The 72,089-nt window shown below is 40.2% G+C and overlaps 2 protein-coding genes and 1 long non-coding RNA gene across 3 annotated transcripts; 1 reads left to right on the top strand and 2 right to left on the bottom strand.

Annotated features, from left to right (window-relative positions):
• The first annotated feature begins 34,151 nt into the window (after positions 1-34,151).
• Positions 34,152-39,078, top strand: LOC121780212. Its single transcript, XM_042177744.1, has 5 exons — positions 34,152-34,352; positions 34,432-34,508; positions 35,017-35,060; positions 37,878-38,344; positions 38,432-39,078. Exons 1-5 carry the CDS (start codon positions 34,333-34,335, stop codon positions 38,454-38,456), a joined length of 633 nt encoding a protein of 210 aa, XP_042033678.1. The 5' UTR covers positions 34,152-34,332; the 3' UTR covers positions 38,457-39,078.
• Positions 39,079-39,680: 602 nt separating this feature from the next.
• Positions 39,681-42,078, bottom strand: LOC121779875. Its single transcript, XR_006045948.1, has 2 exons — positions 40,286-42,078; positions 39,681-40,034 (listed from the first exon to the last, which is right to left on the bottom strand). It is a non-coding gene; the product is annotated as an uncharacterized LOC121779875 (long non-coding RNA).
• A 2,811-nt stretch (positions 42,079-44,889) lies between these two features.
• LOC121778900 lies at positions 44,890-46,523 on the bottom strand. Its single transcript, XM_042176291.1, has 4 exons — positions 46,179-46,523; positions 46,013-46,105; positions 45,512-45,742; positions 44,890-45,435 (listed from the first exon to the last, which is right to left on the bottom strand). Exons 1-4 carry the CDS (start codon positions 46,521-46,523, stop codon positions 44,890-44,892), a joined length of 1,215 nt encoding a protein of 404 aa, XP_042032225.1.
• Positions 46,524-72,089: the final 25,566 nt, after the last annotated feature.

The raw sequence follows: 72,089 nt of genomic DNA, 5'->3' as shown, positions 1-72,089 counted from the left end.
CCAAAGTCGCTACTAACACATCCCTAGAATCCTATGAATTTAATTACACATGATGTAATAATGTAAACACATAGATTGAAGGGAAAACAATTGGAACATAAAACTAAAGCAAATAAAACCCGTAGGTTGAATCCTTGTCGTTCTTGATGTTCTTGAATCCTTCTTCAACTCCTTGCACAATGAAGTACTCTAGCTTTTAATCTCTGGGAATTATGATGAAAAAAAGGCTCTTTTTTTGATGATGCTTGAGGTTTTATTTATAGGGGAAAATCACTCCTCATCATAGAAGGAAAAGATCTGCTGGAAGGTGTCGGAAAGGGTCGAAAACACTGATAGAATGCGGATCAAGTTATATGGAATGATAACCGAACCGATTGGATCAGTTAGCAAAAATTTGGCTTGCTGAATCAGAGTGGGTGTTTTATTATTTGATACTAGATACTAAACTTGGTCAAGCTTTGACCCTTAGCCTTTTCAACTTCTGGCTTATTCCTTAACTTTTGATTTTCTGGGTCAGGTTACAACTTTTCCTGCCCTTCTATTTCTTCATATATATATATATATATATATATATATATATATATATATATATATATATATATAGGGTCCCCTTATATGCACAACACCTCCTTAGTGTAGAACTAGAGACCAAATATTAGCCATTAGATCTAATTTTTGATGGATGAGATGAGATATTGCACAAATAATTTCCGCATTCATCCTTAGAGCAATTTACTTCATCCCAGGGGCTATTAAGTCATAATACATTATTATAAGTTATTTTCAGTTCTTGAGTGAAGTTATTCCATTATAAGATGAAGCAACGTGGTTATAAGATGAAGATATTAATATCACAAGATGAAGTTATTTGTTTGGACTGCTCAAATTTTGTTCATTTTAATCGAAATATTTTCATTTCTCGGGTGAAGTTATTTCATTATAAAATGAAGCAATGTGATTATAAAATGAAGTGAGTGCATAATTAATTTCTAATTTCGATTCATTTTTAGTGTATTTGTGGTGAGTTCTGATTTCTCAGTGGTTTTCAAGATATAAGTTGCGATTAGTTTGATAGTTTAAATTTGGTTCTTTTAGCTATATATCGTGAATTAATTACATTATAAGATGAAGTTATTTCGTTAAAAGATGAAGAAATTTTATCATAAGATGAAGCTATTTGTTTTGGACTATTCATAATTGGTTCATTTAACCAAAATGTTTCCATTTCTCGGGTGAAGTTATTTCATTATAAGATGAGGTACAGTGATTATAAGATGAAGTGATTGAATGACGGCAGTGTAGAAGCGGCGGCGGTGGCACACTACATTGGGGTCGAGTTGCGGGTGAATTTCATCCCGAGACTGACCTCGAGTCGCTGCCCGATCTGATTTCGCGATATGGAGTTACAAAAGGAGAGGACCTCTGGAAATTCAACCTCAGCGGATTTCTGCAGGGTCACAGATTCACGGTGCTGCATTTGGCGGCTATTGAGAAGCTGATCTTCAACGGATCTGACGATGTGGCGATTAAGATCTGGAGGAGGGAGAATGGGAGTTGCTTCCATGAATGCCTGGCGGTGCTGGACGCGCATCGGAGGTCGGTGAAGTGCCTCGCGGCGGCGCTGGAGGTGGAGAAGATGGTGATGATGGGGTTATTGTTGTATTGCGTGGGATTGGAAGTTAAAGTGTGGAGGAAATAACTGATCTTGTATGCTAATTTCCATAAATACCCTCCAGCAACTATTTTGTGAATAAAATAATGTAATTATGGTGCATTATTTATGACCACAAGATTATTTCAGTCAAGACTAGATTATAAAAATGGATGGACAAGATTTGGTCTCTAGTTCGGTCCTTAAAATTGGTTCGACATTGATCAACCCGATTGCTTAACTTGAGCCACCTGACCACCCCTTTTATTTCCTTAGGAAAACTTCATCTTTTCGACCCTTTTCCTCATGTGATAATAAACGTAAAATTTGGTTTTAAAGTTTTCAAAGAATGCGTAAAAGAGTGTATGTGCTCGAATTGGCTAACTAGGAGGTGCCTTGATTAATGAGGTGGGTTCGTGGAATGAAGGAAGAACACGGCTCAAACGCTAAGTCCTAATGCCTTTAGTCATTACTAGTTGTGCAATTTTCATCTTAATATTAAAAGATAGCCTCCCGTATTTTTTCTTTTGTAAAAATAGTAGAAAGTGTTCTACTTTTGTCTTATAACTCACATATAGAGGGGCTTTCACAATTGGTTTAAAAAAATTGAGCGCTTCCATCATACTTACGTCGTTCAAACTGATCAAGTTTTATTGCAATCAAGTATATTACATGTAAGCATACTGTGTCCATTTTCTTACTCTTCCAAAAAGTAATCAAGTCTTTCACTTATTCAATTTCATGCATATTGCCTACTTATTATTATCTAAAAATTTGCATTTTTCTGTAACTAACCCGTTCCACCTCTCCACTGCATATGAACTCATCCTCAAGGGACTGGATACAGTGGAAAAAAGGGTTAGGCTCAGGCAAGGTACAATCAACAAACAAGGAAAACTTCTCACACTTAGACCAAACATTGGGCTAAGTGTGAGATAGTGCCAATAATCAAAACATGCTAACAAAATAGAAAGAGCCTAAATAGGTAACTGGCATGCCAACAGAGATAGCACAGAAATATTATGCATACTTCTTACACTTAGACCAAAACCAGGTCTAAGTGTAAGGAGACAAAAAAAACAAGAGTATATACAGACCAACAAATAAAACTAAAAAGTGTTTGTAAACTTAAAATGAGTAGAGATTTGGGGAGGGGGGGTATACTCAAGGTTTCCTGGGGGTTTGACTCGGAGATGCGGAAGGTGACCTGGAGGACATCAGGCGCCGATGTGGAGGAGAGCTTGTACAGGGAGGGTGTGGTTCCATAGCGAGGATCAATTGGCGAATAGCTTGCAAGACCCTGGATTGAGCGACTAACTGGGCATCTGAATTTTCCACCAGCCGCGTTAGCATCTGCTCCATGCGAAGCCTCCATTCGTTGATAGCACGTGCGGCGTCTTCTGGTTCTGCTACAGTTGTTAGCTCCAACCTTTGCCTTGGCTGCCTGTCGGGACTCGTCGGCCGATCCGTTATCATCCTCCTTTTTTCGCGTCTGGCTTCCTTCAGCCCTGCCTGCCTTGCCTCCTGTTGCTCTGCCTGCTTTTCCTTCCGAACCTTCGAGATAAAGCGGAGCTTCCCGTCGCGCAGCCTTTCAAGTACCTGAATTCTTACAAAGAAATCAGTATTAAACAGCTCTGGTTTTGGGCAGCGACTAGGAAGCTCCACACCCTCCTGGAAGTCTAGGGTCCAATTCCGCCTTAAGTAAGCTCCGATGAGGTGGCAAATGTTGAGGTGGCGGGCAGGGCGACAAACAATCTGACTGATTGAATAAGCAATCCAGTAGCCCAGATGCACCCTCCTTTGCTCCTTCATGCACCACATAAAATAGAGCTCGGCCAGAGTGATGTTAGACAACGTGTTGTGGTGGCCAAGGAGATTGCATGCCATGTAGGCTTGAGCAAGATGGAGGGTTGGATCGGCAATATGGTCCACTCTGGACTCAGAAGCTTTAAACTCAGGGGCACGTCCGTTGCACAAAGCCTGCCAGACAGCCTGCTGATCAAAGTCGGACTTCTTTTGAGGAAGGCCAATATCGCGCCCGAACCATTCTCCCCTAGCGACCTGGGCTTATGTATGCAGCCCCATTTGCACAGAGAACTCGTTCAGGGTCATCTTCTGTTTGCGCCCGAACACCCGGAAAGAAATACTCTTGGCCTCCAGGTTCGTATTTCTGGTAAATCGGAAGGAAGTGAAGAACTCCTTGGCCAGATCTGCGGGCATGTAGGTATCCTCGAGCTCTAGCAGCCATTCAAAACCAATCCCAGTAATATACTGAGTAAATATTTCCTCAGCTCGGATCGTTTCCAGGGATGGCTGGTGAAGTCTCTTGCCTGCCTTCAGCTTCTTTGACTCCGTCACCCTCTGTTGGACCTCCTCATTCCACTTCGGGTCTTCAAATACCAACATCTGCCGGAGGAGGTCCGTGGTTAACACCACAGTTTGTTTGGTATAATCGGCAGCGGGGGGCGATGCAGGCCTTCCCTGTTGCATGCGGGATTTTCGAGCCCACCGGAGTTCCCTATCCTCAGCGTCACTGCCCCCTCCTTCTTCTCTTGAAGAGGCATGCTGGTTAGTGATAACAATGCCCTGAGTGGTAGGGCGGCGCACCCTCTTAGGGGGATGAGTAACAATTTCCTTCCCCTTCCTTTTCTTCTTCGCTTGTAGGTGGCTGTCCTCAACAGCCTTTCTTTCTCCTTCGGCCACTTCGGCCTCCTAGTTTATCGCCCCAACGACTTCTTGGTTTTCTGGCTCATTCGGCTCATCCAACAACCGCCGCGCCACACGGAGCCTTTCGTTTTTTCCTTCCTCTCCCCTCTGCATGTTAGCCATCCGGGCCTCAACTTCCCTCACCAACTTGTTAACTTCCGAACTGCGCACCCGGCAGTGTAGCAGTTCTTCCTCCTGTTTCGGAACCGACTCATCCTCTGCACGAGGGATGAAGGTCCATTCCGCCCTCCTTTGTTGAAATACTTCGCAAGGAGGAGGTAGAAGGTCCTCCGTGGAATCGTCCTCGATGTTCACAACCACTATTGGTCGTGTTGGCTCGAGAAGAGTGGGTGAGATGGGGCCTCCACCGCTGGGTGATGTCGGAATGTTGGGAACAACCATTTCTTCTGTAAGCGGCGGCGGTACGGTTGGTGCTCCTTTGGCTGGGGAGCCGGTATGTTGTGCCCCTTCTTCTCCTTCAGAATCGTCCTCTCCATCGGGTACCAAGGGAACGAAGGGCGCAGGTTCAGGGATGCGACAAGGGGCTTGTATTTGTGGGGATGGGGGATTTTGCGGTGTGGAGGTTGTGGCTCGATCTCTTGACAGGGAAATTCCCATTCGGGCTTTCAAGATAGCGGAAGCGGTTGCGGGATCCAAATCGGAGGGCATACTCCGAAGGATTTTGGTCAAACGCCGTTGAGCTTCTTCGTCCACTTCGGGTAGCGGCGCGGTGGTTGGTGTAGGTGGGCTAGGGTTTCCGATTTGGGCCTGAGGGGAGTTTTCTTGGTCATCACTCCCGGTACGGGAACTGGAGGATGAAGATGAACTTGGAATTTGTTTAAGTCTCATGATTACTGGTAATGTGGGGACGTTCTGGCGAAAATGATGATATTTCGAAAAGAAGTTTGAACTCTGGGAGACTTTTTGAGTAGGGCAAAAAGAATGAGTTATAGGCGGCCTGGGTAAAAGTTGTCTATTGATCCGTAATCTCCCTTTTATAACCATATCGTGACTATTGGGATCCTTGCGGCTTTTCAGAATCCTGCGACTCTTCTCTTACGGGCGCGCTTTTTCAGGATGCCAGCTGGCTTCGCTTCTTTGATACGCTTCATTCGTCCCTCCAAGGTGTCCTCCCATTATGACTGTTGGCGCTTTCTGACACCTTTTCAGTGACTGCGCACGTCCTTTCATCACCTGCCCTGCTCAACTCAATCACTGTACCATTATTCAAATTCAAATTCCTTTGATCCAGTGGAGCTAATTAATCAAGAAAACATGGCATTCCACTTGATCAGTTCCTTCCTTTCCTCCGATTTTTTTATTAAATATAAAATAAACTTGACACAGTAAAAACTATTTACACTAACTACTTAAAGAATTGACCAGGCTCTCTTAGAATATCACTTGATCAGTTTGGTGGATTAAGTCCTTGTCGCCCTGATCAAGCAGAATTCCATGAGTGTCTGATCCACCCTTTTTCCTGTCTTACTGGAGAGAGTTAGGCATTAGTAGTGGAATGTCGTCCACTACAAATGCCTTCATTCCTTCTCTGTATGGTTTAACCCTATGGCCATTTACCATGAAGGAAGGCGAGTCTGGGTCACTTCCTTGGAGTTCGATTGCTCCATTTGGTCGGATGGCGATAATGGTATAGGGACCTATCCACCTTGATCTGAGTTTTCCTGGCATCAATTTCAGTTTGGACTGAAAAAGTAGCAATTTCTGGCCTACCTTTAGTTCATTCTTGCGAAGGTTCTTATCATGCCACATTTTCGTCTTTTCTTTGTACCACATGGCAGAGTCATAGACATCCAAACGAAGCTCTTCCAGCTCCTGTAGCTGCATTATCCTTTCTGCGGCTCCAACCTCAGTATTCATATTAATTTCCTTGATAGCCCAGTAAGCTTGATGCTCCACTCCCACCGGCAAATGGCACATCTTTCCAAATACCAGTCGGTATGGGGACATTCCGATAGGTGTCTTGAATGCCGTCCTGTATGCCTAAAGTGCGTCCTCTAGTCGACGGCTCCAGTCCTTCCTAGTGGGATTTACTGTCTTTTCTAGGATTGCCTTGATTTCTCTGTTAGAGATTTCGGCCTAGCCATTGGATTGTGGGTGGTAAGGTGTGGATAGGCGGTGGTGGACTCCATATTTTCGCATCGAGGCTTCGATAGTTCTATTGACGAAATGAGTTTCTTGGTCAGAGATAATAGCTCGTGGTACCCCGTAGAGGGTAAATATGTTCGACTTTAAAAACTTTGCTACTTCTCTGGACTCGCATGTCCTAGTTGCCTTCGCTTCGATCCATTTGGATACATAATCCACTGCCACCAGAATGTAGAGATTGCCCTCAGACGCGGGAAAGGGTCCCATGAAGTCCATTCCCCATACATCAAATATTTCACAGAAAATAATAGGGATCTGAGGCATCACGTCTCTCGTGGATATCCCTCCAATGAGCTGGCATCGAGTGCATTTCTTGCAGAATTCATAAGCATCTTTATGGATGGATGGCCAATAAAATCCACTGTCAAGTATCTTCCTCACTGTTTTCCTTGGTCCAAAGTGGCCACCGCAGGCCAATGTGTGGCAGTGAATTATTGCATCTTCCTGCTCCCATTATGGTATACAGCGTCGAATTACTTGATCTGCTCCCATTTTCCATAAGTAAGGATCGTCCCAATAAAATTACCGGATCGCTTTTAAGCTTTAACTTCTGCGCTCTTGTGATCTCATCATTTATGGGTAACTCCCCTGTCACCAAGTAATTAGCCATGTCTGCTAACCATGGTTCCTTCTTTGTGCTATGTCCCTTGCTACCTTGGTTGGCTTGATCAATCTCCTCCATTTGGTTGATCCATTGGCATTCGGGTGCTGACTTGATTAGACAGAGGTGCTCCTCAGGGAAAGCGTCAGGAATGGCTTCTTCATTGTCTTTCTGCAGAATTCGACTTAGGTGATCTGCCACTTTGTTCTCACATCCCTTTTTATCTACTGTCTCCCAATCAAACTCCTGTAGAAGGAGTACCCATCTGATCAACCGCGACTTTGATTCTTTCTTTGCCAAGAGGTATTTGATGGCTGCATGATCGGTATACACAATCACCTTGGATCCAAGCAGGTATGGTCTGAATTTCTCGAATGCGAAAACTACAGATAGCATCTCTTTTTCAGTTACGTCATAGTTCCGTTGTGCCTGGTTCAGAGTTTTGGAAGCATAGAATATTACGTAACTCTTTCCTTCGATTTTCTGACCCAATACTGCCCCCACAGCATAGTCACTAGCATCGCACATTACCTCAAAGGGTTGACTCCAGTCGGGGGAACGTATTATCGGAGAGCTTATCAATCGGTTCTTTAGAAATTGGAAAGCGGTTTTGCAGTCATCAGAGAATTCAAACTCCACATCATTCTGAAGAAGCTTCGTCAGAGGCTGGGCTATTTTTGTGAAATCCTTGATAAATCTTCTATTGAACCCAGCGTGCCCCAAAAAGGCTCTGATTTCTTTTTGGTTGGTAGGATATGAGAGTTTTGCAATGACCGCCACCTTTGCTGGGTCAACTTCGATCCCTCTGCTTGATACTACATGACCTAGGACTATTCATTCAGTAACCATAAAATGGCATTTTTCAAAATTTAGAACCAAATCCTTCTGGCGGCATCTTTCCAGCACTCTGTTCAGGCTATGCAGTCCTTGATCAAAGTCGTCCCCATAGACAGTGAAATCATCCATGAAAATCTAAATGCAATCCTCCAATAAGTCGGAGAAAATGCTCATCAGACACCTCTGGAAAGTGCCTGGAGCGTTGCAGAGGCCAAAGGGCATCCTTCTATAAGCGTAAGTACCAAGGGGGCAGGTGAAAGTTGTTTTCTCTTGATCATCTGGGTTCACGGCGATCTGGAAGTAACCGCTGTAACCATCCAGAAAGCTGAAATACTGATTTCCTGCCAATTTCTCCAACATTTGATCAATGAACGGCAACGGAAAATGATCTTTTTTTATTGCTTGGTTCAGTTTTCTGTAATCAATGCACATCCTCCATCCAGTAACTGGCCTCGTCGGGATTAATTCGTTTTTCTCGTTCTTCACCACTTGAATTCCTCCCTTCTTAGGCACCATGTGTACTGGACTGACCCAGTTACTGTCGGGAATGGAGTAGATGATCCCGATCGAGACCAACTTGACAATTTCCTTCAGCACTTCTTCCCTCATGTTGGGATTGAGTTTTCGTTGTTGGTCACGGTGTGGCTTGGCTCCTTCCTCCAACCGGATGTGATGCATACACATATCTGGGCTAATGCCCACCAAGTCTGTCAGCTTCCAGCCGATGGCCTTCTGATTCCTTTTTAATTCTTCCAGTAACTTGTCTTCCTGCACCTGGGTCAAATGACTGTTTATGATGACGGGCATAATTTCGCCTTCACCCAGGTAGGCGTACTTTAGATGTGCTGGAAGAGGTTTCAACTCCTTCACGGGTTTTGGCTCTTCGGTGGGCAAAGGGTTTTCTGCAGCTTCATTACCCAATGGCTTTCCTTGGTCAAGCCACGTTGCTAGGCTAGATACTTGAGCTGTCTCACCTGACCTAGTTGGCCGCGGACGCTAGCAAAATTTTGTCATCGCTTCTGCGACGGCCTGGTCGTTCATTTTCAAACCATTCTTCCACCTCTTTTTCAACCTCCTCATCTGCAGCGGAGTCAGTGAACTGCCGCTTCAAAAATTCTTCCTCCAAATACTCCTGTACCAAAGGTTCAGTTACATCTATGGAGTACACGTTTTCACCATCGGCTGGTCTTTTCATGGCTTCATCAATGTTGAACGTGTACTGCTCTCCTCTGAAATCCAAGCTGATCGCCCCGTGTCGAACGTCTATGATGGTGATGGTCGTAGACAAGAACGGTCGGCCCAATAAGACTCCACTCGACTCCTTTTCCGCAGGTTCGGTCATCTTAATTACGAAGAAATCGGCTGGGTAAAGAAAATTATTCACCTTTACAATGACGTATTCCATAATTCCTTCTGGGTGTATGCACGATCTGTCGGCCAGCTGAATCATTATATCTGTGTCGACGAGCTTAGCTGCTCCCAGCTTCCAATAGATGGAGTACGGCAGCACGTTGATGGATGCCCCCAAATCACACATGGCGTGCTTTATTTGAATATCCCCGATGGTAATGGGGAGCGTGAACATTCCTGGGTCAGTCTTTTTGGACGGCAGGTCGCTTCTCTGGATTGGGACAGAGACGTTCTCTTCTGTAATTAGCCTTCCTTCCTCGTTGACTTTCCCAACCAAGTAATCCTTGATGAATTTGCTAATTGGGGGCATTTTTAACGCTGTCAAGAGCGGCACTTGTACCTCCACGTTCTTGAACATACTTGCCACATCAATTGTGGCATCCTTCCTTCTTGTCACCATTCCGCGGTACGGGTATGGCTTAACTTTCTCAATCTCCTCTCTCTGATTTCTTTCTGAGGGTTCACCTCCCATCTTTTACTTGCCTTTTTCTTTCGCTTGATCTGCCACATTGGGTCCCTCCTTCTCTTCATGGCTTGGTCCAGGATCAGTTGTTGGGGATATCGCAGGATAACAGGGGCCTTGGTAAACCCTTCCCGACCTTAGGGACACTTCGCTAATGTGTTCATGCTCAGGTGGCTGTACAGTAGCCGGGATTTTTCCGTCATTCCCCTTTAACTCACCAAGCGACGTTGTAACTTGAGAAAGTTGCTGTGTTAGCATCTCTAATGCCGCCCGCTGCTCTCTCTGAGCTTCCTGGATTTCTCGCATCGTATCATTTGTAAGGTGCTGCACTATCATATCGCCTAGGCTATCGTTGGGGTGGCGGTTATACTTTTGATTTGGTGGTCTCCCTCCATGGTTGGGCTGCGGGTAGTCAAGTTGCCCGTAGTTTTCCTGTTGGAATGTCGAGTGGTTGTAGAGTTGGTTCCCCTGGTGCTGGTTTCCTCGTTGATGTGGCGGAACATAACTGACTAACTGGTTGTTCGGCTTTCTTCCCTGATTGTTTGTTTGAAAACCAAGTTGTCTGTATCCCCATATTCCTTCTGACTGCCTATTTGACCAACCGAGCTGCCTGCCACTTGACCAGTTCCCTTGAGGTCCATTCATCCACCCTGCCTAACCTCCCTGCATTCTGTTTCCTCCAGTGTTTGACCTATCCTGGGTTCGGGCAGGCAAGTTGGACTGCCCGTCAGAAGTTTGTACCCGATGTGTCGAGGGTGTTTGTAGATAATTTTGATTTTGGTCAATCCACCTGAAGTTGGGGTCGTTCCTCCATGGGGCATCTCTCTGTTTTTCCTGGGTCCAGTTGTTGTTTGCGTTCCAGTGGCCTACGGTGCTTACTTGCTCTGCCTCAGGGGGAAACTCGCAGTAATAGTAGTGATGCTCTTCTGGCGGCGACTGCGGCATATACTGTGTTTCCTTCGGTTCAGGTGGTGGTGGTGGCGACTTGACCTTCTCTACTGCTTCCATCAGTTTCTTCTCCATCTGCTCAAATCGAGCCTTCAGCTTTTCATCACTGCGCGCTTCTGCCGCGTGTACTGCTCCTCGTCTGTACTGCCCTCGAGATGTCTCATACGACCGCTTAGCTTCGATCAACCTTTCCAATATATTCTTGGCTTGGCTAAATGCAGTTTTCGAGAAGTCCCCTTGAGCAGCAAGGTTAGGGTCGTTCTTGCTATCCACCGTGAGTCCACTGTAGAAAACAGAGTATATTTCTTTCTCCTCCATTTTGTGGTTTGGACATGCTTGAATTGGAACCTGTCCCAGTACTGGCCGAGGGGCTCGTCATATTCTTGTCTGGCCTCTGTAATTTCCCGTTTCAGGGCACTTGTCTTTGACGCTGGAAAGAAACGGTCGAGAAATGTCATGCGAAACTCAGCCCACGTCCTGATGGATCCTTCTGGCAACCTTGACAGCCAGACACCTGCATCTCCCTTCAAAACGAAGGGAACAGCCTTGAGTCTGTAATCTTCGGACATGGATCCAGTCGGCACGGGCTGAATATCGCAATATCGGCAGAATTCTTCCAGAAAGGCATATGGGCACTCCTTTGAAAGACCGTAAAAGTGAGACAAGACAGCCAACACTCCTGATTTGATTGCAATAGTCCGCATTCCAGGAGTAGCGGCGATGGCATGTGTGGGATCCTTTTCATCATGAACATGCAGAGAGCCGATTCCTGAGTTGTCAGCTAGGAGGGCCATCACTGCTTCCGTTTGTTCTGGTGGTGGTGGTTGTGTTTCCTGTTTGGTGGCTGTTGCTGCTTCTAAGACTGCTCTGCGGTGAGTGGTGACAACGCCGGTTTCCTGGACTCTCCACTGAGGGTTATTGCTTCTGTTTATCAAAGGGTGATTCCAGTAGTAACCGCGGTGGTACCTTTTCATCAACAGCAGAATAAACCAACTTGAAAAGAAATAAAATTATATACACCTACGCACTACGCACAAACATAAAGTAACACCATGCTTCCCCGGCAACGTCGCCATTTTGGAAGGTGTCGGAAAGGGTCGAAAACATGGATAGAATGCGGATCAAGTTATATGGAATGATAACCAAACCGATTGGATCAGTTAGCAAATGTCGTTGCCACTTAATCACTGCAGTCTAATTCTCGCTCTTTCCTCCTTGCCAAAGTAATTTATAACTCCCAATTTTGCACAACTTTAACAGTAAAGCGGCAAGTTCGGGGTCGATCCCACAAGGAAGTTGGTGTGTCGAGTGTGTGAGTAGTGAACAGGGGGGGTTGGCTGCTGCCACGCTTTAACTTAGGAGTTTTAACTACGGATTTTACCCTAGACAAAATTTAAACTAACTAGCTTGATCAATGGAACTTTAACTACTGGGTCAATTTGATTGCAGAAAACAGTAGAAAGAAAATGCGCAGAGTAAACGAAACAACTTTAATTAAAATTTAAACTAGTACAACGTGGAAATGAAGCTAAGCTATTACAACGGGAAATAAGTAAGCGGTAAAAACCGAGAAGAATCTCGGCAGAAAACTTCAGTTAACGCTAACAGAAATGAAGAATCCTGTAGCGCCCCCTTCGGTCGCCCTTCTAACTAAGCTATCTAGAGAATTTAACTAAGCTAGAGAACTGAAATAAGCTAGAGAGCTAAGCTAAACTAAGGGCTAAACTAAGCTAAACTAGGCGGAAAGTAAAGATCAGATCCTTCTTGCAGTGGCACATCCTCTATTTATAAGCTCGATTCGACTTCCAGCTGGATAACGATTTTGACAGGGAATATTCACTCACGCTGAGAGTGAGCGACTCATTGACTGCTACGTGTTGTTCTTCTAGAATGACGACGCCTTTTAGAAACAGATTCATGACTCAGTCCGTCCTTGCGTCTTATATTCCAGCACGTGTCCGCTTCTAGAATGTCGTCCTTGCTAACAGAATGGTGCGCCACATCCAACTCATTTCCCCACGTGTCTTCTTCCAGAAGCCAGTGGTCCCCTTCTTAACTGCTTGATTACCCCCCCTTGATCAACTCCCCTGGTTAATTGGCCTTTTCCGCCGATTGTACTTGCTTGATCAGTTTGGCGCAGTTGCATTGGTCAGGCGGCATTTCTGCACATTTAACACTTGTTTTGCGCGATAAACTGATCAAGTAGCATGCATTTCACCCATAAACCGATGCATGAAATATGCCTTATCAAACTGCTCACACTTAAAACATACTTGTCCTCAAGTATAAAGAAAAAGAAAAGAAAAGATAAGGCAAATTTCAGGCATGGTTGCTCAAAAGTAAAAAGAAAAGAAAAACAAGACTCAAAACATATATTCACATGTATGCATTAGACCGAGTAAGTTTCCAACAATCATACCCGAGGTCGAGGTCAATCCAATCTCCAGTAGCTTATGTTTCTTCTTTTCTTGCGTTTGCTTGATCAAGATGTCAGTTTGTCAAGATTGCTCAATTTAAACCACTTGTTGGATTCACTCAGTCGCTCATTTCTCACCAGAGATGTTAGGACTGTTCACTCAGTATTGCCTCGAATTTAATACCTCGAATCGGACTGCACAAGATAGTTCCTTAAGGTCTTTTGTATTGGGTCGTAGCGGGGTTTGAGGGTAGTGACATATTAGGATACTTCCATCTCTGTGGGATTCGATCCCTACTTCCATACACTAGTTCTTAGTATCTTGGGTTGAGGGTTTTGAAAGAGAAAAAGATTGTGTGTCCAACGACCGGGGATTTTGAGGATTCTCTGAGTTCCTAGACCTTGTGATCTAGCGGAATCTCTGGATCTGCGAAGCTCGACCAACACTTAAAGTACACGTATCGAACAAAACTGGACCTTCAAATGGCGCCGTTGCCGGGGATGGATAGCGTAATTTTTTATTGTGTTTAGAGATTTTGGCGGGTATAGTTTTGATTTTTTTTGTTTCTTTTCTTTCTTTTCATTTTATGAGCAGAGGCTCGCGGTTTGGAAACTGGAGTAACTCGTCTGGGCCAGGGAACGTTCAGTTCAGGTGGCAGGTCAAGGAGACAACATCTACGGTCATCACCAAATCGGGGCTAACGACAGGAAATCCATTTCTGTTTGGTTTAGACAGTGACGAAGATTGGAATTCGTCAGGCAGAGAGGACCCTAAGTCTTCATCAGAAACAGAGTACTCAGAAACAGAGTACTCAGAAACAGAGGAGGAAGCAGTCGGAGACACAGCCAATGCAGTAGATGACGATCCGGAGATCGGTTCACCCACGACTCACTTAGATGGCGAACCTGCCCAGGCTATTGTCACGACCCAGCGCCAGAAGGCGATTGATATCAAAACCAATGTGCTCGGTATCCTGCCAAATTTCTCTGGGCGAAGGAACGAGTGCCCATACGAGTTCCTGAACGAGTTCAACAAATTGTGTAGCATCCAGAAGAGACCGAATGACACAACTGAGGAGGACTACCGCCTGAGGGCTATTCCATTCGCTTTGAAGGGAGAGGCCAACACTTGGCTCTTGAGGCTACCGGCGGACTCTATCCGCACATGAGGGGATTTTAAGTTAGTCTTCTTGGATTACTTTTTCCCTTCCAACAAAACCAATGCCCTTAAGAAGGAAATCCTGGAGTGTAAACATGATTGTGATAAATCCATGAGTCAATATTGGGGGCGTTTCAAAGGATTGCTGGATGCCTGCCCTAACCACAGGATGAATGAAGCTGAAATTTACTACCTATTTTACGAAGGGACGAATCCTGATTGCAAGGATCTCATGAACACCTCAAGTGGAGGGAATTTTACCAAAAAGAAGGTGAGTGAAGCCAGAGAGATTTTAGGGAGGTTGATTGATGCGAATAAGGCGTATGACCAGCCGCGAGCCATTCTTAGAAGAGGATCGGCGAATACAGTGCAAGAGCAAGGGGAAGAAAGAGTGGAGGCCAGGATAGATAGATTGGAAAAGGCACTCCTGAGCGCAATCGAAAAAAAAGCTCCCCTGCCTTGCAAGAGAAGGAGAAGTCACCAGGCCCAGAGGATAACCAACCCCAGCACTACTACGGTCTGCCAGGAGATGGAGAATACCGGGCCTAGGTGAATGCTATGGGAAATTGGAATCAAAACAACCAGAACTCGGGTTGGAATCAATGGAAGAACAAGGATGCTCCGTGGAGGGACAACCCCTGTTTCTGATGGTCTGATGGGAACCAACCACCTCCACCCCAGAATCCGAACCCAGTTGAGAGTCAACAGAATTGGCCTAACCCGAATCAAGAAGGACTTAATAACCATTCTAACTGGTCAAGGAGAAATCAAGAATGACCAAATTCGCAACAGAGCTGGCCTAATAGAAATCAGGATGGGCAGAACAACTGGGGAAATCGAAATCAATGCAATTGGAACCAAGGAGGTCAGGGAAACCCGTCCAAATGGGTCAACATGAACCAGAATCAATCTTCAAGCAATGACGTCCCACCCTATCAGAGGAATCAGGGAAATCATGGCCCGCATTTAAACCAAGGGAACTTTAACCCAGGCCAGGGATCTCAGTCCAGCCAATCTTACTCAAAGCAGCCCAGAACCACTGACGATATGATAGGAGATCTCCTGTCATCCCAGCAACACTATCAGAATAACATACAAGCAAATAACGACCTGGTCCACAAGTTGCAGGATGCACAGCAGGAGCAAAAGGTTGCAATGGAGATGTTGACCAATGAAGGAAGGATTCCCGCCTCAGTCAAACCACCTGACCGGGCAAATATCAGTCAAATTACCTTGAGGTCAGGACGAGAATACAAGGGCCCTGCCATGAAAACTGGTGGAGAAATACCAGTGAAAGTGGATGACTCGGCCCAGCAAAGGAAAGGTGCCAAAACAGAGGAAGCTGGGGACAAACCACTGCCCCAGGATAATCTCCAGAAGGAAGATTTGGAGAAATCACTGCCGCAGGAACCTGAACCATTTTTCCTCGACCGAGGAAATGAAGGAGTCAGTAAAGGAACGGGTGACATCTCTCTAGGAGAACCCAGTAAAGCTGCAAAGCCTTTCCCACGCCGGGGGGAGTCAAAGAAGAAGAAGGATGATCCCGTGGATTTCATGGAAATTTTCAAAAGGCTGGAGATAAATTTGCCTTTTCTACAAGCGTTGAAGCTGCCCACCTTCAGCAAATTCATCAAGGAGTTTATTGCAGGGAAGACCAAACCGGAAGGTAAAATTGTGATCGGCGAAAATGTTTTGGCCGTGATTAAGAATAGGAGGCTACCATCCAAGAAGACCGATTCAGGTATGTTCACACTGCCTGTCGAGATAGGTAATTTAAAAATGGAATATGCTATGTGTGATCTTGGTGCTTCCATAAATATTTTACCACTCTCTCTTTATAAGAGGCTCGTAGGGGTAAGGTTAGCCGAGACGAAAGTAGTGATCCAACTTGCTGATAGGTTATGCATACATCCAGAAGGTGTGTTAGAAAATGTGATAGTTAAAGTGCATAATTTCTTGTACCCAGCTGATTTCTACGTGATTAGGATGAATAAGAATGAAACTACTGGGTCTAGTGGATTGATCTTAGGAAGACCATTCGTACGCACTGCCAAAACAATAATAGATGTTTTTAATGGAACGATATGCTTGGATTATCATGGGGAGAAATATACATTCAATATTGATGATGCTATGAAACAGCCGTTGGACATGGAATATTTGCATGCAGTGGATAGTATTAACCCCTTGGTCCAGGAATATCTTGAGACTGAATTAATGCAGGAGCAGATTGAGAATTCAGGGATGAGTCAGGCTGTGGAAAGATAAGTAGCAGGATGGTGTGAGACATTGCTGACTAGGGATATGACAGATGAAGAAATCAATGAAATGATCATGGCATTCTGCCATAAGCCCATTCCGATGGAATCAACTTATTCGGCCCAGCTAAACAGTCCAGAAGAAATAACCGGTTTAGGGAATATGGCAGAAAGGCAGAGAAGGGAAATGAAGCAGAGCATGATGCGGGTGAGGATGTGATGGCCAAGGAAAATGCCGGCGACGATGAAAAGATCGCTGAGGAGAATGACGACAATATGGGTAAGGATCTTGATACCACTATGGCTGCTGATTTGAATACTATTATTGATGGAATGGCTGGTGGTAAGACTGATATTACTATTGCTGAGGGGGAAACCCCTGTTAAAACTGCTGAGGGGGAAACCCCTGTTGTTGATATTGAGGGGGCAACCCCTGGGTTTGTTGTTTCTGGAAGGGAAACCCTTGCTAACGTTGAGGAGATGAACCCTATTGAAGATGTTGTTGAGGGGGAAACCCCTGGGAAAGTTGTGGAGAGAGAAACCCCTGATATTGCTAAGGGGCCCACTAGCGGTAGACTCCAAGAGATTATTAACTTGGTGGATGAAACACCCTTGGATGAGAGGCTGGTCAGGAGACGAACACAGAGAAGTATTCTGGATGAAGTGGATGAGCCCACTGGGGCTTGGAAACTGAATTTGGATGGCCAAGGAGCAGAAGTAGGAGATGAGGCAGCAGACTTGACTGTGGCTGAGGAAAAGCGCTTGGCGGCTGAACGCAAGCATAAGGGGAAGTACGCAAGACAAGATCCCCCTAAAAAGACAAAGAAGAACCCTGCGGCTGAGCCTACAGAGAAGCTGATGAAAGATGCCATCAAGGTTTCCTTTGCCAAGGCCTTGGAAAGTCCAGCCCCTGAGAGTGAAGCGGAAGAGGAGTCAGAACAGGAAGAGGTGCCCAACTTCGAGAGGGCAGAATTCTGGATCACCAAAAAGCTTCTGGAGTCCATGGAAAAGTTTGATGACTCGACAAGAGTACAAAATCATAAAGAACGAAGCGCAGTTGGGAAGTTGGTGAAGTCGGGCAAGCGTTACGATTCAGAGTCCCTCAGGCACATTGAATCAGAAGACGAGTTCCTTTCCTATATTCAGGACATCGGTTTCAAATGGTTGCTGGATCATAACAACCATGAGTACCTGTGGTTGCGGCGAGGGAATTTTTCTCTACCTTCCGATTCAAGGCTACCACGGATCCAGACGCAGATTCGATCTCCTTCCGCCTGTTCAACATAGAGCATCTGATGAGTGTAAGAGAATGGTCCCTCAGAATGGGACTGTTCACAAGAGAAGAGGATGATGAGGGTATCTGGAATGAACGGATGTTTGGCCCGCCAAGGAATACTCCTGAGTTCACACCACAGTCTGCATGAGAGGCAATCACACATAGGAAGAGTGGGGTCTTTAAGACCAGTGCGGCTAAAGGCTTCCACATCACAAACCACCTCCTCCGATTTGCTCAGGTCTTCATCGGCTACAATCTCATGGGTACCGCCAGTTCAGCTTTCACCACTATCGAGCTTTACTTTACTTGGTGTATATTCAAAGAAAATCAAAGTCCACCTCGGCTATTGGCTGGCACAAGCTTGCCACTCAATGACTTCAAATCCTTCCCGTCATCTATATACCTGCCATCTGCTGAGCGCCTACATCCAGCGCAACTTTATCATGAAGATTGCCAAGGCTGCCCCCGCGTGCTTATGTGCGAAGCTCAAGAGCTATTCAGCGTGGAGTACTTCTTCAACAAGAACCTCTTATACATGGATGGAGAGGAAACTTGTATCTATTAGATTGGGCGACCAGATGGTGTGGTGAAGAGGAAACCTGAAGGAGTGGAAGCACCAGCGGCTGTTGACAGTGAAGAGCTGAGGAGAGAATTGATGGAGGTTAGAAAGGATATCAGGGGCGTAAGGATGGAGATACAGGCTCTAACGGGGAGCATCGATATACTGGCCAAGCGATCGTCTGTTCAGAACGATCGGATGACAGACGCGGTGGACATTAGGATGAAAATAACCTAGTGGCTGGAGAAGAAATTTCCCCAGACCCAGCAGAAATTGCCGCCTGGACCTGGCAGCCCGACAATTCCACCTGGTCAGGGAAGCTTTTCCATCCCGAAGCCAGCATCCATCTCTAAGCCAGTAGCCCCGGTGGAAGCCCGTTGTTAAGGAAGTGACAGAGGAAGAAGGGCCGGCGTCGCCGGCTAGGAAGAAGATCAAGATGAACCGCCCCAACGTACCACCCAGGTCTGGCTCCCGAGGGGGCCAGACTCAGAATTAACCCCCTGCAGTGACAAGTAATTTTTGTTTTTAGTCTTTCTTTCTTTCTTTTTAATTTCTGCTTAAGCATGTTTATTTCTTTTTAAGCATGTTTATCTGTGTGAGTAGTTAATTGCTTAGTTGCAATTGGTGAATGAGTTAGAAGGAAAAGCAGCTGCAGTCATCTCAACTAAGATGAAGACTCAGCCACCGTCAGATTTGTGAGATGAAGAAGTTTAAATCCTAGCCGTAGGATTAGATTTTGTTAGTAGCCGTTAGTTGTTGTAACGGTAGTTTAAAAGGCTGAGTTTGTTCAGTTCAGTGGTTCAATTTTGCAATCAATAAAATTTTTCTTCACGATTCAATACTCTCTCAATTACGCGCAAGATCTTAATCTCCGGTGCTATCTCCAATAACTTCAACAAGTGGCGCCGTCTGTGGGAAGGGTGGAGAGGCGTTGAGAAGGAGAGCTCCAATGGTGAATCGATTGAGCCATAAAATCGATTTCAATGGCTTCACGATTCGAAGCAGAAAAGTTTACCGGAAAAATGATTTCGGTTTGTGGAGGATGAAGATCAAGGCGTTGCTAATCCAGGAAGGGTTGGCGGATGCACTCACCAAAGATGATCCGAAGCTGATTCTTGATGAGAAAGCAAAACAGAAGCGAGCGGAGGTTCTTGCTAAAGCGCATAGCGTGGTAGTGTTATCTCTCGGAGACAAGGCCTTGCGAGAAGTTTCAAAAGAGACAACGGCAATCGGAATTCTTGAGAAGTGCGAGGAATTGTATATGACTAAATCGCTTGCTAATCGACTCTTCATGAAGCAGCGATTGTATTCATATCGATTTAGTGAAGAGAAGAATATTTTGGAGCAATTGGAAGATTTCGGAAAGGCAATCGATGATCTTGAGAACATCGACGTCACCATTGGGGAAGAGGATAAGGCCATACTCCTGTTGAATGCCCTGCCTAAAGCATATGATCAGATGCGGGATGCGATTCTGTTTGGAAGGGAGGGGACTGTGATTCTGTTGCAGGTTCAGTCGGCCCTCGGATCAAAGGAGTTGCAAAGAAATGGGGACCAGGGAAGTGAAGTTGTCCCCGAGAGCTTGAATATCAAAAAGTTCAAGGGAAGAAAGGGGTTCAAGAAGGAGAAGGAAGCCCACAAACTCGGTGGGAGTGGACAGAAAGAGACGCGCTCTTGCCATTGGTGCAAGAAGCCGGGGCATCTCAAGAAAGATTGCTTCGCTTGGAAGCGGAAGCAAGCCCAAGAAGGTGACAACCCCAAGCCCAGCTCTGATTGTGTTGAGGAGCAAGAAACCACTCATGCCTTGAATGTGATGGAATGGCCAGGAGTAGGATCATGGATTCTTGATTTCGGATGTAGTTTTCACATGTGTCCTAGTGTTGAGTTATTTGATCAGATTGCTGGGGTACAAGGGACTGTGGTTTTGGGCAACAATCAAGTGTGTCAGGTTAAAGGAATTGGGAGTGTTCGATTCACGCTTGAGGATAGCTCCACTATGATCTTGAGTGATGTCAGGTACATACCTGAAGTGAAACGTAATCTGATTTCATTGGGGTCTCTTGAAAAGAAGGGCTGCTCTTTTGGCTCTGTTGATGAGGTAATGGAGGTCAGGAGAAATGGAAGTTTGGTGTTTAGAGGCAACAGGAATGGCAGTTTGTATTACCTATGTGGATCTGCTTTCAGAGTGGCTGCTCAGGCAAATACAACCAAGTCAGAGTCTGTGGAGCTTTGGCATTTGAGACTTGTGCATCCAGCTGATGGGAGCATAAAAGAACTGATAAAGCGGGATGTGATTCAAGGATCTGAAGAGAGATCCAGTAAGCCATGTGAAGAATGCATCCTAGGCAAAGCCAAGAAGCTTCCATATCAGAAAGGTAAACACACATCAACTGCCACACTTGATTATGTGCATAGTGATTTGTGGGGGCCTTCTCCTGTGTTATTTGTTGGAGGGGGAAGATATTACATGACATTGATAGATGACTACTCTAGAAAGATGTGGGTTTACATACTAAAGGAGAAGTCAGAGGCTTTCTCCAAGTTTAGGGAATGGTGTCTAACTGTGGAGAAAGAGAAAGGCTGTGTAGTCAAGTGCTTAAGGACTGACAATGGTTTGGAGTTCCTATCTAAAGAGTTTGAGAGCTTTTGTCAGTCTAGGGGCATTAAGAGACACAGAACTGTCCCCTTGAATCCCCAGCAGAATGGAGTTGCAGAACGGGCTAATAGAACCATTATGGAAAGGGTAAGGTGTATGTTGTTCACTTCTGGTATGGAGAAAAAAGGTTTTGGGCAGAGGCTGTGTCCACTGCTGTCAAATTACTGAATAAATGCCCTTCCTCTAGCATTAATAGTGATACTCCGGACTTGAGATGGTATGGAAGTTATGGAGACTATGCACAACTCAAGATTTTTGGGTGCAAAGCTTATGCTTATATGAAAAAGACCAAATTAGATGTAAGAGCTCTAAGATGTGTGATGTTGGGCTATAAATCTGGAGTAAAAGGGTATAGACTCTGGTGCTTGGAGCCTGGGATGCAGAAGGTAATTGTGAGCAGAGATGTTGTGTTCACTGAAACTGAACTACCCTTTAAAGAAACAGAAAAGCCATCTGAAAATGCAGAAAGTTCTGGGTCAGGAGTTGGTGTTGAGGTTGGAGGAATGGTTGATTCCTAAGAATCTGAGGACTCTGATGATGACACTCCAGTAGATGTAGCTGGAGAAACTGATCTGAGAAATTATCAACTCACAAGAGACAAAACAAGAAGGCAGAATTTGAGGCCACCCAGAAGATATGGAGATTCAGAAATGTTGTACTTTGCTCTGTGTGTGGCAGAAGAAATTGACTTTGCAGAGCCTGGTTCTTATAAAGAGGCCATGAATTGCAAGGAAAGGGACGGATGGTTGAACGCTATGATTGAGGAGATGGATTCTCTCATCAAGAATGGGACTTGGATCCTAGTAGATCAAGTGAAGGGCAGGAAGTTAGTCAGCTGCAAATGGCTTTTCAAGAAAAAAATTGAGTCTGCTGATAATGAACAGATAAGGTTCAAGGCTAGGTTGGTAGCAAGAGGATTCACACAGGAATATGGGGTGGACTACAATGAGGTGTTCTCACCCGTAGTCAAGCACACATCAATCAGGATTCTCTTGGCTGTGGTGGCAAGAATGAACTGGGAACTCGAGCAATTGGATGTAAGAACGGCATTCTTGCATGGAGACTTGGAGGAAACCATTTACATGTCTCAGCCTGAGGGGTTCATCAAACCAGGGATGGAGGATAAGGTGTGTTTGCTCAAAAAGAGCATATATGGCCTCAAGCAAGCTAGTAGGCAATGGCATAAAAAATTTGATGACCATGTGCTCAAGAATGGATTTGTGAGGTCCAAGTATGATGAGTGTGTGTACATAAAGAAGAGGAAAGGGGTTGATGTTGCTTATCTATTGCTGTACGTGGACGATATGTTAGTGGCAGGAGCCTCTCAGCAAGAGGTGCAGCAGGTGAAAGATGATCTGGGGTCTGCATTTCACATGAAGGACCTAGGTGGAACTAAGCGGATCTTGGGTATGAACATAGTCAGAAATAGGGAAAGAGGAGAGTTGTGGTTGAATCAGGTTGACTATGTCTCCAGAATCATCAAAAGGTTCACGATGGAAGATACCAAGGCAACAGGTACTCCATTGGCTCAGCACTTCAGGCTATCAATGGAACAAGCACCAAAGACTGAGGATGAAAGGCTGGAAATGCAAGCTATTCCGTATGCAAACATTGTAGGGAGTGTGATGTATGCAATGATTGGGACCAGACCAGATGTGACCCAAGCAATCAGCTGCATAAGCAGGTGCATGAGCAATCATGGAAAGGACCATTGGCTGGCTCTAAGATGGATACTCAGTTATCTCAAGGGAGCTGGAGATGTTGGGATTTTGTTTAAGGCTAATGTTGAAACTGAGGCTGATGTGCTGATGGGATTTTGCGATAGTGACTTTGCAGGAAATGTTGATACAAGAATATCTCAGTCTGGGTATATATTTACCATGTATGGTGCAGCTATAAGTTGGAAATCGGCCTTGCAAGATGTGGTGGCATTGTCTACAACTGAGGCCGAGTATATTGCCCTCACATCGGCTGTTAAAGAGAGTTTTTGGTTAAGAGGAATGGCTGCAGACTTTGGGGTGAAGCAGCAGGCCATTCCTATAGGATGTGACAATAATGGTGCACTGAGTTTGGCGAAGCACCAAGTGTTTCATGAACGTAGCAAACATATAGACGTGCGGCTACATTTTGTGAGGGAAGAGGTGGAGAAAGGAAGGGTCAGGCTATTCAAAGTTGATACTGCAGAGAACCCTGCGGATATGCTGACAAAGCCGTTGGCAAGAGAGAAATTTGAGCTTTGCTTGAAGTTGGTTCGTATGCAGAGGCAACAACAATTTCAGCTAAGCAATGAAGGTGGAGATTTGTGAGTAGTTAATTGCTTAGTTGCAATTGATGAAGGAGTTAGAAGGAAAAGCAGCTGCAGTCAGCTCAACTAAGATGAAGACTCAGCAGCCGTCCGATTTGTGAGATGAAGAAGATTAAATCCTAGCCGTAGGATTAGATTTTGTTAGTAGCCGTTAGTTGTTGTAACGGTAGTTTAAAAGGATGAGTTTGTTCAGTTCAGTGGTTCACTTTTGCAATCAATAAAATTCTTCTTCAAGATTCAATACTCTCTCAATTACGCGCAAGATCTTAATCTCCGGTGCTATCTCCAATAACTTCAACAATCTGCTTTGTTGATGTTTTGTGATTATCATTCTCCCACTTAGCCCAGTGCTTGGTCTAAGTGGTTTTTATTCTTGTTTTAGAGTTTTCTAGATGGCATGATTATGTGATGTTTCTGTGTTATGAATATGTGTTAACTGACCACCTTTTCCACTTTATAACGACTGCTTGGGGACAAGCACGAGTGAAGTGGGAGGGGGAAACAGTTAGTATGAAGCATGAGTATAATTTTGCCAGGTCTAGGATACCGTTTTGTCTAGAAGTCATTTTTTTAGGATTTTGTGTTAAGTATAAACTGGTAAAATATATATATATATATATATATATATAGGGTCTTAATCTATCAAAAGAAGCCCTTAAGTATAGAAATACAGACCAATTATGGACCGTAAGATATGGAAATGAATGGCCACGATGTGGATTTGTCAACAATTTCTGTAGGTCATAATAGGATTGATCTATGTCATGAAAGGGCAATTTAGGTATAGAAAATATAAACAACCGCCCTTCCGTTAATTAAGACCAGATTAATTGGGATCATTACTCCACACATTTTCTAAGTTGATTCTTCGGTTCCCTCGCCATTCAATGCATCTCTCTCACCAAAATCTCAACTCCATCCTAACAAACCCTAGAATCTACACGACCAAACACCCAAATCTCAACCCCATCACCAAAATCTCTACCCAATCGCCCAAACCATACAAATCTGTAAACATTAGTCGTCTCCTCCACTATCTCAACCTCGTCTGCACCAAAAATCGAGTTTTCCATAAAAACTGATTCCTCTACCACAAAACCTTGGCAGAATTCAAAACTTGACGAAGAAGGATAACAAAAAAGCTACTACAACCATGGTCAACACTAGAGCCTCTGGATCCGCACCTTGTGACGGAAAAGGTTAGTACGATGTTGTAACCCATGACTTAAAGTTGACAAAATCAGGCCGATTTGTAATTTAAATCTGTTGTTCACGTAGTGTATGAGAGAACATCCGCGAAGACAAAGCTACAAAAGATCCCAAAGGCTCCGAGAGGTAATACAATTGAATCATGCAAAAATAATTATTAAAAAAATAGATATGCTTTTGGGTCATACTAAACAATTATATATGTCATATCAGAATATGAGTGTATTAGGTCATATATGTAACAGTTTTGTGTCATGTTTACAAACTGTTATTGTTTCTATAGGTTGCATACAATTTGGAATCACCTAAAATAAATGTATGGTCATTGATTAGCATTGGAATAGTTTTATGGGTTATGTAGTAGCAATATATGAATTAGGTCATGTTTATATCACTTCTATGTCATAAGTGAAATATATGAATTAGGTCATGTTTGTATCACTTTTATGTCATAAGTGACTGCAATGTTTATTTTCTCAGATGGAAGTCAACATGGGTGAGAGAAGGCCATTGGAATTGTGGACTATCGACTAGATATAAGGGTGCGCTTAAGTATTTAAGAGCTAAAAAGTATTGTGTTGAAGTTGGCCGAAAATAATCACAGCTCCCTTTCCAATAAAACAACGACATCCAAACATTATGCAACGGACAACAAGAAAATGATGATCGACGTTGAAAAGATGATAGCAAGCTACAGAGCTTCTGTAGTGGCCATGTCATAAATTTTGGATTTAAAGTATGTTTTATTGATATAATTATGTGTGTATTTAACATATGGGTTTTCAAATATTTTATTTCATCAATGGGTGATACTTTAAAATGGCTTTGGATTTTATTGTTTCTGCAAATTAGACTTTAATATGAATTATTTTTCTGACTCTATGACCAAGGTAAAAATATAATGGTTGTTTGATCTCTCCTGAAAAGTAAAAACAAAGTATAAGATTACTCTATGTCATACTTCGTACATGTTAGAGTCATTTTGAGCAAAAAAGATAAAAATACAATCATTAATTTGTTGTGGGAATTTTGTACAATAACCAAGCTAACTTGTGAGAAAAAATTGATTATGTAAATTAGCAGTTCATGTCATAATATATGCATGTACGAGTCATAATAAGCATAATTAGGCAAAAAACTAATAGTATATGAGAATTCATACATTGGGTAATAATAAATTAATATTTGGGTCATAGCATCGTATGCTTAATTTGTGTCATAATAAATGAATATTTGGGTCATAGCATCATATACTACACCACAATAACTACATCGACAGAGAATTTTTGCATATCTTCAAATGTTAAGACTTAGCAGAACTACAGTAAATGGAATAGGGTATGAAAATTCGACGAAAGATTAAAGGAGAAGAAATTATGGGCTGATAACCTACGCTAAAGAGCAGTTAGTGGAGAGAAGTTAGTGGAGAGATGAAGGAGCACAATCATAGGAAATACTATAACTAACGACAATATGCAATTTACTTAATTAACCTTTTTAGATTATAAGTAATTAAAATAATAATATCTTCCTAATAAATCTAGCCGTTAATTAATGTAATCTAAAGATTAGATTGTCTAATCCAATGGACAAAAACCCGTCTGCAATTCTTGGTTTAACACCATTTTTGTTTTGATCAAATACCTATATATATATATATATATATATATATATATATATATATAGGATTGTGATCAAGATAGAACCATTCTTAAACGTAGAACCATTCTTAAACGTAGAACAAATGCCAAACGGAGGTCGTTAGATCTTTTAATCCAATGGTGTTGATTTGCACAGCAACTTCCCATTACAACCAAAACTATTATTAATGGGTGAATGCAGAGAAGTGAAAAAATAAAGCATGCATGGACTCTTCTTCGTTTCATTCATTCTTCCATCAACATGTGAGTTTTTTCACATGTTGAGTCCGGAATGTCGTGAAAACATAGTCTAATATGTATGATTTTTAATCTTGACCGTCATTTTTTCCTCATCCAATGAATAAAATATGTAGAGTTCTAGGTTCTACACTTAAGAATGGTTCTATCTTTAACGCAACCATATATATATATATATATATATATATATATATATATATATATAATAGCAAAGATTCCCTTAGCGAGAGTGATCAAAGAGAGGATGCATGTCAATTTTGAGACCTCTTTCCTTAATAAATCAAAATCAGTTTGGACGAAATAAGGAAGATAGAAAAGGCCTTAGTTTTAACTAGTTGTGAAGCCATCTAAAAAGTGAGTTAAAAGCCTAAAGTAGAACACTTTCTACTAATAGAATAAGGAGAGGCTGCCACTCGATGCTTAGGGGAAAATGACATAGGAAGTAAGGACTAAAGGCAGTAGGCAAAACAAGTTGAGCTTAAAATTCTTTCAAATCTAATAGACCCGCCTCACTGTAAGGGCACCCTATAGCTGACCAAGTCAAGCCTAAATAAGTTGACCGTTCTTGTGAAACCTCAGCCTTCATTCCATGTGAACAAGGGGGCGGAGTAGGGGCAACTCACCAATTGGGGCAGGAAATAGGGTGATAGAACAGGGGATAAAAAGAAAAAGTTAAGGGCAGGAAATTCTGTAACCTGACCCAAGAAAGAAAAAAGAAGGAAAATACTATAATCTGGCCCAGAGGAAATTAGAATAAAAAAGAAGGCAAAGAAAAGCTAGAAAAAATAGTGGTCAGAAAATTTTGTACCCTAACCTAGTAAACGGCAGTAAACAATAAGGCTAAGATAGCCAAGGAATAGCCTCAGTTTTGGGAATGCAGCATTATAAATAAGGAGGTTGTTCCGACTTTTGTCCCTAAGTTCACATGTCCTTCGCATATTTGTTTTGCATATACCTTTTGAACTTAGGCCCCTTAGGATTCTCACCTACGCACATTACAAACCCCTGGCCCCGTTACAACCCTAAGAAAGACCTTAAGGAGCTTTTCTGTGTCAGAAGAACCGAAGGCATCAGTGGTATGGCAAAAAGTATGAATGAGTGAAAAAGTCCTAACGTTTCTGGTGAGGAGCGAGTGGCTGAGTGAATTCAACAGCTTAGTAAAAATAGAGGCCATCTAGACAAACCGACAAACTGACTAGGTAGACGAAGGGAGGGGGAGGAATCTGAGACTGTAAACAATTGGAGAGACCTTAAGCTTGTTGGGACGATTGCTGCAAAAATAAACCAGTTTATACATATGTGTTCTTCTGTGTTTTTTCTCTTTTACGTGTCTATATGTTTTAAGTCTTTTTGTGTCTAGGTCTAGGTCTTTTGTGTTTTCCTAAGTCTAGCAAATAATAACCATGCCCGAAATTTTCCTTAGTTCTTTATTTTGTCTTTCATACTTGAGGACAAGTATGGTTTAAGTGTGAACAGTTTGATAAGGCCAATTTCATGCATTGGTTATGGGGTAAATTCAATGATTTCCTGGGCCTAACACATGTTTTAAGCCAGGTTGTGTAGAGAAATTACCAGGCCGAGGAAAAAGAAGGAAACAATTGCTTGGCAGAAGAAAATGAAGAAAAAGAAGCAAAAGAACAACAATTTACAAGACGGAGGGAGCTTCAAAGACAAAGGGCAAAATGGAGAATACAAGGAAGGACCTAGAAGCTGTCTGTCTATAAATACTGGAAGCACAAACTCAATAAAAGGACCTTTCAGGCTCCAACACGTAGTTCTTAGCTCACTACTTAAATTTTCTCTACACACACTGCACCATGGGATAATCGGGGAGGGGTTCGCATCTTGATAGATAGTTCGTTTGTGTACCACCGTCTCTACGTGTGAAGAAACAATTGTTTTTAATTTCTGTTTTTGCTACTGTTGAGTCGAGTCTTCGCTGTTCGAAGCACGGCGATCGTTTCGTTGTTGAATTACCGTAGAATTCTGGTTTATTTTGCTATGGAATTTAATGTTCTGTTTTCGATTCAAGTTGATCTCTGTTTTATGTTTACTTTGGATTCTTTTCGCACTTGATCTATTTTGTCGGAGTTGAATTGCAGTTGGATTTGTTGTAGATCGGAGTAAATCGTTCAGATCGGAGTGATCGGAGATGGAATTTGCTGTTGTTTGTTGGGGATTGCTTGGATCTGGAGCGGATGAAGCATCCGATGTTTAGAACTATTGAAATTCTGCATGGGTGTTGAAGTTTAGTTACTGTTTTTTGTTTACCTCATCTAGTAGCTGTAGATCTGTTCTAATTTTCAGTTTAATCGTAATTTGATCGTTCGATTCAACATGCTCTGTTCCGATTTGATGTTTTACTCTATTTTTTGCATATGTGATTGATGATCGTTGGAGAAGATGAAGTTTGTTGTTAGTTAAAACCAATATGCGTTGTCGCAGCTTTATTTCGTACTATTTCTGTTTTAGGATAATGGTCCCCACTGAATGCATCTCCTCTGTCTAGCTGATTTTAGGAAATCTATTCACTAGGTCCAGTAAATTCCAGCTGTTCTATTTCATTTTCTGTTTAATCTTTGTTTCATCATAAATGTCTAGGTCTAGTTGTTAGATTAGATCATTTAAATTTCCCCAGTCAAGCAGTAAGTTTCTCAACCCAAAATTGCGTGGCAGCAGCCAACCCTTTTCCAAACTCTCTTAAATACTTTCTTACGCTTCCATCTGTGTGGGATTCGATCCTTACTTCCCTACACTAGTTCTTAGTATCTTGGGTTGAGGGTTTTTAAACAGAAAAAGATTGTGTGTCCAACGACCGGGGATTTCGAGGATTCTCTGAGTTCCTAGACCTTGTGATCTAGCGGATTCTCTGGATCTGCGAAGCTCGACCAACACTTAAAGTACACGCATCGAACAAAACTGGACTTTCAAACTTATCCAAAATATCTTTGATAACAAGACGGACTACGCGATCGTAGCTCTTGATCCACTAGCCTCTAATCTGAATCCTTTCCATTTGACTCGTTCGATCTCCTCCAACATACTGATCATAGCTTTCTCTTGAGTCAATGCAACCTTCGAATTAAAGTTCTCGCAGATGTTATTGAGGAACACATCACACCAAACATGCATGGAGAAATATGCTTTCACCCATTTTTCTTTGGGAACAACACCGATTAGGTATTGATGTGCTTGGGGATACTCAACCCGCAACGCATCCATCCGCTCCACATAATGTTCGTGGGTTGCACTTGCGACAATCTCCCACAACCTGACTTTAAAATTTTCCCCGATAAATCTTTTCTTGAAGTTGTTATACATGTGCTGAATACAGAAACAATGCTCGCTCTGTGGGAAATCCTCAAGAATAATTTTTTCAAGGCCCTGCCAAATGCAACACAACACAATTATCACATAGACAATATATATGTAGTAGGTCCAATCACACTTAGAGTATTAAACTGTAATCATATTTCGAGTATACATGTAATGATGAAATCACATAATGCATACCTTTTTTGATCAGACATGATGATATGATGACGTATGCCAAGCCTCAAGAATCACTCCGATGACGTGAGCCGTGGATAGATTGGGGTCCAAGGATGAGAGAGAACACACTTCAGGGATCCTACAAAGCTTGATGGACTCCCGAGGATGATAGGAAAGGAAAATGCTCGGATTTGAGGATAAATCCTTTCCAAGAAGGAGAGGATGAAATGATCATGGGAGTCGTGTGTCAAACGTTTCAGCCACGGCTGGATTCCAAGAGTAATCGGCCTATTGAAATGATGTCCAAATGCTCATCAAATACCACCAATGTCTTCATCTTTGAAAGAGGTTCACGTAAGTATCTTGCTCGCCTCAATTGGAGTCCGGTGGAGCGAGTTATGGCCAATTTACTAAAGCCGCGCAGAAGAGAGGGTGAGTACAGAGAAAACGCGCGGGCGGGCGAAATGAGACATGAAAATCACTCGGGCGGGCGTTTTGCACCTTTTTACATATTTGGACAGAAAGTTCGCCCGGGCGGGTGTTTTTTCCATTTTCTAAAACTGTTTTGACCGATTTTATCCATTTTTAGGCTTTTTCTTGGGTTTTCAACCCCATCTATATATACTCATATGTGAGACTTTAAACCCTAGAAGTTGATTGGTGAATGTTGAATTTTAAAAGAATCCTATGGAGCATCTCCTTTGTGAGATTTTATTGAATTCATACTTGTAGGTTGCTTGATTTTCTCCATTAGATTAAGTCAAGTAAAAGTATGCATTTATGGTAGTGTATCCATAATTGTGGAGCCAATGGAGTGATTGTGTTGGTGAAAGTGTTGGTTTTGCAGGCTCTGATACCAATTGTTGGTTTTGCAGCGGAAATCTATTTAGTTTGATTGAAAGATTTACATCTAAACATGCTTTTATCTGATTGTAAACTAGAAACATGTTCATAAGCATATAATCACAGATCATATGCAATTAAATAGAACGATTTATATATGCAATTAAATAGAATGAATTACCGTATGAATTCAAGTAATTGAATTCGAACTCCTTCTTCAATCGATCTCTACCACGGATCTTCTGATTTGTTCCCTTTAACTCAGAATTGACCTTTGTGTGGGCGAATCTTGTCAAATCCTCAAAAAGCTGGAGAAGAATTTGAAGACAGAAATCTCTACGGAAGAGAACCGTTAATTTCAATCTCTCTGCAGAGAACGAAATTTTTTTTATGAAAATTAATTAATTCTGTCTTCCCTCTTCTCCCTTTTATATTAGTTAATTATTTTGGGCCAGACCAGGGATCTGTGGAGGATTGGATTGGGCCACAGTTCAGGCTTTTACTAATTAAATTAAAAATTAATTTAATTCAAGCCCAAACTTAAATATTATTATCATCCAATATGGATATAATATTGACTGCCCTTCCAAACTAAAATTACGAGCATTCCGGGACTTCCTCTTTAATTAAATTATTTCCCGTGTTTAAGATCTTAATATCTATTAATTAATATCAAGTTTGCTATCTGACTTTTATTAATTAATTTATTTTTCCAAGAGTGGTCTAGTTAAGAAACATTATTTATTATTCATGGAATAAATTCCAACTGGCCAGTTTTCTGAATAATAAAAACTTTTTCTAAACACCTCTTGAGGATATTATCAGACTGGCCTCTCACAGCACACGATTTATTGCAATAACAATATTAGCACCACTTAGACATTAATGATCAATACCCAATCTATCAGGATTCTTGGGCAATGAAATACCCTCACCATTTGATAAGTCAAAGTAGTTTTCAATTAATATCGGATGCTCAATATTATGTCAACAATGATTAAGAATGACAATCACCGAGGCCTCGTCTTTCAGTAAATAGCCAAGAAAGACTTATCTCACTGTTTGATCCTTTCAGTGCTATACCACACCGACGCCGTTCATTTCCTTATGTAAGGAAACTTTCGGACTGGCAACCTTTCACGATAGGTGGTCAAAGCCTATCTAGGTTGTGAAACAGTTTTCCTTCTGCAAGAACCCACAAGTTACCTACTATGAACGCCGCTCACAACTCGTCTACTATAAAGAAGACTTAGACTCATTTTGCTTAAACTATGTATTTAAATGGAAAACATATTTCAACATCTTATAAATATATAAGGAACCCTTAAGCAAAACACATTGTAACAAAATATTCCTTCTCATTAAATGGTAAAAATGGATAGAAGAGTTATTACATATACAAGCATTCGAAAGATGCTTTCAGTATACTAAACTCTAACAGAAAGTAGCCTAGGGTTGTTCTCATTTTCTTGTGAGAGGTCTTAGGTCCCAAGAAGGGTTCCTCTCTCCATACACTTCTTTCCTTTTCTTCTCTCTCCATCCAAATCCCTTTTGAGTCTAGTTTTTTAGGCTAGGCTCACCTATCTTTCATATTTTTTTTAAAACTTAAGGGTCAAACACTAGTTGTGGCATCTTGGGAATATGGAAGGGTTCAATCATAAGAGTCCTTATCACATGAACACGTATCTAGGGCCGTTCTTATGTAATTGAAGGTCATCAGATAAGTATTCGAGAAACCACTTCCATTGAGCATAGCTCTCCGCCTCAGTCACAGTCCACGAAATAGGCCACCAACCATTGTTTGGATCAATTCCCATAGTTGTCATTAGCTGGCCCTTGTACATACCTCGCAAGAAACAAGCATCTAAGAAGATAATTGGCCGGCAAAAACGCATTCAACCATTTTTCTATGGCCCCACGCAACAATAGGACCTCAGGGATCTCGGCCTTACGACCCCGGATCTCTCTGATTCTCATAGTGTATGCGCACACTGGAATCAAGGTGTGTCCGTTCCAATTCAGTTTTGTAATTGAATAGGTTCCTATATTGTAATCCCGCCTTGCTGAATATGCCTTCTAGTGTGTGGTTTCTGGCCCGATATGCCTCCATCCTACCGATCTTCATCCAATAGCCCCTGATAAAGCATCGTTTTATCTAGGCAGTGTGGTACATATCACCATAGCCAATAGTCCGCTAGTAATTATCAACGAACAAATGTCGCTGGTAAAAATTACCAATGGAATTGTAGTGGATCTTGGTTGCCAAAAGCACTAACATAGATTGGTCCGTGGGAAATTAGTAGCGAAGAACTCCAATGAGAAAATAAATAGACACGTATAATCCAAACACAAATTTGGAGCCAGATATTAATAATTATTTTAACAAAAAGTTGTAAAATATTAATTAATAATTACTATTAGTTAAATTATTATTATCTGCATTTATTTTAGTATAAAATATATAATAATAATACATTTTCAATCACACTCCTTCTGTAAAAGAGGTTGATTTGTTTTTATGTTTGTTCCACTATTAGTGATTAATTTTCATTTAAAAAAAAAATACATTACTCTCTCTTAATTACTTTATTCTTTCTAACGCTCATACTTATTCTTTCTCATAATTGACTAGTAGAAATTAATGCTTTCAAAATAAGGACATTTTCCATTTTAGTATGTCCTATAAAATATCTCTTCTACTTTTGATAACTTCTTTCTGTCTAATAAAACGGGTCTCATTCTCCATTAACAATAGTATAATTATTTTTTCTTTCTATGTCGCTTTTACTTTACCAATTGTGTATTAATTCTCGTATCATCCAAAATGTTTATATTTTGTGGGACGAAGAGGAGTAAAATCATGGTACTTTTCAATTGCAGTGGAAAATCAAACACAAACATAAGGCATGGAATTTTTGAGAGGTGGAGCAAATATACGGAATTCCTTCAATCCCTCGTCCACATTTCAATTTAATAACAAATTTCATTTGTTATGGACCCGTTTTCAAAAAGTGAATGTTTTGGACCAAAAATTCGTATTTCGACCATATGTTTAGGACTAAAATTGATCTTTACTCTTTAATAGCATAGTGTACAAAATATGAAATAATTATGAAATATTTGTGCCAATATAAGATAATAATAGTATATTTTTTGTACCAATATAAAATAAGTAATAATCAAACGTTTTGTACTTCAGATAGGTAAAGAATGGAAAATATTAAGATGAAATGTGTATAAAATTTTTTACATGATTGGCGCAAACTTCAAACTTTTATAGTATATTGAAAGTGTTTAGTATAGGGCAGTGACTTTCTCGGTTGGTTCTTCGAAAATGCCAGTGACTTTCGCTCCTTTCTTTTTGTACGATCAAATTTACATCTTCGGATTCTCTCTTTCTAGATCTACAGATCTATTCTATCTCAAGGAAACCCTTTCTCATCGATCTCTCAATTCTTCACTCATGTTTACATGTTTACATGTTGGGATTCTCTCTCAGGTAACAATTCTCATACTCATTTACATATTGTGAATCAATTCTTCACTCATGTTTACATGTTGTGATTCTCTCTTTGTAGATCTACAAATTATTCAACCTCAGCTCAGCCTTTCAGGAGACAATCTCTTACTAATTTACATCTCTGCTTTTATTTGTGTGAGTATTTTACAAGAACTTGCAAATATTACCACAAGCCTTCGGGAAATGGAAGTTTTAATTTCTTGTACATATAAAATGAAGGAAATTTTGAATAATCATCTGTATTAGAGTCAACGCTAACATATTGCTTGTAGATTGCTAGCGCTTAGTATTATGTTCACATATTCAACATATATTGTATTTCTACTTTCTTCATTACTTGCAAATTCATTTTCGGACTGAATAGATAATCGCATGAAAATTGTGAGATTGTAGCTATTTTTCTCATGAAGTAATTGTTTATGTTTTCTCAGCAAAGTGGTGAAATGTTAAAGCTGGTTCCATCTGAAGTACTACTGTATATTATTATTTGATTAAAAAATGGAAATGAGTAACGAGACTTAGGAGTCTAAGTCAACCTAACTTGTTCTGTCGGTTCTTCGTTCTTGCCTGATCAATTTACATCACGTGAATCAATCTTTTGTTAAGAAAATATTTACATCATGTGATTCTTCTCTCTTTTCAGATCTACAAATCTATTCAATCTCAGCTCACTTCACTATGTCTTTGGTAACGATTCTCATACTAATGTACATCTATGCTTTTATTTGTTTGTTTAGAATTTTACAACATTTTGCTAATATTACTAGAGGTAGAGGTGCACACGGTTCAAAAACCGCCTGTTCCGAAATCATTGAACCTGAATCGGCCCGTATTGGTTTGGCGGTTTCGGTTGACGGCTTGAAACCGCAAGTTCAGGCGGCGGTTTAGAACCGTCGGTTTTTGGGCCAAACCGACGGTTCTGGACCAGTTCGGCGGTTCGCTTTTTTTTTTGTCTTTTTAGTCTTTATTTATCTATAAAATGTGCATAAATAAAATTCAAACAATAAGGTGAAAATTGCAATTTTATTGATATAAATTTCAATGAGATTAAAAATTATTTATAAAAATTACTTACTCCCTCCGTCCCTTATAATTTGTCACCATTGACCCAGCACATGTCTTAAGCAATGTAAAAGAAAGTGAGGCAAAAGTTAGTGCCATATGGGTCTTAATTTTATATACTCCCTAGCCCATCCGTCCCAACTAAGTTGAGTCATATTCCTTTTTCGGGATGACCCAATTAAGTTGAGTCATTTCATTTTTTAACAAAAAAAAAAAAATCCAATCACTCTTACTTTATTCCATCAACTACTTTACTTTTTCTTTATCTTTACCAGTATCACACCCTTGCGATGCACGACCCATTATAAAATAAGAGTAATAAGTCATATTATCATACGAAATCTAAATCCATAAATATATGCAATACTCCATCGGTCCCACTATAAGTGCACTTTCATTTTAGCCGTTGTTTTGAGAAAAATGATACTCCCTCCGTTCCATTCAACATGGCCACATTATTGAGTGACACAAGATTTTAGGAATTGTTGTTAGGTGGAATAAAGTAGAAAGGAAAAATGTAGTTGAATATTTTAATGAGAGGAGGTTATTTCCAAAATTGGAAAGTGACCACTTGATTGGGGCAAACAAAAAAGGAAAGGTGGTCATCTTGAATGAGATGGAGGGAGTAATAAATAGTTAAAATGAAGAGAAAGTAAAGTAAGAGAGAGAATAATGTATATTAGAGTATCTTCTACATTATTAAATTATTCTCCTTCTGTAAATATAAAATCATAAACAAAAAATAAATGAAATTGTTAATTTTATAAAACGGCCAGAAAGAAATTGTCCACTTATAGTGAGACCGAGGGAGTGTAATTATATTGTAAAAATATAAAAAATAAAAATAACTTTCAAAATTAAAAAATGTGAACAAATGTTCTTAGAACTTAAATCTTAAAAACAGAAAAGCAAGTAGTTAACTTGCACAAATTACTTGAAATTCTCCATCCCTAGTTCTCCCTCACGTAGTCACACAGTCACACACTACACCTCTCGATGTCCTTCTCCCGAACTCCGACTCTCCTATGAATCGTCGCTCACGTCGCCTGACGAGCCGTTCACGCATGAATCACTACCGTTTGACTTTTCCAACGCCATCCAAGCTCAACCCACCACCTATCTTTTTTTTCTATTCAACTCTCCTTCGCTATCATCCATTGCTTGAAGCTACACACTCAAGTTTATTTCTTGTGAAAAATTGGTAAAGTCATCTCCGAGCATTACACTAAACATAAACCCAAAATAATATTCTATATCTACTAATTTTTCATGCTCTATAATAGAGGTAAATAAAAATTATGATAATTTCCACATTTATATCTAAATTGCCGTTAAGATGTATAAATGTAGTACTCCCTCCGTCCCATAGAAATAAATCATATTTCTTTTTCGTCCGTCCCATAGAAATTGTCCATATCTATTTATGGCAACTTTTTTCTCCTTCTCTTTTACTTTATCATTTATGGCTCCACCATCCACTACACAATTTCAACTACTTTTTATTCTTCTCTCCCTTTACCAAATTACACATTAAAACATGTGTCAAGCCCAAAGGGCCAATTTCTATGGGACAGAGGGAGTAGTAAAAATCAATATTAATTAAATAATAATTTTTAATTCAAAATGGCAATTTTGTAAATATCACCAGATCCAATGGACTACATGTGTTTTTTTTGAACACTATTTAGCTTATGCATCTGAATACATCCCTATTTAGGGTTCAAAATCAAAACACTTATGAATCTGAATACAGGGGAGCACTGGTGTCCTTTCATCCTTAGAGTCACAACATCCTTCCAACCACATGCTATCACGTGGCACGTAGATGCAACATAATAACGTAATTAAGCAACAAAAGATGACATAGAAGAATTACCTCAGATTGCATAAAAGACAATTTATGTTGCATCAAATGCAATTTATTATGCATTTTAGTCTATAATGCAAAATAAATTGCATTTAATGCAACATAAACAGTCTTCTATGCAATCCGCTCATCTAAGTCATCCACTAAGTTTGTTGCTTAATAACGTTGTTTTGTTGCTTCTATATGCCACGTGGCAACATGTGGTTGGAAGGATGTTGGGAACTCAAAATGTGTTATTTTTTAAGTGCTCCCCTCTGAATACATCCCTATATAATTAGGATCCAATGGACTACAGGTGTTTTTTTTACGGTTCCGTCAAAAAACTAACGACCATGCCACTGCTCATCAATTAGCGTTGGTCATTAGTTTTTTGACGGAACTGTAAAAAAAAGGACTACTGCGGAAACATTTTCATTTTTATTTACCGTTGATCAACATATATTGAATTTATACTTTGTTCATTACTTGCAAATTTATTTTCGGACAAGATAGATGACCGCTAGAAAAGTTCGATTGTAGCTATTTTTCTCATCAAAATAATTAATGTTTTTTTGGTCTATGTTTTCTCTGGGAAGAGCAAAGTGGTGAAAATGACAAGCTGGACTCTTACAAAGCTGGGGGGGTCAGTTTTGCCAAAGCTGGTGGAGTCAGTTTGGTCAAAGTGTGTGAAACTAACGACGGATAATGCATGCAACAGCGCGATAAGTATTAAGGACTTTGAATTCAATCTAAAAGATCTACAGAAAAACACGAAGATATTGGTTGCTAAGGCATATGATGTTGAGGAGGAAATCCAGTACTTAGAGCGTTCCGGTCGAAAGAAAAGGAAGCGTGAAGTTCGGCAGTGGTTGGAAGACGTCACGTCCATTAAAAAGCAAGTTGTTGAGTTGGAGACTGAAGTGAAATCCCAAGGATTTATTATGAGATTGACGGATGGAGGGTTACCAGCTAAACTAAATGATGATGTTGACAAGCTTGTTGTGCAAAGTCGGTATTTTGGTGATCTTGTCCTTAATGTTTGTGGAAGTAGGCCGCGAGATAGGTTGGTAACAATGTGATGGTTGGTGAAGTGATGCAAATCTATTATTCAATATTTATATCCTCTAACTTTGAGTGGTTTTCTATACAGGTTACCAAGAAGAAATTCTTTTTGAAGTTTTTCATCAAACACTTGAGAGCAAAAGGCAAAGGAAGTGACAAACAATGCTCAAGTGAACATGATGGAGCAGCGGACGGTTTGGACGGAAATTAGAGAGAAAAGAAGGGTGAAGAAGCGGAAGAAGAATGGGGAAGGACATCAGCTGAGTACTGCGTGAGGCGAGCACAGCTGCTGCTCCGTAATCAGCTCATAACAGCGCCGGCGCCCCGCCAGATTGGAAGCCAAGCGAAGTCGGCGACCCGTCGATAATGCACGCCCAAACCCCGTAGCCTCCTAGCGACTCGCTAAATTGGGGCAGCGTGAAGCTGGCGATCTGCGTAATCCCAAAACACGCCCGGCGACCAACCAGGTTGGCTTCCACACGAAGCTGGCGACCCGCCGGCGTGGTACACAAATTTCCCGTAGCTACCTGGCGACCAGCCAGGTTGGTCTTGAAGCGCCGGCGACTCGCCGGAGTTATATTTGAATGGCAGTTGCGTGCAGTTTCTGGGGGAATTGGGAGTATTTAGAGCTTCAAAATAAGAAGAAAATTGTGGGGTGCATTTGGAACACGGAATTGGAATTGGAATTATGTGGAATTGGATTGGGTGAATTGAATTAATTCAATTCTAAATCCATTGTTTGGTATTATTACATAATTAATGTAGAATTGTATTATAATTCCAAATCCATTGTTTGGTAACTTAAAAATTGACATAGATTTGGAATTGGTATGAATATTTTTAAAATAACATTCACTATCTTTTGATAATTACTACTCCCTCAGTATTAAAAAAAATAAAAACATTTGAAACGGAACGGGTTTCAATGCACAATTGGTAAAGTAAGTAAGAAAAAATGAGTAAAGTATGACAGAGGAACATAAAAAGTAGTGAAAATAGAGTTAGTGGATAGTGAGGTTCATGTCCTAAAATAGAAAGATTAAAGTTTTTATTTTTAAGCAACGACCCAAAATGAAAATAATTGCTATTTTTAAAAAATGGAGGGAGTATCACATTCACTTATATCAATATATTATAGTATCATACAATAAGTTAAATAAATAGATCAAATTTTTTTCCTTTATCTTCTAAAGCTAAAATATAAATAAAATCAGTACGTAATATTATAATAATAGAAGCAAAATGATTGATTTTGTAATCTAAGATATTATATATAAATATCATAATCTAAATATCATGATCATATTTAATGCAGCTGCTTCTATTTATGATATAGATTTTAAAGTAATATTTGCATCCAGCTCAAGTGGTAAAAGAACAACAATAGAAAAGCTACAAAGGTTTCAACAATACATTCAAATGTTCTATTCTTCACAAACAAAGTCTCCTAGATGAAATATAACATATTCAAATTCAACATTACAAGTTCTGTCACGTCCATAGTAGAGTCGTCTTATATATATCTCGCGTGCTATGGAAAAGTCAATACTGGGCTCTTTCACCATCCGCTGTTCATGCCACTGATTGACTAATGTAGCAAATTTCACAACGTGAAGAATAATGAATATCTTAGTCGAAGAACTCTTATCGTCACCTCCATCATCGGAGTCAGACTCATGGATATCCATGTACTAAAGTTAAAAGGTAGTGAAAATTTATAAGCTATAACATAATCACATTCTAACCATAATATAAACAACAATCATGACAAAAAATGAGGACAAATGAGAAAAATAAGGTATATGACAGCAAATGTAATTTTAAACACTTGATCATGCATACAACTTTCAATAAAAACTTATGTAGCTTCATTACAAGCACTTGGCAACTATAATCGAGATCTGAAAAAAATTTTAGTAGAAAACATGGTAAAGAAGCATACCTTGGTGACAACTCGAAGCAATAGTAGAGAAGTTTGTGTGCAGCAGCAAACGAACAAGGTAAAAGTCAAATTCAGCATTGTAAAAATGAAAAGGGAACATTGATTACATTTAATATGAGGAACACAGTTTACAAAGACAGCAAGAAAACCATAAACTTGATGTTGGTACAAATGCTACAAAATGAGATAAAGCAAACATCTTTATCCTAATTATACTTCAAGAAATATAAAAACCTGCTACCATGATCTCTAGTTTTGCTAAATAACTCAACATAGAGAGTGAAAGCTCATAAATGCCTTACATTTGTGTTTCTAGCAAAATATGAAAGTAAGGAAGTTCTTCCAAGTTCTTCTTGAGATTAGAACAAGAATTTCAGAGCTCATTTTGAAACTGTAACTATCACCTACTCAATAATTAAATGACTAGCGTTTGAGTAACTTCAATCAATCCAACATCTTCGAGATTTTTAGCACATGTATTCCATATCCCAAATCATATTCGACTCAAAACACATCTCTCGGGTCTTAAATCCTAGCTCCCACAATTTCATAGGTTCGTAAACAAACATTGTCAAGAAATCAGGAAAATAATTGCAAGAAAAAGTAAACCGTCAATAGTTCAACCGAGAAACCCTAGATAGAAACCCAAAAGCCAAAAACATCGGGTAAGATAAAGCTCAAATCAACACAGCTAAGAATTAAGATCTGAAAAAAAAATTGCAGATTTAAAAAAATTGGTGAGCTGTACAAATTCGCAAATTCAAAAGTAGGAACACAAAAATACACACCATAACATAAGAAGATGGTGATAAATCTGAATTTTTGATGGGGAATAATTACCTATGAATCGTTTGGACCTTTGGAACAGAGATGGGAGGAGATGACGAATCTGCAGAGAAAAGGGTTTAGGCAGCGCGAAGGGAGGAGAGAGGCGGAGTGAATTGGGAGGAAATAATTCTGACCCGGTTATCAAATTTGACCCGAATAAGATCTGCGAATTTTTAGTTTTGACCCATGGAATTGGAATTGGAATTGGAATTGGAATTGGAATTGGAATTGGAATTGAAATTGAAATATTGGAATTTGAATTGTTTTGTTAGAACCGTGGAATTAAAATATGGAATTGGAAACTTGGAATAATAATTCAATTCCAACTCTATACATTTTTTAGAAAATTGGAATTGTAGACTCCAATTTCATAGCTCCAATTCCATGTTCTCAAAAACAACATGAAGGAAATTAGGGAGAAAATTGAGAGAGAGACGGATCTGGAGAGCAAATATTTTCACCAAATTGAGAAATTGATTGGGTGATTCTGGACGACTTGGGAAGATTGAATCAAGAAGGGAAGTGGTGCTAGAGATTTCATCAAACAATTATCTTCTCCGAATTTGCTCCATGATTTCACTCATTATTGTTGCTCTTAGTTTAATCATAGGCTAAGAATTCCATTGTTGCTCCGTAGATGAATAATTTGCTCGTGTGATTAATATCTATGTTTTCCTTTATCTTATGGGGGCGGAGGCTATAGCGGTGGTGGTGGTGGCTACGGAGGAGGTGGTGCTTATGGAGGCCGGGGTGGCGGTGGATATGGCCGTCGCCAAGGTGGTGGTAGTTATGGTGTCGGCAGCCGTGGCGGTTACGGAGGTGACCGTGGCTCTTCCGAAGGAGACTGGAGAAATAACAGTAACAGATCAGAGTGAATCGAGTCAGATCCAACGGACCTTCGAACGATGACTTCACCGAACTGAGCTGCCCACGCTAAACCACTGACGAAACTCATATACTCAACATCGGCCATTGAAATTTAGAGAAGAGAGGAAAAAATGTTGAATCTATAACTCTAAAATCCCAATTACTAATCTAGTTAAATGCCTTTTAATTTGCTTTGACCGTAAAAAATAAATGGTTCAGTAAAAAATGGACTAAATCTGGTCTATTTTCATTTGTTCGGACCAATCAATTCAAAAGATAATGTTCTGGACCAAAATCATAAAATCGTCATATATTTAGGACCACTTTTAGCCTTTACTCTTATAATTACTCGCTTGTTAGAGCATCCCCATCCATGCTCTTGCCAAAGAGCATGAATGTGGGCCCGGACCCACTTTTATTCATTTTTTACTCCTTGCTCTTCCGCAGGAGCACAACACCCACATCCATGCTCTTCCGCAAGAGCATGCTCAAGGGTCTCACTATTCTATTATTCAATGTAAATAAAAACATTTTCACAATATTAAAATGCATTAAATATACATGAAATACTATTACAAATTACAAAAAATAAAATTAAAAATTATATAATTAAAATCCTAAAAATTAAAAATTACAGTACATAATTAAAATCCTACAAGTTAAAAATTACATAATTAAACCCTAAAAAATACATCCATGGAAATTTAAAGAAGACTAGTTCAATGGCGGGATCCCCAATGTTTGTCAAAGAGCTCGTATCAGTGTAAAATGTAAAATGTGAATCAAGTTGGCCATATTGACTTGAGCCAAAATGGCCCACAACGAGTTGGTGGGGGATGGAGTCGGCACAAACGGAGAGGGAGCCAGCGATGCGGCCGAGGTCGTGGCACGACGGCGGCTGGCCGTCGCTTGTTTCCTTCCTTGCGGTCAGCGTTGGGAACTGCTCGGGCCGGCATCGTGGCTATCCAAGTGAGCTCCGGCAAACTGGCTAGTCACCTCTTCCTCGACCATTGGTTGGAGGACCAGGAGGACTATCGTACGCCTCCCTTATACTTCGAATGATGACGCACCTACTGCCAAGTGTTGAGATGCTTGAATGCTTTGTAATGCAATGCTTGGTAGGTCGACATGGCGGCCGTGATGCTGTCGACCTCGCTCGTGTCGCTCCCTGCGGTCGGCTGTTCCTGGAGGTAATACCCCTGGAACATTAGGATTTCTTCGTTGGCTCTTCCGACGATATTGCACATCATACTCTCATTGTGCTCCATGTTTCCAGCCGGTCGGGTGGCATTGTATCGGCGAGCGACGCGGAAATATAACTTGTCCCCGGTTTGGTTTGTGCCTACTCCGCATCTTCGGAGATTTTCAAATAGGCCTTGAATACCTTCTCCATCTCGGCCGGAGTGTACGGGGTGCGGACGTTGGGGTCAGCGGTACTACCATGAGTCCGGATATGGACACCATGAAGTCCGCCACTGCGCCACTGCCGGGATTGCCACCTTGAAATCGGGACAACGGTGGCGTCGAGGCGCTCCCTCCCGAGCCTTGTTCGGGTGCCCACCCATATTGCCCCTCGGGGGCATCTTGGTCATTCACTGGGTAAGGCCGGTAGCCACCCAGAATTTGCGAACCTTGGGTAAGAGGAGGGGGCGAGAAATTCGTATCCGGCTAAGGGAATGGCGATGCGCCGAACCATTCGTGGTTCCATCCGCGGGAGTCGGAGGGGTTATCGTCTGAGCCGATTATTTTTGCAAGAGGGAAAGAGTGAGAGTTTAGAGAGAATTATATTGATGAGAGATTTTTTATTTTTTTTAATAAACTCCTATATGTAGGAGAAAATTACAACTAGAGGGCTCGAACTCGGCACCTCATACGATAACGTCTAAGCTCCTTGCCGCTAGGACAAAGGCTCTGGACTATATTGACAAGAGAATTGTTTGGTGGTATAGTGTGGTGTAAATTTTTGTGTTGAAATGAGGGGTATTTATAGACGAAAATGTGAATTTTGGGGTAAAAATAATGAAAAAAAATTAAAAGTGGAGAAAAAACGGATATATTTTATCGGGAAGTGGGAAAATATTTTTTTATTTAAATCTGATTTTTTAATATTTTTTGAATTTTTTTTATTTAAAAAAATGAAAATAGCCAACGGCATAACTGTTGGCGAATCACAGCGCGACACGTAAGCGTGCTCTTCGGCACGACGGAGCTCGATGCTAAGAGCATGGTCGTGCTGACGGCACGACACCTGCTCTTGCTTAGAATACTAGGGGTGAGCATTCGGGTTTCGGTTTAGTTTTTTACCTAAACCGAACCGAACCTGAAAAACTGAATTTAGCTGAAAATCCAAACTGAACCGAAACCGAAAAACTGAAAAACCGAAAATCGAAGTAAAAAAAACAACCGAAAAACCAAAGTAATAAACTGAAATGATGCAAAACCGAAAAACCAAACTGCAATCATAGAATTTTTCATAACATACAATTTTACACAAGATTTATCAAACTGAAATCATCAATTTTACTTAGCATTTGTATAACTGAAATGATGAAATCATAGCATTTTACATTTCAGTAAGCATACAATTCCTAATTTCCTATCAAACAACAATCATACAATTTTACATTACAATGAACATTCAATTTCATCAAATACAGAAACATAAATACATACAATGAACATCTTCTCAAGGCGTGTCGTGGATGAGTGGAAGGTTGGAGACGATGGTGTGAATCTGGAGCTGAAGGCGTGGAGGAGCGACGACGTGGGTGGAAGGGTGGAGGAGTTGTCGTGGGCAGTGGCGGATCCAGGAATCAAAAATCGTGGGGTCGAACCGATCAAGATTATAAATATAATATTTTATTAAATATCTCTAAACAAAAATACGTAAAAATATAAATACCACAATCTTATGCTATGCGAGATAGTTGGCTTCTTCGAGTATCCATTTTCTGAAAACGACTCAAAATCCTTTCATTGGGAATAGTTGCAAACACCTCATTCTCGCTATATACTGTCAAACTGTCGTTCAACCAGTCATCTCCCATCCTATTTCTCAGCTCTGACTTCACAAATTTCATTGCAGAAAACACTCTTTCAACGGATGCTGTAGCTACTGGTAAAAGTAAGACCAATTTTATCAATCGATAAACCAATTGAAATATCTTATCTTTCATCGTTTCAACCATCTTCTTTGAAAGAGTTCCCAAATCTTCAACATCTGAAAAACGTGTATCTCTTCTTACATCACTCACGAAACTTTGAAGTTGTTTAGTTAACAAGTTAAGCTCCATGGATGAAAAGTCTTCCGGATAAAGGGTGGCAAGATGAACAAGTTTATCGACATTGAAATTGGAGAAATGATTTCTTGGATCATGACATGCCATACACTCGAGTAGGTCTGTGCTGGACTCAGAAAAACGATTCCTCATTTCTTGACTAATTAAATCAACAACCTGATTGTGAAAAAAAATTATGTTAGGAGTTAATATCAAAGTTTAAATAAACAAGAATATTAGTTATCAAAAATACCTGATAAAAAATTTCAACACGATAATAATGATAGTTTGTAATACTTTGTCCATCATTCTTCATACGAATTCTTCTTGGAACAATTTTATCCATGTTAGGAACATCAATTTCATTTGCCCGGCAAAATGCTTCCATTTCTTGCAAGAAATCATCCCATCCAGATCTCGAAATGCTTGCAAGTCCTCTTTCACAGTCACTATCAAATTTATTGCATTCAAAATATTTTGATCTCTGTATTGCAGCGCACAAGATAGTGGATCAATCATACCCAACAAATGTTTCAGCAACATCATGAGAAACACAAAATCAAAGCTTTCCATCTTTTGAAGCAACCCTTTAGATTTGCCACTTGTTTCTTGATCAACCCCATCTTCGAATACAGTTTCAAGTACTATGACTATCGAGGGCCACATAGATGCAAGACGAGTTAAGTAAGATAATGAGATCCCCATCGAGTGTCACCCGGTCTAAGCAAAGAAGTTTCTTGATTTAGACCTTTACCTGAAGTGATTTCCCCTTTCTCAATCCTTTCAACCATTCTTTCATATTCAATTTGTCGGAGTTTATCTGCCCTTTTGCAAGAAGATCCACATACTGTAACAATCGGGCTAACATATCCGAAAAAATCAGAAACATGTCGATTTGCCTTACATACCGCCACACATACCAATTGAAGCTGATGGGCAAAACAATGGACATACCATGCCGATGGATTTTCTTTTAAAATAAGTGCTTTAAGTCCATTAAATTCACCCCTCATATTTGAAGCCCCATCATATCCCTGACCCCTCAATCTTGACAAAGATAATTCCATCTTAGAAAATACAAAATCAATTGCCATTTTCAAGCATCTTGATGAAGTCTCTTTAACATGAACTAAGGCTAAAAATCTTTCTATTATCTCTCCATTGTTATTCACGTATCTAACAACAATAGCCATTTGCTCCTTCACCGAGCAATCTCGAGACTCATCAACCATTATGGAAAATAATCCATCACCAAGTTCCTTCATTATTTCAAGTGTAGTTTCAACTGCACACACATTAATGATATCTTTTTGAACTGATGAGCAATCATTTGATTATTTCCGGGAGCATTCTTCAATACAACTTGACCAACTTCATCATTCCTTAAACTATACCAATATAATAATTTGCAATATCTACTTAAATGATGATCAATTTAATAGTGCTAACTGCTACTTAAATGTTAAATGTAAAAACTGAAAAAAAACAAACAAATAATAGTATTACTAACTTAAACTTGAATTATGATTTATTGATTTTACCTACCTCGAATCCTTGATACAATGAATAATTGATTGTCAAATTGCCAATTGCTAAAATATTCTTTCAAACTTCTTGCACAAGACTTGTGAAATTTCTTCTCTGCAGAAATCAGAATCGGCGTGTAAGTGTTAAAACGTGAACTACTGTCTACTCCTATTTTAATAGGTTAAAATGTGGTCTACTCATATTAGAATTGGGTCAATTAAAAGTGGGTTCAATTCTAGAATTAATGAGTAAAAGGAAGCCCAAATTGTAAAGCCCAATTGTAAAAGCAGGCAGCCCAAATTAGCAATCTTTCTTCCTTCTTCTCTGCAAAAAACGGCGACGCTGGGCAGCAGGGCAGGAGACCTTCTTCTCTGTAAAATCGGCGACGCGGGGCAGGAGATTGGCGGCGTGGGGTCGGCGGCTGATGGAGGGCATTATCCGGCGATTCTCCGGGGACAGCGGTGGGGTCGGCTGACCCCCCCCCCGACCCCACCTAGATCCGCCGATGGTCGTGGGTCTTCCGGAGGCGACCGGTGTGGATGGCTGGACGCTGGAGCCTGGAGGGCAGCACAGCTGGTGGCGGCTTGGAGTGGAGGTGGAGAGATTAGGTTTAGAAATTGGGGAAGGAGGCGCTAGCGTGAGTGAGGCAGACTAAATTAGGGTTAGTTTTTAGGCTTTTATATTTAGTTATAATTAAATAATATATGAAGTATAATATTATATTAAAAAAAATTCGGTTTTTCGATTTTTTTCCCTCCAAACCGAAAAATCGAAATTTTTGAATTTTCAAAACCGAACCGAAAAATCGAAAAAACCGAACCGAATTTTGAAATTTTGGTTTGGTTCGGTTAGGATATTCGGTTTTCGGTTTTTTTGCTCACCCTGAACACCGATGGGGATGCTCTTAGAAGTGTGCTATCAAGTTTTTTGCCATGAAGTGATTCAAGTGGAAATTCTACATCATCATGAGGCATGGGAATTGTTCAAGGAAACTCTAAGAAATGAGATAGAACTTGATTCATCAGCCGAAAAAATAGCCAGATCTGTGGTAGAATTGTGTGGTGGTGTGCCCCTAGGAATTGTTACAATGGCTGGAAGCATGAGGGGCGAGACATCCATTCATACATGGAGAAATGCTTATGTAGAACTAACCGAACGTGTCTCAGGGAAAGTTAGCATGGGAGACGGTGATGTTTATAAAGTATTGAAATATAGTTTTGATCAGTTGAATAGAAATCATCATAGTCAGAGTAATGAGTTCAATACATTGCAACATTGACGGCCAGACTACACCAAGTTATCATTTTTTACACATAAATTCTCAAATTATAACGTGATGTTGATTAATTTGTATTATCTTCTATGAATGTTTGAATATATAGAAGAAGCGGAGCATTAAGGTCCTATTGCTCCCTTTGAGTTAAGTTCCAACCAATTATCAACCATTAGATTAAATGGATGGACGGACTAGATGAAACTTTGATAAAGGATCCCGTGTTGCATTATTTGGCATAATCTGTGCATTATATGGGTATAATTGTAAAACTACAGTAAATCTAACGCTTTTCAAAACGGAATGAGCGAGATTTAAGCGGGATTTTCATAGACCTTCCATCTACTCACTCTCTCTCATTCCAACCGTCTTACTCCTCAACCCACGACTGAAAATCGTCTCCTCTAATTCCCCTTCATTTCCAAACCCTAGCCGCTAAACCATGCCACCGGAAATCAACCCAAGCTTCGATTTTCGCCGATTAACCAAGCTTCCGACGCTGTGCGCCAGTAGAAACCTCAGTACCTGTGAGGATGGTGGTTACTCAACTGCACCAGAGCTTCAGGCTTATGAAATCAAAGTTAAAAGCAAAGTGGAAGTCATTGAAGCTGCTCTCAAGCTTCAGATGTTCAGCAGTCGTCCGATATGTTGCTAGTTTAGAGATTAAGTCGTAGCCGTTAGATCTAACTAGTCGTTAGATGTGTCAGCTTAAATAGTAGTCAAAGTCTGTTTTCAATTCAGTTTTTCTTTTCGCTGTAGCTCGACTTCTTCAATCAATAAAGATCGATTTTCTCTCTTCGCACGAATCACTCAATCGATTTCATCCTCGCAATTACAGATAGCCACCGATTATAACAATTGGCGCCGTCCGTGGGAATCGAGGAGAAGTTCCTGAGTTTTGAGCTGTTTTCACGTTTGTTTTGGAAACGAATCCGCGAAGAACGATGGCCTCTAGGTTTGAGGCGGAAAAGTTCACGGGCAAGAATGATTTTGCCCTCTGGAGAATGAAGATGCGAGCCATGTTGATCCAGCAAGGCCTGTCGTCGGCTCTTGCGACCGACGATAAAGATGGGATACAGAAGGAGGTCCCGGATGAGAAGGCCATCGGCAAAAAGGCTGAGATTGAGGATAAGGCACACAGTTCAATTGTGCTTAGCCTCGGAGATAAGGTCCTTCGCGAAGTGGCGAAAGAGAAGACTGCAGCCGACGTCTTGAAGAAGCTGGAAGATTTGTACCTGACTAAGTCCTTGGCGAATAGGCTTTTCATGAAGCAGAGGCTGTACTCCTACAGGTTCTTGGATGGAAAGGGCATCTTGGAGCAGTTAGAAGACTTTAATAAGGCGGTGGATGACCTTGAGAATATAGATGTTTCGATTGGAGACGAGGACAAGGCCATCTTGCTACTGAATGCTCTGCCACACACGTTTGATCAATTTCGTGATGCTTTCTTGTATGGTCGCGATAGGACCATCACACTTCTGGAAGTTCAAACTGCATTGAGAGCTAAGGAGCTTCAGAAGGGTGAGATAAGGGTGGCTGATTCAAGTGCAGAAAGCTTGAACATCAAGAAATGGAAAGGCAAGAAACCGTTCAAGAAGTCTCAAGAGCCGTTCAAGAATACTACTTCATCTGGACAGAAGGAGACCCGATTATGTCACTGGTGTAAAAAACCTGGACATTTAAAGAGAGATTGCTTTGCCTATAAGAGGAAGCTGGAATCTGAAGGAAAGGGTGTCAATTCTGCAGAGGAAGTTGGGAGTGAAGAAATTCATGAAGTCTTGAATGTCCTTGATGGTGACCTTTCAGGGACATGGATTATGGATTCAGGCTGCAGTTTCCATATCTGTCCCAATATTGAGTGGTTTGATAATATTGATGGAGCCACTGGATCAGTTATTCTTGGAAACAACCAAGTGTGTGCTGTAAAAGGCATAGGATCAATCAAATTGAAGGGTGAAAATGAAGCTATGATAGTTCTAACTGGTGTAAGGTATATTCCGGATGTGAAAAGGAATCTGATATCATTGGGTTTTCTAGAAAAAAGGGGCTGCGCCTTTTCTTGTCAGAATGGAGAAATGAGGGTGAGCAAGGCTGGAAGGTTGTTGATGAAGGCTGAAAGAAGAGGGAGTCTGTACTATTTGAGTGCAATTATCTGTAGCAGGATTGGTGGAGAACTCAATCTTGTCACCTCCAGTACCATCACTCAATGGCATGCCAGGCTTGGACATCCATCAATTGGTAGTGTGAAAGAGCTTATCAGAAAGGGGATTCTACACTGCACTGACAATGATGAGGCAGCACCTCCATGTGAGGAATGTATACTCGAGAAAGCCAAGAAACTGCCCTATCCAAAAGGTAATCATGTTTCTTCTAAGCCTTTAGACTATGCACACTCAGACTTATGGGGACCTGCACAAGAAAAGTCCATTGGGGGAGGTAGATACTATATGACTGTAATTGATGATTATTCAAGAAAAATTTGGTTATATGTGTTGAAAGAAAAGTCTGAGGCCTTTATGAGGTTTAAGGATTGGTGTGCTGAGGTAGAGGCTGAGAAAGGGGTGGCTCTGAGATGTTTTAGAACTGACAATGGACTGGAATATTTGTCCAAAGAATTTGATGAGTTTTGCAGGTTGAGGAGGATAAAACGACATAGAACTGTGCCCCTAAATCCCCAGCAGAATGGGGTGGCAGAAAGAGCCAATAGGACTATATTGGAAAGGGTGAGATGTATGCTTCTAGCTGCAGGGATGGGGAAGAAATTCTGGGCAGAAGCAGCATCAACGGCTGTCAAACTCATGAACAAATGTCCATCTACATCCATAAATGGTGACACACCAGATTTTAGATGGTTTGGGAGCAATGGTGGGTATTCCAGATTGAGAACATTCGGCTGCAAGGCCTTTGCTCATGTGAAGCAGGGAAAATTAGAACCTAGAGCTCTAAGGTGTGTCATGTTAGGATACCAGCCTGGGGTTAAAGGCTATAGGCTTTGGTGTGTGGAGCCTGGAAAGTCAAGAATTGTTATCAGCAGAGATGTGGTCTTCTGGGAAGAAGAGTTACCATTCAAGAAAGATACTGATAATGCTGCTGTGAAATCTAGCAGTAGTAAGGAAACTTATGATGTTGAGGTGGAGCCTGTGTCTGAAATTGAGATAGAGTCTAATTCTGGAGCTGAGGTGGAATCTGAATTCCAGCCTGATAACACTGACAATGATCAGAATTCTCACCAACATCAAGCTGCAACAACTGATCTGAGAAATTGGGGCCTGGCCAGGGACAGAGCAAGAAGGTCTATCAAATTACCAGCAAAATACTCAGACTCGGAATTTCTTTTCTTTGCTCTATTGGTAGCTGAGGAAGTAGAATACTCAGAACCTGCGACATATAATGAGGCTATGCAAAGCAAGGAATGGGAGAAGTGGATGCAGGCTATGATAGAGGAGATAGAGTCCTTATTGAAGAATGGGACTTGGGTGTTGGTGGAGAAACCGGATGGGAGGAGAGTTGTTAGTTGTAAGTGGATCTTTAAAAAGAAAATTGAGGCTGCTCCAAAGGAAGGAATAAGGTTTAAGGCCAGACTTGTGGCAAGAGGCTTCACACAAGAACATGGTGTTGATTTTGATGTGGTTTTCAGTCCAGTGGTGAAGCATGCTTCAATAAGGATACTGCTAGCTATTGTGGCAAAGAGGGACTGAGAATTAGAGCAACTCGATGTAAAGACTGCATTCTTACATGGGGATCTCAAGGAAACAATTTATATGCAACAGCCCGAGGGTTTCATTAGGCCAGAGGACAAGGGGAAGGTTTGCCTACTAAAAAGAAGCCTATATGGTTTGAAGCAGGCCAGCAGACAGTGGCATAGAAAGTTTGATGAACACATGCTCAGATCAGGTTTTGTCAGCTCTAAATTTGATGAGTGTGTGTACATTAAGCATGAAGGTGGAGCTGTAGTAGCATATCTCCTCTTGTATGTTGATGACATGCTACTGGCTGGATCATGTAAGAGTGAAGTCCAGAAGATTAAAGAAGTCTTGAAGTCAGCGTTTGAAATGAAGGACTTAGGGTCAGCAAAAAGAATTCTGGGGATGACCATTATCAGAGATAGAAGAATGAAGAAGATATGGTTAACCCCCAGTCAGACTATGTTGTGAGAGTACTCAGAAAGTTTGGACTTGATAATACAAAGCAGGTGTCCATTCCTATGGGTCAACACTACAAGCTCTCGATGGAACAAAAGCCAAAGACAAGTGAAGAAAAGTCTGAGATGCAGAGAATTCCATATGCAAGCATAATAGGAAGTGCAATGTATGCTATGATCAGCACTAGGCCTGATATAGCACAAGGTGTCTCTGCAACTTCCAGATACATGTATGGCCATGGCAAGGAACATTGGTCGGCTTTGAGATGGTTAATGAAGTATTTGAAAGGAGCCAGCAACATTGGGATTCTGTTTGATGGAGGTAGAGAGTCAACAGATGAGGCTCTAATGGGATGGTCTGATTCAGACTATGCAGGCAACTTAGACACTCGAAGATCTCAATCTGGCTATGTATTTACACTCTATGGATCTGCTGTAAGCTGGAAAAGTAGTCTGCAAGCAGTTGTTGCGTTATCCACAACTGAAGCTGAGTTCATGGCCTTAGCAGCTGCGGTTAAAGAAAGCTTTTGGCTCAGAGGTATACTGGCAGATTTGGAGTGAGTCAGGAGGTTGTAGCCATTGGTTGTGACAATACAAGTGCAATCCAGTTAGCTAAACATCAAGTATATCACGAGAGAAGTAAGCACATTGATGTGCGTCTACACTTCATCAGAGAGAAGATAGAAGGAGGTGAAGTGAAGGTGTTCAAAGTGGACACAACCGAAAATCCGGCTGATATGCTAACAAAGCCGTTGCCTAAAAGCAAACTAGAGTTGTGCATGAAGCTCATTGGTTTATACAGAATGGAATGGTAGCCAGTTGAATAACCAAGGTGGAGATTTGTGAGGATGGTGGTTACTCAACTGCACCAGAGCTTCAGGCTTATGAAATCAAAGTTAAAAGCAAAGTGGAAGTCATTGAAGCTGCTCTCAAGCTTCAGATGTTCAGCAGCCGTCCGATATGTTGCTAGTTTAGAGATTAAGTCGTAGCCGTTAGATCTAACTAGTCGTTAGATGTGTCAGCTTAAATAGTAGTCAAAGTCTGTTTTCAATTCAGTTTTTCTTTTCGCTGTAGCTCGACTTCTTCAATCAATAAAGATCGATTTTCTCTCTTCGCACGAATCACTCAATCGATTTCATCCTCGCAATTACAGATAGCCACCGATTATAACAGTACCGTCGAGCTCAACCACGAATTTCAAGAACACAACAAGGTAGGGTTTAAATGCTTCGACTTTTTGTAATACCCAGTTTTAATTATCGATTTTCACCGACGAAACACCACCTAGTAGTCGATTCAATGTTTTCTCCCAAACAATATCACGGTTGGCACACGCGTTTTGGTCGATATTTTTGTAAATCGTGAAATTGTCTGCATTTTTTGTTAGGGTTTTGTACATTATCGAAGCTTTTATTTACTTATCGGTCTACAATTGTCGAATGGGCGATTGTGTACTGGAAATCTTAACCACTTTGTTATTTGGTTCGTCTAACAGATCCACAATGACGAAAAGAGGCCGACCGTTCAAATCATAACCCACCCAGGCTGCAGGTGAACAGTGTATCGCATTTGGCTTTTTAATTCATGGAGTAGTGGCGTGCATTATGTTTTTTTTAAGCTACATCCGTTGGTCTAATAGGGAGAAAGTTAAATTCATCTTTGCATAATTGGGTTGCTTTTGAACATACATTATGTATACCGTTCGTTACATTATTGAACTCTATCTGCTGCATCATTTAGGTCTGCCAAACTTTTTGTAGATCTAATTTATGCTACATTATGTGGACTTGTTGGTTCATAACTGATTTGCATGAAAAATGTAATAGCGTTTGGTACATTATTGATGTTTTTCCTTGAATCATCTACTTCAACTTGGCCGTATTTGCTTCCTGTTTTCCATTATTTGTTCAATAGTATGCTTTAGATTAGATATTCTGTGCACTATTTGGTTGTTTTTGCTTCCTATTGTCCATTACTGATATGCACACAGACACCTTATTTTTAATTCATCTGTGCATTATTTGGGTGCTTGTGTGCATTATGTACTATATATTTTGCAGTACGTTACAATCATGTGATACATTATTGCTTCAACGCATTTAATTCCTTGATTGTTGGATAGCAGCGAAACAGCCTAGGGTGGACTTCAAGGAAGCTGTAGACGATGTTATACCTATAGCCATAACACCAAATTTCCGGCAGAGATTGGCCGACCAAAACGCTTAGAAATGTTGCGAATAAAGTTTGCAGGGACTCTGCTTACTTGTGCACATAACTCCCGAGTTGGCATCAACCAAACTGCAGCCACCAGGCATTGGAGGGAGAGGCCGCCAAAGTTCAACTTCGATCAGTGGGTCGATGACTATGGAGTGGAGTGATCGGATGGATACTGAATGGATACGCTGTTTTAATGCATTTGTGAAGGGCCTGGCAGCGGAAGCGTGCGCGTTTTGTTATGCACATACAAATAAATCAGATAATCAAGATCTATTTAGCAGATTATTTAGACAAATTCTATTCGCGCAATTATCACATGTATCATGCTCATAACTCAAATAAATCATGCTTTAGAATAATTGAAACCTAAAACATGCTTTTCTACGGTTTTGCTATTTTATCTTGATGATTCTCCAAAGAATCGAAGATAGCTAGCGTCTTCTCCACGTGAAGATCTTCAGTACTAAACCACGGATCTTCTGTCTGGTTCCCGGACTGTAAACTGATATCAGGGTGGGCTGATCTCACCAGTATACTAGGACTTAAATAAAGAAGCCGGAAAACTTATCTCACGGAGGAGAGAAAAATCGCCCATTTTCTAGACAGAGAGGGGACGAAAATTATGAAGTAAATAATGTGTATTTTTTGTCTCCTTTATTATCCTATTTATAATAAGTCACATATTGGGCCTAGACAGGGATCTATGGAAGGTTTTGGATATGAGCTCCTCCAATTAGCTTTTAACTAATTAAATTGAATCCCAATTTAATATAAGCTTTTAATTGGAATATTACGAGCAGCCACTACAGAAGTAATATTGCATTCCCCATCCAAATCCAAAATTATAAGTAATCCGGGTTTCCATTGCTTGTTATTTATTTTCCGCTCTTAAGATAGAAACATCCATTAATTAATTAGTGTCTGCTATGGACTTAATTAATTAATCTCTTATTAATTCCATGATTGGACTCAACAAGAAATGCTTATTTATTATTCATAGAGTAATCAAACTTCAACTAGCTAGGTTCTGAATAATAAAGACTTATTTCGAGCTTCTCTTGAGGATGTTATCAAACGAGACTCACCTCGCGCACGATTCAATATAATAGCAATCCTAGCACCTTATGCTCAATATACCACTACCCAATATACCAGGTTTATTGGGTTGCGAAAAACCCGCACCATTTGTTAAGTCAAAGTAGTGCATAATCAATATCGTATGCTTAATGCTAACGTACATAGATTAAGAAATAATAATTATCAAGACCTCGTCTTTCAGTAGATAGCATAAAGACACGTCTCGCTGTTAGATCCAATTTAGTGTTATACCACACCAATGTCATCTTATTTCACTAAGGCTTAGAAATATGCGGACTGACATTGCAACCGTTCGTGATAGTTAGTCTAAGCCTATCTAGGTTGTGAAATTCTTTTTTTTCTTTGTTCAGAACTGATCGTGTTACCTTAAAGTGGACGACACCCACAACCGGTCTACTAAAACAAAGACTTAGACTTTGTTAAGTTACTTATACATTTAAACATGTAATAAACATCAATTAAATGTAAAACATAACAACATTATGACAAAAATAATTTGTTTTATTCCTTGTAAAGAAAATAAAATAACCTTCTTATACACGCAGCTCTCATTGGGGCACTTTTCGAATCCTAACTTGTGAACAGTTTGATCGAAGCACTGATTCCATGATCTAGATGCTTGCTTGAGGCCATAAATGGTCTTCTTAAGCTTCCATACCATGTGCTCTTTGCCCTACACGGCATAACCTTCGGGTTGTTCCATGTAGATGGTCTCCTCAAGACTACCGTTCAAGAACGCAGTCTTAATGTCCATCTGCCGTACATCCCAATCCATGTAAGCTGCTATAGACAACAGTATCCGGATTGATTTGAGCATGGCCACAGGGGAGAAGGTCTCTTCGTAATCGACTCCTTGATTTTGGGTGTACCCCTTAGCCACTAGTCTTGCCTTGAAGACTTTAACTCATCCATCGGGTTCACGTTTACGTTTGTATATTCACTTGCTCCCAATGGCAGTACAGCCTTCGGGTAGGACGGACAAATCGGATACGTCTTTGTCTATCATCGATTGTAGTTCCAAATCCATTGCTTTTACCCATTCGTAATGATCGACATCCGCCTGCGCCTCTGCAAAATTCCAGGGATCTAATACATTGTTGTCCGAAGAGTAATCCATAGATTCTCCCAAACCAATGTATCTTTCGGGCTCATGAGAGATCCTCCCACTGCGACGCGACACTACAACACTGGGAGTAGAAGTTGAAGTTTCAGGAATTGGTTGTACACTTGGTACTTGTTCTTGGTTAATGGAACTTGTGACAGAAGTTAGTTCATCAAGAGCCACTTCACTGCTGGGTTTATGATTCAATACAAAGTCTTCCTCTAAGAATGTCGCGTGAGTACTCACAATGACTTTCTTGTCTCGGAGACTACAATTCATAAGCTTTCGAACATTTAGGGTAACCTATAAACAAATATACCTCTGTCCTTGAATCCAGCTTAGTTGGATCCTTTTCCAATACATGAGCCGGACACCCCCATATCTTGAGATGCTCTAGATTGGGTTTGCGCCCATTCCACAACTCATATGGAGTAGCAGGAACAGATTTTGATGGTAAATTATCTAATATATGGCTTGCAGAAAGCAAGACATGTCCCCAAAATGAAATAGGTAGTCGTGCATAACTCATCATCGATCGGACCATGTTCAACACGGTCATGTTCCTTCTTTCAGCTACTCCATTCTACTGGGGTGTGTCCGGCGCAGTCAGTTGGGATTCAATTCCCTCTACCGATAAGTAGTCCAAAAACTCGGCACTTAGGTACTCGCCTCCGCGATCAGATCGCAGGCTTTTGATACGTTTTCCATGATGTGTTTCGGCAAAGGCCTTAAACTCCTTGAACATGTCAAAGGATTCAGACTTGAAACAAATCAAATAAACATATCCAACTTTCGAGTAATCATCAATAAAAGTGATGAAATAGCGAAAGCCACCTCTTGCCTCGGTTGACATTGGTCCACACACATTAGTATGAACGAGCTCTAGTACTTCCTTGGCACTATTGCCTATCACCCTAAAAGGTCTCTTAGTCATCTTGCCTTCTAAGCAGGATTCACACGAGGAGAATGATTCAGTATCTAGACCTTTAAGAAGGTCTTGGTCCACGAGAGTTTGAATCCTTCTTCGGTTGGCATGACCAAGTATAAGGTGCCATAAGTGTTGGAACTACCGCAACGGAAGACACGGAAAACAAACAGGTCCTTAACGGATCTATTTAGGTGATTATGCATTCGATTCCAATTTCATGCAATAAACATAGATCTATAGATAGAACACATCAAAAACACATAATCATGCAATTTGATGTAGATTCGATTGTTACCTCTTGATCCACCATAGGATTGACGTTGCTAGCTGCACCACCCAGAGATCCTTGATTTATCGACCACGAATCTTCCAATCTATTCCCTTGTCCTTGATAATTCATCCGTGTGGGCGGATCTTGAATAATAAAAAATAGTTTGGTGAGATCTAGGAAGAAAACCACACAAAACAATCTATCTTGATTCAATTCTATGGATTAGAATGAACAAGACAAGGCTAAACCAAAACCCTAGATCTCCTTATTCTATTGGCTCAAAAATCGAGACAAAAAAGAGAGGGGCCGAGTGATCGGCGGCTAGGGTTAGGGTTTTGAGTTGTGAATTGTGTCAATTGTGTACTAGGGTTTCCTCATCTCACCACTATTTATAAAAGACTTATTGGGCTAGAATGAGGATCCATGGAATGAAATAGATGTTGGGCTCACCCATTAGATAAATATCTAATTGAATCAAATGACCCATGATTTAATATATTATCAATGGAATATTATTTTGTTCCACTAAAAAATAATATTGCACTCCCATCTAAATCACCAAATTACAAATAACTTGGGTCCATTTTATTTTACAATACTTCCCGCGTTTAAGATTATCTTGATCCGTCAATTTAATTCTTTTTTCTGCTATGTGACTTGAATTAAATTAATTCTCCAAAGAGTTTTCTAGTTTGAAACTTTATTTATTATTCGTGGAATAAAATTTCAACTGCGCAGATTTCTGAATAATAAATTTCTTTTTCAAACACTTCTTGGGGATCACCCCTTAGGGATTTAATCATACCACACTGGGCACGCGAATTCTATGAAATAATATTCCAATACCTTCATGTTATTCAATTACTACCACCCAAGATATCATGTTTGAGTTACGTACAAACTCTCCCATATTGATAAGTCAAAGTGGCGTTTGATTAAATAAACAATATTGATATTAATATCATAGACTAGAAAATACTAAACTTTCTGAAATATATTCTTACAGTAGATAGCAATAAAGAATACATTTCGGATTAGATCCTTTCAATGCTTTAGCACACCGGTGTTACTAATCTCTTCTTAGGTAAGAGAGAATTATCACAAACACCGCAGCCATACCAATAGGTAGGCAAAGCCTATCTAGGTTGTGAATACGTTTTTCTTCTTACTAGATCCGATTAAGTCCCCTACTGGTGAACACATGGAAGCCATCGTATTCCCCTACTTTAACCTTCTTAGTAAGAAGCCTTAGACTTGTTTATTATATTTCAATAATAAACCATTATATTATATTATTTATTCTCATAATTAGGTAAACAAGTGGATGTGGCGTTTCTTGTATACGTGCATGAGCTGACTGTACAAAGGCATGTACGTTCAAAGCATCTTTTAATATACAAACCCCAACAATCTCCCATTTATACTCAAAGAATGCTTCCGAGTATACCAACCGCTTTATTGGCCTTGTGATACACATTCACACACATTTTTCTCACACTTATACTCAAAGCAGGATTTGGCAAACTCAAAACTATAATTCTCATAAAATAATCTAACATCATAGTTTGCTAGAGTAGATAAAATGAAAATATACTTGTAATTTATATCCTTAATTCTTGCTTAGGAGCACGTTTAATTGTTCAAGATATTTCTAGGTCCTTTGATCAGTGGAATAATTTTATGTGCCTTTCTCAAGCGCACTTATACATATTCCTCTATCAAAATCCAATATTCTTGATCCTTCTGAATTTCTACTAATTGAAAGTAGAATCCTTATAGCAATATATAAAGTTTTAATCATGTAGAATATGATTCCAAAACTTTAATTATATAATACCAATTCAACTTGTATTATCCTTGCTATATAATTTGTGATGTAAATTTATGTATGAACATAATTATCTCACCACAATGACTATTTGGAAATTAGTCCTTATGACAAATAAAACTGAATGATTGCATCCTTTTGTTTTAAAGTCATAAATTCCAAGAGTTTATTATTTAATTATTGTTGTGACCTCTAAAAATACTTTCTTTGGAAATCCAAAAGTATTTCTAATTTTAATAGTTAACTTGGAAAACCTTTTAATGTTATTAGAGTTCTGAAAGTTGTGTAAATCACCACTCCTTTCATTATAGGGTGTGAGCCCTTTTAACTCTATCGAACATTATCTTTTATTCCATTTATGAATATTCTATGAGACAAAGTTTAGCTCCCACTTTTAAAAGTAGAAAATTGTAAGTCTCAATATTCTTTAAGCTATTAAAACAAATTAAACAGTGCTTGGAGTTAAATTCATCTTAGTTTAATAAAACGAGTTATGAAACTCTTATTAAACACTTAGAATTTAATCATTCCTTAAGAAAAGCTCCCACTATTTTAATTATCACTTTTACAACAAAATAAATAAAGCACCAACTATTTAAATAGTTAACTCTTGGCTTGGAACATTAAAATAATTTTAATATGCACACTATATTTACTATACAAGACTTTCTAGTATTTAAAATAAATACTTTTCTTGTGACTAGTTGAATTTATTTACTTGTCTTGTAATCAATTATTGTGATTATTTTTCTTGTATCCTTATTTGAACTGGTTCAAAAACTTAAGGATTAAAGAAACTTAATAATCAACATAGCTAGAAGTGAAACTTCTTAATATTTGAATCAACAAGTATAACCACAAATAAACAATTTGATATTAAACTTGGTTTCATTCGATGTCATAAATAATAGGATAGTCAAAATTCATTTTTCTAATAATGCAAGCATTATAAAACGACATTGCTAATCCAAAACGGCAATTGATAATCTAGGAATATTATTCCACATCAATAATCCAACATGACATCAAAAACAATATCCAAATATCAAAAACTCAAATTCAACAATTGTAAATAAAGCAAAAATTAGACTTTCATTGTTCAAAACAAAAAAATGTCATGGCTAGATTAAAATCAAATCTTCCTCCTAATCACATTAGCTTGACTTGAACTCTCTGCTATGTCAGACTTGCGTCTTAGGTTAGAGGATTTCTTCGTCATCCCACCTTCTATCTGTCTCATTCTGACTTGGGCATCAATGAGCTTGCTAGAGAGTATCGGAAGGGATGTTGGCCAACAAGTGTATAAAATCTCATTCCTTACATTCTCATAGCTCTTTGGAAGCCCATCGAGGATCATGAGCTGTTGGGTTTCCGGGCCTATTTTCCCACCCAACGCCTCAAGTCTATCAAAACCATTTACCATTTCTACGACGTAGTCGTTAATGTTTTGGTTCTATTTCAAGACGGTTTTCCTCAACGTGTTTACCACTGATCTCATAAGACTTTTGGCGGACACTTCATCAAACCACTTGGGTCTTCCATCAATGACCTGTCGGGCTTGTCAATCCAGCCAAGAGCGTTGCCGACCAAAGCCAACAAAAACTTCTTGACATGACTTCTCGCAGTATCCCATCGATCATAAGCATCCCTTTCCTCGTTTGACAAATGATGAGCAGAGGGGCGATTCTTAGTGAGGATTAATTTCAAATCGCTAGCCAACTGATCAATGTCAAGTCTCCTTTTCCATTCCGTGAAAGCATTAGAATCACGTTCCTTTGATTTAAGGATTGCACTATAAATTTCCCAAGTGGTAAACATCTTTCGTTCAAGCTGAGAATAAACACCAATAATATAAACATGTAAAATTTCATAGAATTGCAAATAACCACAAAAACAATTCATCCATTTTACATCCACAAAAATCAAGCACAAACGTTCTTCAACGAGGAAGCCGTGTCATATTCATGCAAGAAATTCATTAGTTTTTACTGGCCACAATATCGACAGATAGTCCAGAGACCATAAGAATGGCATGGCTGACTAACATTGCTAAAGCATTATAACCATAAAATTAAGCACTAAGGATTCTTTACTTGTGCGTGAACTCCTCTAAAGAAAGGTCGAACCGGACAAGCACCTCCTCCTATAGCTCCCTCTAAGCATTATTAAAATACAGTGCTTATAATTTCGCAGCAATATTGCTCCGGTAAAGACCAGTCGCGATATTACTGAAAAACTAATTTTACGATTTTAATAACCTTTATCTAGAGAAGTCTAAACATACGAACTGGTAATGTTCCTCCCGTAAAGACAGGCCGGTCACTACTTCGTACTTAAACCAATTTTATGGAGGCCATATACAAACATGTTGTAATTATCGCTTCATATTTTCGTGTTGGTGGTTTTAATAGTTTAATTATCACTTAAGCAGATTAGGCAGGCATCCACATTCAAAGGACAATTAAACATGTACTATCTACGCATGAAAAGCAACAAGTACATAGGCGATGCACGAGTTAAACTAGATTTTAACAAATAAAATCATAACTCAAAATAAATATCCATTAATCATCATTAAAACATGCAAACACATTTACAAAAGGTTCACATAACCATAACGACGAAACTTGGTAATTTAATTAAGCATCTATTATATAGACATAATTTAGAATTCTATCTTTACATAAACAAGATTATCTAGACATTAAGTCCAATCTTAAATAATCATACATTATTAAATAAAACAACGTATCTTGATTATTAGAATTACCTTTTAATATACTTGGGATTTACTTAGATAGAAAAATCCATCATTATCCTAAAATTAATGTCTAGGTGTATATCATAAAAGATTAGCTAAGTCTTAACTTAAATGCCTACTTGGATATATAAATCTGCATTTATCCAATTAAGACTAAATCCATTTAAAACACACCAATTAAATTCGAGAATTAAAATTCTAATAGCTTTCATAAAATCACATGACAAGAAGAATCTTATTACATCTTTAATTCATAATGATGTTTTCTAGATGAAATAAAATTCACCTTCATCAAAGATTAAAGACAAAATTCAACTTAAATAAATAATTAAGGATTTTAATAGCAAAATTAATGCTCTATTTCTCATACCTTTAAATCAATTTGATGTTATCTAGATGAAACAAAATTCACCTTCATCAAAATTAAAGATAAAATTCAACTTAAAAAATAATTAAGGATTTTAATAGCAAAATTAATGCTCTATGAATTTCTCATACCTTTAAATCAATTTGATGTTATCTAGATGAAACAAAATTCACCTTCATCAAAATTAAAGATAAAATTAAAATAAACTAGGAATTGAATTCCAATTAAAATCCAATTAATCATTTAAAAAAACTTTAATAATTTAGGATTTCAGTAGCATGTCGATGCCAAATGAATTTATCACTTCTTTAATTAAACTGACGTTATCTAGATGAAATAAAATTCACCTACATCAAATTAAAGACAAAATTCAAACTAGGAATTGAATTCCAATTATAATCCATCCAATTATTAAATATGTAATTTTTGAAATTTTAAGGCTTTAAAAACAATTGAAAAACTTATGTCTTTTCCTTAGGTATATTTCTAGGAAATAATTCCATAACACACCAAATAAAATAAAAACTATTTCAATTAAACCTTAAAATAAAACATGAAAGCATATAATGAGAACATTCTTTAAAATTCCATCCGTTTATGGAAAAGCCAAAAATTAGATCAATCAAAAATTGAATTTCCTTATGTTAATTATCATGATATTATCTAGATGGAAAGAATCCATCAAAATCAACTAATTAACAAATTAAATCAATTATTGAACTAATTATTTCAATTGGCAATTTTTAAAGAAGATAATAAATTCTCTATAAATTAGAATCTTGATTAAACAAATTAATCATTCCAATTTACCACAAGTTATAGAATTATTCTAGGTTTAGGATTTTAAACCACAATTATAAATAACTTGTGCGTTAAGAAACGAAACAAAAACGAAGAACGAGACGAAGCGACCAAAACCCTAATTAGGGTTTGGGCCGCCACCGGACCTCGCAGCAGCAGCTGCTGCCGGTTCTAGCCTCCGCCGTCTCCTGCGACTGCCGGCGCCGCTCCCACTGCAGCGCCGCCGCTGCTGCTCCTGACCGCCGGTCGCCTCTGCCGCTCCCACTGGAGCAGCCTGCTCTGACCAGCGATGAAGACCACAGCTGCCTCCGTCGCTCCCACTGGAACAGCCGCCGCTGTCCAGCAACGAAGACCTCCGGTGTTTGCAGACGCTGCTGCTACTGCAGAGTCACTGCCGCGAGCATCACTGCTGCAAGAAGCTGTTGACTGCTGCCTTCCGTCGGAGCTGCTGCCGTTGGAGACCGTCGAGAAGGAGCTGCTGCCAAGCCCTTCGTCGCAGCCTTGGCTGCCCGGAAAGCAAACTGCCGCTGTCCGAAGACCACGGCTGCTGCCCGGTGAAGACGGAAAAGCCCCAGCCACCGTCGCTGCCTCGTTCAGCCGGATCTGGATCGGCGATCCCCGACAAGGCGAGATCCGCAGCCCGGTGTTCGAACACACCTAGGATTTAACCCTTGCGTTACTTTGTTCGCTTTTCGATTTAATTAACTTGATTCATCGCGGTCGCTTCGCTTGACCGCGATCTTAAATCTTAATTGATCGTTTCTCAATTTGTAACAATCTTTTATGTTCAAACCAATATGCACATTTAAATATCAAGCAATTAGCCATTTAAATTGTTCTAGCATATTAAGAACATAAAACTATAGATCTATGAATACTTGCTTAGATCTAGAATATTCTTGTGAGAAACTCGAATTAGATTCAAGATTCATAATATTCTTTCATCGATCCAAGTATTCAATCATGGACCACTTTATTTCTTGATTCAAACACATATATTCACTTAAACACATACATATATGTAATCATTAAACATATAATCTAGTATATATTACTTAGAATATATAGATCTAATGATGTTCATCATAGATCTAGAATATTTTGTAGATCTTAGGATTTTAATCCAATAATCTCAATATTCAATCATCGATCTAGAACATCATATCATAGATCCGAAAATAAAATCAAGAAAAACATAGATCCAACACATATTATAAACATAGAGCATGTAATTGAATTATTTTAAAAAAACCCATGTTTTTACACTATAATTTTCAAAAAATTCAATTAATCAAATACATAATCAGAGCCTAAAAATTGGCTCTGATACCAATTGTTGGAACTACCGCAGCGGAAGACACGGAAAACAAACAGGTCATTAACGGATCTATTTAGGTGATTATGCATTCGATTCCAATTTCATGCAATAAACATAGATCTATAGATATAACACATCAAAAACACATAATCATGCAATTTGATGTAGATTCGATTGTTACCTCTTGATCCACCATAGGATTGACATTGCTAGCTGCACCACCCGGAGATCCTTGATTTATCGACCACGAATCTTCCAATCTATTCCCTTGTCCTTGATAATTCATCAGTGTGGGCGGATCTTGAATAATAAAAAATAGCTTGGTGAGATCTAGGAAGAACACCACACAAAACAATCTATCTTGATTCAATTCTATGGATTAGAATGAACAAGACAAGGCTAAACCAAAACCCTAGATCTCCTTATTCTATTGGCTCAAAAATAGAGACAAAAAGGAGAGAGGGAGGACGAGTGATCGGCGGCTAGGGTTAGGGTTTTGAGTTGTGAATTGTGTCAATTGTGTACTAGGGTTTCCTCATCTCACCACTATTTATAAAAGACTTATTGGGCTAGAATGAGGATCCATGGAATGAAATAGATGTTGGGCTCACCCATTAGATAAATCTCTAATTGAATCAAATGACCCAGGATTTAATATAATATCAATGGAATATTATTTTGTTCGACTAAAAATTAATATTGCACTCCCATCTAAATCACCAAATTACAAATAACTTGGGTCCATTTTATTTTACAATACTTCATGCGTTTAAGATTATCTTGATCCGTCAATTTAATTCTTTTGTCTGCTATGTGACTTGAATTAAATTAATTCTCCAAAGAGTTTTCTAGTTTGAAACTGTCACGACTGCTCCTAGGGTAAATAAAAGCGGGCGGTCGCGACTTAAAGGGGCTTAATGGACAGGCATAGAAGACTAGGGTTTTCAACAAGAGTTTGACCAAGAATTTAAGTTTAAGAAATAAAACAACCAAAAGTATTTATGTTCAACAAGTAAATGACAAAGGGTTTAGCATTTATTCAAAATAAGTAACGAGTTTGCAAATATCCCAAATGAAACAGTTTCTGAATTTAAATAAAAAGTATGTAAAGCAAACATCACAGCGGAAACATCCAATAGAAGAGTGACGTCATGTGTGAAGACACAACGACACTCGGAGTTTCAAAACGACCATAGTTTATTATTAATTCCTGCTCAACACCACCAACCGCTCGTCGCTGCTCAACCTGCACATAGAGAAAACATATGCAGGGCTGAGTACTCTTGAAAATACTCAGTGGCTCATGCCGAAAACATTTTAAATAAGAGTACATATTATCATGCCATACGTAGGTAACCATCGGGGTTTGAGCTTTATAAAGGCCCGAGGCACCAAAATATTTTCCATTTTTCAAAATAGCGACTGCGCAGTCATTTTTCCCCATCGTCATCAACCATATCTGCCAATACATGACAAGGAATGCGGCCGCAAACCAGGTCACTAGACCGGCCAGCCCGTACGCTAGCACACAGTCTACCATAGGTGTACACTAATCCAAGTAGGGTTTGCGGCCCTACGAGGACCCGAATTCGATTTATATAACAGTGGCAACAGCCACATCAGATAGGCACGTTAAAACAAATCACGGCATGATAATCGCTTTAAACCACCCTTATAGCTCCACAGTCATACGTAAAAGATTTTAGTAAAAGAAAACCCACAAAAATGTAGGGTGGAAAAGAAGCCCACCTCGACCCTTTAGATTTCGACTACTGCTTTCCCTTTGTTATCACGCTTCGCGCACGAGTTATTACCTTTAGATAATATATATATCTTATCAGTCACAACCATCGACTTAATATTATGCATGTCTCTATCGTTTTCCCTTCCCCCCCCCCTTTTGAACAGCGCATCATGTCATCACATATATCAATCAAGTAATTCACTTATAACAACATAGTGTTTTTTGTCAAGATAGAAATCTGGCAGCACTGCGCAACCATTTTATAAAAATTATTAAAATTTCATCCGACTTCCGTTAGGGCTAAAACTTTACCACAATGCAGTAGACTCATCAAATAACTTCTAGTTTAAATTTCATATCAAAATACCCCTTTTTGGTCGGCCAAAAAGGACAACGTAACCTACTGGTCGAGAAAACATTTTCTGCCAGAAATGCGCAGTCAACTTTAAAAATTCACCAAAATTCTATCTTTTATCCAAATGAGTTGAAATTAACACAAAACATAGAAGACATCATGAAATTTACTCAGGAAAAAGAATCGATCAAATCGGAGTTCAATTGGTCGGTAAAATACATGTCGGAACCTATAGTCCGAACTTACAGCTTTTCATGCCTTTAAAAATTCAATTAGGGTTTATCCCTATTTATTCAAACTCAACCTTTTCATGGGTTTAACACACAAACATGCTCAAAAGGGTCCTTATACTCGTGCTCTCATAACATCATACATCATTCACCATAGATTCATTAATTCATCAAACAAATTCATTCAAAGCGCAATCAAACATACACACACAAATTGCCACCGATTGAATCCCTTAGATTTGAAATCCCTACACTCTCTACATGCATGAGGGAGTCAAAGAATGTTTAGATGGGGAGGAATGAAGAATAGGGTCTGATTTTAACCTCTCTTGGACGAAACAAACGGTAGGAACGAATAAAAACCTTGCTTCTTCAACAATCTCTTGGAGAATTCGAAAGGATCTTGAGTAGAGTAGAAGAACAAGTGTGGGAGAGTGGAGAAGAGGGAGGGGGCGTGTGATTGAGGTGGGAGGCGTGTGATTTGAGGTAGGGTTTAGGAGTCTTTTATTTATAGAGTTTAGGGAATAGAATATCCCCCAATTAATTAGAGAATAATTGGAGAATAATCACATTAAAGATGAGAGAGATTTGGGGAGATTTGATGGAGGTAATTGGCGTGTAATGATGGAGAAATAAGGAGGATATTTCGAAAATCATGGCTATTTAATTAGCATTTGATTTAAATTTGGTGTTTTCACGGAGCAGAATAAAATAATACGGAGCAGGAAAATTAATAAAAATCCTCCCAAATAATATGATAGTAGGCGTGTGAAATATTCCTCCCACAAGGAATAATTTCCAAATCTTTAATAAAATAGAGTAGGGAAAGATTTGCTAGGACATTCCAATTAAAACATGGAAAGAAATAATTAAGGGATCAAAATAAATAATGAATAATTTCCTTCTCCTACAAATTAGGAGATTTCGAATCCCCCTAAGAAAATAATAGGGGCCGATTTTTATCAAGAAGGAAGTAAGGTAATTAGGCTTTAGGATTTAATTTGGATAATTATCCAAAACAAATAATTAAATCCAAGAAATAGAATTCCTCTCCAATAATTTGGTAGTGGCCCATATTCCCACAATAAAAGGACAAGGTAATTATTTATGATTCTATCTTAAATCTCACTCCCCTTAAAAATATAATTCACCGCAATATATTTCATTCCACATCAATTAATTTAAGCCACGACATAAAATCAACGAAATTGACTAGGTCAAATCAAAATTAGGTCATCGAATCAATCACATAACAATTCATCATTTAATTCGTGACAATCAAAGCAATAAATGCAACGTCTTAGGGTTCCAAAATTAGGGTTCGAAAAGTGGGGCGTTACATCCTACCACTCTTAAAAGAAATTTCGTCCCGAAATTTGGTACTCTCATGAGAAGAGTTCTGGGTATAGATCCATCATCTTGTCCTCAAGCTCCCACGTGGCTTCTTCGTGCCCGTGGTTTCTCCACTGCACTTTCACGTACGCAACTGGTCTATTCCTCACGTTCTCGACCCTTCGGTCTAGAATCGTTTGGGGTCTCTCCTCGTAGCTCAAGTCTGGGTTCAACTCGACTTCTTGGTAGTGAATCACGTGCTTTGGGTCAAACACGTATTTCCGTAACTGCGACACATGAAAGACGTTGTGCACGTTCCCAAGGCTCGGGGGTAGCGCCAAACGGTAAGCAACAGGACCCACTCCTTCGAGGATTTCATAAGGTCCAATAAATCGCGGTTTCAACTTTCCCTTGACACCAAAACGCGTTATCCCTTTCGACGGGGATACTTTGAGAAAATCTTGTTGCCAGCTTGAAATTGTAAGTCGGTTCGTCGTACATCCGCGTATGACTTTTGTCTGTCTTGAGCTTCTTTTATCCTCGCACGAATTTGTCGAACGATTCTAACCATTTCTTCGACTGCGTCGGGCCCGAGTACCCTTCTCTCACCAACTTCGTCCCAGTAGAGCGGGGATCTACACTTTCTCCCGTACAAGGCTTCGTACGGAGCCATGTTTATCGTTGCCTGGAAACAGTTGTTGTAGGCGAATTCGATCAATGGGAGTGCGGACTCCCAACTCCCTCCTCGGTCCAACACCACGGGTCTTAACATATCCTCGAGGGTTTGGATCGTTCTTTCGGATTGCCCGTCCGTCTGCGGGTGAAAAGCGGTGCTGAAGTTCAGTCGAGTGCCTAGCTCACGTTGTAGGCTGATCCAGAATCTCGATGTGAATTTCGGGTCACGGTCAGACGTGATCGTCACTGGGACTCCATGCAGTCGCACTATTTCTTTTATATACACTTGAGCTAGCTTGTTTGATCCATAGGTTATGGGTATCGGTATGAAGTGTGCACTCTTGGTGAGTCGGTCTATAACTACCCATATGGCAGTATTCCCTCTTTGCGTCTTTGGCAAGGCTGTCACAAAGTCCATGGCAATGTGCTCCCATTTCCACTCGGGGATTTCTAGTGGTTACAACTTTTCGTAAGGTCGTTGATGTAGAGCCTTCACCTGTTGGCAGGCTAAGCAGCGCTCCACAAATGCCGCTATATCCCTCTTCATACCATTCCACCAGAAGGACTTCTTCAAGTCTTGATACATCTTCGTACTTCCTGGGTGGGCGGTGTAAGGAGTCTCATGTGCTTCACTCATCACTTCGTTTTTGAGTTCTTCGTCACTTGGTACGCAAAGTCTCCCTTTGAAAGTAAGAGCGTTGTCGGATTCCTCATGAAAATCCCCCGATTCGCCAGTTCTTACTTCGACTTGAATTTCCTCTAGTTTCGCATCCATTCGTTGTGCTTCTATAATTCTCGACCTTAGGTCAGGTTCAACAACTAAAGTGGCGATTTGCGCTTCCACTGTTTCTGGTGCTCTCACTACTTCCAAACGCATCTTACTAAACTCGCGGACCAGGCTTTCTTCTTTGGTGAGCAAAGTGGCCAATTGGGAATGACTCTTCCGGCTCAAGGCATCTGCCACTACATTTACCTTGCCAGGGTGGTAGTTGATGCCACAATCGTAGTCCTTCACCAATTCGAGCCACCTTCGTTTTCGCATGTTTAAATCCTTTTGCTCGAAGAAATATTTCAGGCTTTTGTGGTCCGTAAAGATCTCACATCGAACTCCGTAGAGATGATGTCTCTTTAAGGCGTGTACCACTGCTGCTAACTCCAAATCGTGGGTTAGATAGTTCAACTCGTGCGGTCTCAATTGTCGGGATGCATAAGCAATCACCTAGTTGTTTTGCATCAACACACATCCAAGTCCCACCTTCGAAGCGTCCGTGTATACCACCTAGTTCACTCCAGGTTCTGGTACAGCTAAGATCGGTGCACTAGTTAGCTTTCCTTTCAAGAGTTGAAAACTTGCCTCGCACTCGGGAGTCCAATTGACTTTCACCCCCTTCTTGAGTTGTTGTGTCATGGGTCTCGCTATCTTGGAGAACCCTTCTATAAACCTTCGGTAGTACCCCGCCAAACCTAGGAAACTCCGAATCTCGTTTGGTGTTGAAGGTGCTTTCCACTGTTGCACCGCCTCAACCTTAGCGGGATCTACTCGAAAGAAGCGTGACCAAGGAAATTTACTTCCTTAAGCCAAAACTCACACTTACTGAATTTGGCGTACAACTTCTCGCTCCTCAAGGTCTCCAAGGTGATTCGCAGATGTTCCTCGTGCTCCTCCTCATTCTTCGAGTAAACTAGCACGTCATCAATGAACACCAAGACAAACATATCCAAGTAGGGATGAAACACTCGGTTCATCAAGTCCATGAATACCGCAGGTGCATTCGTCAAACCGAACGGCATTACGACAAATTCATAGTGATCATATCTCGTTTGAAAGGCCTCTTTAGTACATCTTCTCGTCGGACTCTCAATTGATGATATCCGGACCTTAAGTCCATCTTCGAGAATACACCGGCTCCTCGAAGTTGATCGAATAGGTCATCTATCCTTGGCAGTGGATATTTGTTCTTGAGAGTCATCTTGTTCAGCTCCCGATAATCGATACACATTCTCATTGATCCGTCCTTCTTCTTTACAAAAAGCACAGGCGCGCCCCATGGTGAAACACTGGGTCTAATAAAACCCAGGTCCATAAGCTCTTTGAGCTGTATCTTGAGTTCTTCTAACTCCTTAGGCGCCATTCTGTATGGTGCCTTAGACACAGGTGCCGACCCTGATGCTAGATCGATGGTGAACTCCAATTGTCGATCTGGCGGTGGTCCAGGCAAGGCTTCGGGAAAAACGTCCGGAAATTCCCGTACGACGGCTACGTCTTCCATTTTCCTTTCTCCTTTCTCCTCTCCTTGTAGATAGACAAGATAAGCAGAACGTCCTTTCCTCATCATCGTACTAGCTTGGAGCGCGGAAATGACAGAGGTTCGCCGGTTCATCGAGATTCCATAGCATAAGGTGGGTTCCTTGCCCGGGGCTTGTAGAGATATCTGTCTCTCCTTACAACGAATCGTTGCAAAATTCGAGGTCAACCAATCTATTCTTAAAATTACGTCAAAGTCCCCAATCGCCATAACTTGTAGATCATGAGCGACTATCTTAAGGCTTCCCATCATAATTTCTACGTTCGGGCATGTTCGTGAGATTTCAATTGTCCCACCCACTAGTGAAGAAACTATCATCTTATGTTCAGATTTGTTAACAGGCAAGCTCAAAGTATCCACACATAAGTCAGATATGAAGGAATGCGATGCGTCCGTATCAAACAACACAATGATAGAAGTGTCGAGGATTTTACCCATACCTGCCAGGTTTCCGTTCTCCTGGTTCCCTTGTTCGATCTTGGGTTGTTTCCGACTCAAGGCATATGCTCTAGCCTGAGGAGGAAGTCTTGGGCGGTAGGGTTGTTGCTGTCGCGGAG

Source organism: Salvia splendens, chromosome 19 (assembly GCF_004379255.2).
Source record: "Salvia splendens isolate huo1 chromosome 19, SspV2, whole genome shotgun sequence".
NCBI lineage: Eukaryota > Viridiplantae > Streptophyta > Magnoliopsida > Lamiales > Lamiaceae > Salvia > Salvia splendens.
This window is presented reverse-complemented; position numbering and strand designations above follow the sequence as displayed.

What these genes read in the sequence shown, in the direction of transcription:
- LOC121778900 (XM_042176291.1), bottom strand. Translation starts at nt 46,523, where the DNA reads ATGAAGGAACTTGGTGATGGATTATTTTCCATAATGGTTGATGAGTCT. An exon ending in TTGCCCATCAGCTTCAATTG is followed by an intron (nt 46,106 to 46,178) that starts GTATGTGTGGCG and finishes CGATTGTTACAG; the next exon opens with TATGTGGATCTTCTTGCAAA. An exon ending in GAAAGGGGAAATCACTTCAG is followed by an intron (nt 45,743 to 46,012) that starts GTAAAGGTCTAA and finishes GCTGCAATACAG; the next exon opens with AGATCAAAATATTTTGAATG.
- LOC121780212 (XM_042177744.1), top strand. Translation starts at nt 34,333, where the DNA reads ATGTTGGGATTCTCTCTCAG. An exon ending in ATGTTGGGATTCTCTCTCAG is followed by an intron (nt 34,353 to 34,431) that starts GTAACAATTCTC and finishes CTCTCTTTGTAG; the next exon opens with ATCTACAAATTATTCAACCT. An exon ending in ACATCTCTGCTTTTATTTGT is followed by an intron (nt 34,509 to 35,016) that starts GTGAGTATTTTA and finishes CTCTCTTTTCAG; the next exon opens with ATCTACAAATCTATTCAATC.